This window comes from Theropithecus gelada, chromosome 20 (assembly GCF_003255815.1).
Source record: "Theropithecus gelada isolate Dixy chromosome 20, Tgel_1.0, whole genome shotgun sequence".
In the NCBI taxonomy this organism is placed as follows: domain Eukaryota; kingdom Metazoa; phylum Chordata; class Mammalia; order Primates; family Cercopithecidae; genus Theropithecus; species Theropithecus gelada.
Window position 1 is genome coordinate 52,438,039 of NC_037688.1, and position 51,006 is coordinate 52,489,044.

Below are 51,006 nucleotides of genomic sequence, written 5' to 3' on the forward strand. Positions count from 1 at the left end.
CTGCTGGTCAGACCTCGGCGCCCCGGGGGCTCTGCAGACCACAGACAGCCTCAGGGGTCTGGGAACTCCCTGTGGTAACACAGGTGCCCCAGCCACTGCCAGGAATGACAGGGTCATCTGAGGCCGGGAGGGGGAGCCCCGGGGGTGGGACGCTGGAGTCGGCCTCACACTTTGTGGTGTGGCCGGAGAAGGGTTGGGGCGCTGCAGGGCCCAGCATGCTGGGTGGCTCGGGGGTACCCCTGGTCAACATGGGACTCAGCTCGGGCTGCCCCCACGCCTCTCCAAGAGCCTGGGGCCCCTTGGCAGGCGCGCGTTTCACAGACAGGTCGAGGGGTGCGTCAGGTGGCCTCGCGGCCCGCTCCAGTGCCCGGTGGATGGTGAGCAGCTCCAGGCGGATCTTGCCCAACTGCTCCCGCAGGGGTCTTGGGGCCAGGCCCCCCGCAGGCCCCAGCTGCCCCAGGCGCCGTTCCACCCTTGCGTAGTCACCGAGGGCCCGGGTCAGGTCTTCACCCACATGCTCTGGGCTTCCTGGCACTGGGCCCCGTGGCTGCGGTGGGAGGGGGCCCTCGGGGCCGGGGGTTTCAGGGCCGCCTGGCTCCCTGTCCTCAGGCCACAGCGTCACAGAGGGGCTGGTGGGCAGGCTGTGGGGTGGGAGCCGGTCAGGAGGCCACACTGCCCCCACGGCGCCTCCGGCCCCAGCCCCACTCCCCTCATGGCCTCTGCCCTGCGGCCCCAGCCTAGAGCCTGGGCTCTCCTGGAGACCCCGAGAACCCCCACGCTGGTTCTCGGGTCTCAGTTCCCCTCTGTGGCCTGGAGCACACTTTCCCAGTGACTGAGCTCAGGACAGACCCCAGCCACCATGCCTAGCCGCCGGGCCCAGCCACCCAGCCACCATGCCCAGCCACCCAGCCGCCATGCCCAGCCTCCATGCCCAGCCACCCAGCCGCCATGCCCAGCCTCCATGCCCAGCCACCCAGCCGCCATGCCCAGCCTCCATGCCCAGCCACCCAGCCGCCATGCCCAGCCGCCCAGCCCCTCCATCCACCCCAGGAACCGGGAGCCCAAGACGCCCACCTGCTCCGGGAACAGAACCTCGTCAGGCTGGGGGGTGCCTTCGGGAGCTCCAGCCTGCTTCCCAGGGACAGCCTCTTCCTGGGGTCACTCTGGGCTGCCCGCTCCAGCTCCCCCTCCTGCCCTGGGTCCCTGGGGGTGACTCGGGGCCATGGCCCCAGCCCTGGAACTGGCACCTTCAGCAGACCAGGAACTAGAGTCCCAGGGGTGCTCTTGGGGGAGACAGGGGCCTTGGCAAGGGCAGCTTTGCCTGCTGGCAACCCCAGAGTGTGCTCCAGAAGCAGTGGGTAGTACAGGCGGGGGCCCAGGGTGGGGCGCTGAGGGGGCTGCGCAGCTGGGAAGGCCGCAGCCGGAGGCAGCAGGGGGCTGGCTGAGGCCAGGAAGGGCACGTGGGCCGCAGCGGCCAGTGAGGGCCCCAAGAAGGAGCAGAGGCCTGGGCTGAGTGGGTAGTTGACGCCCAGCAGAGACAGGTGGAGGCTCTGGGCCTCAGGGAACTCCCCTGGGGCAGGCGGGGGATAGCAGGGGACGCTGCCCTCAGGTCCCGCTGAGGCCACATCCCCTGCAGCCACGCCCCTTGGGCCCCCTCCCATCCCCAGCTTCCACGACTCAGGCAGGAGCCCACTGGGGCCGGGAGCCTTCCGGGTGGCCCTAGCCACAGGGAGTGGTGGCCCTGGGGACCCCTCGGCCCTGGGCTTGGGGCCTCCGCCACGGTGCAGGGAGCGGATATCAGTGACCACGAGGTCAGGCGTGGGGACAGCATCCAAGGGCTGCGCTCCCTGGGGTTGCCTGCCGGGGTTGGGCTCCTCAGGACGGTCTGGGGTGGGTGCACGGGGCCTGGGTGTGGCGGAGCCGCGGCGGCATGCCCAGTCTGGGGAGTCCAGCAGCAGCGACAGGGAATCCTTGCAGAGGCTGTACTTCATGTGGTTGTAGAGGTGCGACTTCTCCAGGCAGGTGAAGGGGCACTGGAAGCATTTGTAGTTGTAGGGTTTGCCCCAGGGCCGCGGGATGTAGTGTGGCTTCTTGGGCTTCCGAGACCGTGCCCTCGCCCCTGTGCCTACGCGGCATGAGCCTGCCTCCCGTGACATGGCAGACTGCTATGGGGTAGGGCTGGGCACCATGGCCACCTGTAGATGGGGCCACAGTCAGTGCCAAGCCTGCCTCTGACTAACTCCCCACTGCTCTCCATCCAGGGCTCCCCCGGCTCCAGGGACAGGAGCCTGGGTGCCCTGTCCCCCCTCCGCCCTGCACCACCCCCAGCCCCATCCTTCGGCTCCTCCCCACACACACTTCCAGGGTGGCAGCAAAGTGCAGGGCACCAAAAAAAAACAAAAGTCCAGCCCCCCAAGCTGCATCTGACTCCGATCAGCCGCACGTCATTTCTGAGTGTTAAGTGACGCCTGGGCAATATTGGAAAGGCACACCAAAAAGGTGTTCATTGCTTATCGGAAATTTGATTTTAACTAGGCATCCTTTATTTTATCGGTTGACCCTACACAAATCCCACCCCTGAGGCTGGCCAATTTCTAGGATAATTCAGCCCACACCCATCTCCCCACAGCATGTGAGTGGCTAAAAGAATCAGCGTGACCAGGGCTCACTCCGGGTAGACGTCAGCCTCCTGGTCTCTTTCCCTCCAGCAACCCTGGCCCCTGCCGATCTGCCTGCCCCTGTTCAAAGCCGAGGAAAAGGCACTGAGACGAGACACCAACAGAAGGGCCTGTGTGGGATGATGCTGCATGTGCACATGTGTGCGTGCATGTGTGCATGTGTGTGCGTGTGCGCACGTGTGCATGCCTGTGTGCGTGTGCATGCCTGTGTGCGTGTGCATGTGCGCATATGTGTGCATGTGTATGCGTGTGCGTGAGTGTGTGCATGTGTGCATGCGTGCATGTGTGTGCGTGTGTGCATGTGTGCGTGCGTGTGTGTGTCTGCACGCGCGCACACAGCCTGCTCCAGCAGGGCGTCAGGTGGGCACTGGGAGTCTCTGAGGGGGTCGGTCTCATGTGGGGCCAGGCCAGGCTGTGGGGAGTGGACGTCCCAGCATGGCCCCACGGCTCAGCCACCTGCTCAGCCCAGCTCCATCTGGGTGGCTTCAGGCAGGTCAGTGGCCGAGCCTGCAGCGGCCACACTCAGCCAAGACCCGCTCCTCCCCACGCCCCGTAAGGCGCTGGTATGCACGCCACACTCCATCTGGGCCACCACCTGGGCTGTCCACCGCCCCAGCACGCGCCTGTGTGGGGTGCACAGCCCATAGGTTCACACGGAGCCCTCACCCAGCACCCAGAGAAGCCACCTCCTGAGCTCAGAACAGAGCCTGCCACCAAGTGCGGGGCCCTGGCTGCACACACATCACACCCCATCACGACTGACACGGCTGCTTGTCTGTGGTAACACACTCACCGCACACCCAGGTGTCGGGGGCTTTCCAAACCACTCCAACACTCCAACACAGCACTCACAAATTCACACAGGCCCTACACACCGACACCCCGGGACACACGCAGACATGGCTGGGAGTCACACCCATGGTCATGCATGGCCGGTAGGTTGAGCAGGGTAGGGCTGGGGCAGTGCTGTCTGCTGCCCGCAAAACACTGTGTTGGTACCGTTGGGGGGACGATCAACAGGGCTGGAGAGGTCCACTCGTCCAAAGGCTTGGGGCCCTGCAGGGGGTCACGGGCTGCGGGAGCAGGCAGAGGCTGACCAGCTGGTTTGTGGCTGAGACAGGGTGGGGGTCAGGAGGCAGGGGCTGGGCGAGGAGAGGGCCTGGGGCTCCCTGAGGGACTGCAGACCCGGCCTGGACCGGGTGGTGGGTGCAGAGGCGGCCCCTTCTCCCTGCCCGCCGCCCCCCCACCCCATGTGGATGACAAATGGGTGTGGGCGCTCCGGCGACAGAGGCGGCTGTGCCGGGCCATCGATCACCCAGCCCTGGGAGCCACACAGCTGTGCCGACTGATGCCACAACCCATCCCACCTCCCAGCGGGGACTGGGGGCTCCTGGGTCAGGGGCTTGTCCAAGGGGCTGTCTCAGCAGCTGCTGACCCCATGGGGACCCGGAGGATGCCTGGCACCCACCTGGTGTGTGTACACAGAGCAGAGGACACCCCCGGAGAGCAGCCACACGCACACACAAAGGCACACGCACTCACACGCTCGTCCCAGCCGGACCCGGCAATCGCTCCCCGGGCAGCCAGCAGCCCTGTGCCAGGCCCCGACACCCAGCCCCACTCACCTTTCCCTGTTTGGGCGAGAACCAGTGGCATGGAGGGCACAGATACCCCCCCAGGGCAAGAGGGGGCACCCAGCAGCCGGGGACCCTGACCGGCCATCCGCAGATCCCGCTACCCCCTGGGAACGCGGGGCTCCCCACACAGGCGGGTACGGAGAGCGCAAGGTCAGGCTCCTGCCCCAGACCCCAGACCCGGCCTCTGCCCTCCCCGCCTGGCACCTGAGGGCGGCCCTCCCTCCCCTCGCGCTGCTCCTGGACGCCTAGAAGAGGGTGGGGGGGGGGACCCGGCCGCCCCTCGAGCCCCCCACACGCCTGGCCACCCGCCGCCCCCGCGCCCCGCGTCCAGTCGGCCCCGCGACGCCCCAACTTGCCGCCCCCGCGGCTCCCGCCGCTCCTACCTGCGCCCGGCCGGGAGCGGAGCCGCCAAGTCTGTGAGGCCGCGCGTGGGGCGCAAACTTCCCGCCCCTCCCCGCCCCGCGCCGGCCCCGACTCGGACCACGCGGACGCGCTGGGGCTCTGAGGCTGGGATGCGGCTCCCGCGGAGGAAACTGAGGCCCGGCGCCGGGCGCCGGACCCCCAAGCCCGCGGTCCCTCGAGCGGCAGCGACTCCCGCAGCCTCCGCCGCCGCCCGCGTCCCCCCGACGCCGCTCGCACCTCCCGAAGTTGGCGGCAGAGGCGGGCGCGCGTGCGCCTGGGCTCCGGGCTCCGGGGGGCGCTGCGACCTCCGACTGCGCTCCCGGCGGGAGGGAAGGAGCAGCCCCCGGCCCGAGCCCCGCGCCCCCTCCTCCCGCGCGCCCCCCGCCGCCCCCTCGTGCGCACTCACCGGCCTTGTGCGCCGGGACCGGCTCAGCTCTCGGGGTGCGCGGTGGAGCGGCCGGGAACCCGGGAGGCAGTGCCCGGAGAGCGGACTGCAGCGCAGGTATGCGGCCGAGTCAGGGGCGCCCGGCACCTCCCGCCCCCGTCGCCCGCAGGCTGCCGCGGGGGTGCGCAGAGGCCGCCAGGTCTCCCGGGTCCCCGCCGCGGCGTGACGGGTGTCAGCGGCACGGGGCGCGGGAGAGGGGCCGTCAGCGCTCATCCGTCAGGGCTCTGGCCCCTGACAGCCGCAGGCCCACCCAAGCCAGGGCCCCGGGGGGCTGAGCCCCAGGACAGGGGGACCGCGGACTGAGCCAGCGGAGCCGGGCTCCTTTCCTTGCCCTCCCGGGGCGAGCCCTGCCCTCCGTTCTCTTTTCCTCCAAACAGGAGGCTGCCCGGACCGGCCCCTCGCACCCCGCCCTGCCGGCTGCTGGCCTCCACCTGGGGCTGGTCTCCAGGCACCCTCCCCCTTCCTGGATGCGGACCCCTCCAACCCTCACTCCCGGCTCCCCTGGGAGGTGCCTCAGGGCTGCCCCACCAGGCCACGCACTTCCCTGCTGTTTGAAAGACCCTCTCCCCACGGGAGTCCCCTCCTGAGAGGACCTGGGGCGGTGGAGGTGAGAAGCAGGGCCGGGGAGGGGCCTGGACCTCCAGCCACACCATGAAGCCCTTTCCCCAATGTCCTACTGGCCAGGGCTGCTCCCAGCCCCACCTCCCCGGCTGCACCAAGTTCCAAGCAGCTCCCTGAGCTGCCAGAACGTAAAGGCTTGGAGCCCCACTGCTCAGCTGGGTCCTAGGAGAGATTCACCTGACCGGCCTGCTCCCTCCCAGACGCCGACACAGGCATGGCTGGGGCAGAGCCCCTGCCTTCACTCAGGGGAGACGTCCTAAACCCGACACATGTGATGGGCGGCCGTCTCGGGGTCTCCAGCCAGGGAGGCGTGTGCTACTCCCCGCTGGCTCTGAGGCAGCACAGGGAGCCCGGCCCACATGGCTCCCCAGGATCTGGGGCTTCCTGCAGGCTCAGCTGCGGGCTCCGGGGCTGTCCCCAGCTCAGGTCGGGTTCAGGGGTGCCTTGGGGAAGAAGGGAGGACCCCACGGGACTTCTGGGTGTCACCCCTCGAATGGGGCTGAGAAGAGAGCCCAGCAGCATCTCCCTGTGGTCCTGGCCCGGCTGCTGGCAGAGCTCCCTGGTGGAGCACACCCAGGGTCCATGAAAAGCAGTCCCTGGTTCTGGGGTGGGCATGGGGCTCTGTCTCCCTCCTGCCTCCATGCCACCTTCCTGACACAGCCACCCACGCCCGTCTGAGGGAAGTCCCTGGGGTGGGGCAGGGGACTGGGAGGGGTGCTGTGGATGGCAGAGCATGCCAGCCTTCTCTCTGCCCGCCTGGCCTGGCCCAGCTGACCAGCTGACCGTGCAGGCAGCTCCGGGCCGGGAGACAGCTTGGACTGCCGTCACGCCAGCAGCCCCGTGGAGAGCGGGGGCCAGGAGGCCGGCTGCTTCCATACATAGACCCTACTCTGGACATGTTCGGCCGAGCACTGCCCCAGGAGACTAGGGTCCAAGGTCACCCTGACACCGGTAGTCCCTCACCGGCCAGCCCGAAACTGACCCCTCTGAAGGTCTGGAAGAGGCCACAGATGACAGCACAGGAGACCAACTGGCCGGAGGCTCTGGTCATCGTCTGGGGAAAGGAAAATAGGGACCAGGGAGCCCTGGTCTTGGGGCATCTAGATCTCAGGATGCAGGAAATAAAGCCCAGTGAAGCTCAGGGGGCCAGGGAGCCCCAGAGGCGGAACAAGGCTGTGAAGGAGCTCCCCACCCCTCACCACCGATTGCCTTTGCAGAAGTTTGCATGAGAAGAGAAGAGGGGCAGCCCCCAGAGGAGCCCAGGGGCACAACTTGGACGTGTTTCTGGCCTCCCGGAAGGGCTCTGGCAGCGAGGATGAGGGGCCCTGCACTTGCTGGTGGGGGTCCTGAGATTCGGCCGTACATGGGGTGGGGGGTGAGGGGCATGTGAGGCCAGTACATCGTGTGCCCAGATGACTGTTCCCATCACGAACAGCCAGGGGAGGCCGGGTCGTCAGTGCCAGCACCCCCCAAACACAGGGCCCCCTGGGCACATCAGCTTCTTCACTGTGACTATGACCCACTTGCTGGGACCCAGCCCTTGCACACTGGGCTGACTTTGGGTATGGAGAGGTGGCCTCTGCTTCCTGAGGCAGTGACTGGGACTCTGTTTTGGCACCTGTGCCCCCACCCCACCAATTTCCTGGGCCACGGCCCCCATCTGCAGAATGGGCGGTGGGGTGCTCAGTCTCCGGGCACTTCTGCTCTAGTCCTAGTGGGTGCCCTGATGTCTCCTTAGCCCGTCCCAGTGCAGGGCGGGATGGGGACCCCATGGCCCCTCCTTCTGCCTCTAGCCAGAAGCTCATTTTGGCCATTAACCTCTTCTGCCCGGTCTGCCCACGGCTGCCCGCCTGTCACCTCCATTAACACTGGGACTGTGTGCCCGGGGCTCACGGGCAGGATGGAGAGCTGGGCTCAGGGAAGGCAGTGGAGGCAGTGCTCGGCATGGCCAGTGCCCGGGGGCAGGCTTGTCTCATCCCCTCAGCGTCCACACACAGCCAGTGTCGGGACAGGTGCAGGGGCCGGGGCGCCTGCACCCGCGTGGTGAGGGCAGTGGCAGAGCTGGAGCCAGGCTGGAGGCCCCACACAGGTCCTGAGACTGGCGTATCCAGCGGCAGCAAGTTGGAGCCCGCATGTGGGATCAGTACCTTGCAAGGCGCCTGGTCACAGCTGATGTCTGCCTGTTCAATAACGGACCCCAGGGCCTGTGGCCACCTGAGCACTTCAAGAACCCCAGGTCTACAGAGCACAGGCCTCCTGAGGGCTTCCTCCTTCCAGCCCACTCAAGGATCCCTGGTTGAGAGGGGCAGCCCGGCCTTGGCCAAAGGGGTCATGGCCACACATGAGGGCCCTGGGCACCAGCCTGAGGCTGGTGGCCTTGACGGGCGGGTACACGGTGGTGGTGTGGGGGGAGAACGGAGGGGGCTGGGCACCCGAGTGGGCCAGAGCGCCCAGGACAACAGCCCAAGGGTGGGGGGCACACAAAGAGCCTGCGGAGCTCTGGGGTCCATCCACCTGAGGGATCCTGTTAGGAGGTGCCTGAATGGGTCCCTGGCTCCAGGAGTCTTCCGGCTCCAACGCTCTGCGTGCAGCTTTACCAGGCAGAGTCCTCCCTAGCAGCCCCGACCGTCCCAGAGTCCACTCCAGAGAGCCCCCTTCCCACCCGCCGCTCGGCTCTGGAAGACCCCAGCTGGGCCCTTCTCCATGCTCTGCACGCTTTCATGGACCTGCCAGGTCACTGGCCAGCCTGTGCCGGGTGTGGGGCTGACCCTCTGTGTGTCCTGAGCCTCTGGGACAGATGAGGGTATGGGACACTCCTTGGAGGGCCAAGCAGCTGTAGTGGGAGGGAGGCCCCGTTCCAGGAGGCTGGGATGTAGACTGACAGAGGGGGCAGCCGGCCAGGCGGGTGGGACGGGAGGCTCAGGCTGCTCGAGCCCCCACCGGCTCCTGAGCCTGGCACTGACCAGCAGCGCCCGGGGCCGACAGCAGCCATATGTTGGGAAGAGGAGCTGTGTGCGTCTCTCTGCGGCCCCCGGGGCCGGCCTTCCTGGGCCTGTCACAGATGATTTTCCCCGCCTGAGTGGCAGGCGGGCTGGCGGGCGGGGTGGCGGGGCCTCCAACTGGCAGGTGGGGTGGTGGGGCCCCATGTCCAGCCCCCCTGTAGCCCTCAGCACCAGGGCTGGCCACTCTTGGGGTAGATTCAGGTCCTGGGCCTTGGCCTCCCACCCCCACAAACCTCACTGAGCACCCCCAGCCCGCCATGGCCAACCCCAGCCAGGTCTGGGTCGGGGTCCTGGGGGAGCCCTGGCCGGCCAGTGGGGAGCAGGCACTCCTGCTAGGACATGGGCGGGCAGCCAGGGGTCCACACTGGGCAGCCGTGCGCCCCGGGCAGGCAGGAGAGGGCCTGGAGCCGCAGCCCAGTCAGCCTGGAGCCCAGAGCTGCGGAAGGAGGCGAAGAGGCCACGGCTAATTTGTACACTAAGTGCTTCTGACAGGGATGCCTCATAAGTGAGAACTCGCCACTGCCCGCCCTGGGAAGGCCACTTGGCTAGCAGCGCCAACAAGAGGGGCCAGGAGAGGGCACCGTGGGGGCACAGGGCTGGCATAGTTCAGACACACCAGGGAGATGGTGCTGTTGGTGGGGGTGAGACCCAGGAGGAAATGCGGGGGAGGGGAGAGGCCTGCACAGAGAAGGGAGGGGAGGGCTGAGCAGGGGCCGGGCCGTGTCAGTAAGGAGAGGCAGCCCCGACAGCTGCCCCCGGGGTCTGCCCTGCACCAGGGCTGTGTGTTCTGCCCAGCCAGTCCTCCCTGCTGCCTGCAGGATGCTCGCACCTGTTCCCCTTACCTGCTGCCAGCCACCTCCTCCAGGTCCCCACAGCGGCCCCGGCCCAACACCTGGCAGGGTCTGGGCTGTGGGAGCCCAAGTCCTCTGCAGATGCCCCCCCTTTCCCTCACCACCTCTCTGTTGGAGCTGCCCCCGGGGGGTTTCAAGCGGAGAGGAGGCTGCTGGCTGGGCCAGTGGGGACTCCGGGCAGCTAAGACGGTGGGCACGGACCCCTTGCCTGCTATGGAGACTCCTGCCCACGAGGGTCCTTCTCGTGGGCCTCTGTCCTGGGTCACCACAGGGCTGGGGCGGCAGAAACCAGAGAGGTGGGTGGCGGTGGGAGTGGGGCCAGGGGCAGAGGAGCTCTCGGGAGGAGCGGGGGTCCCAGATACCCCAGGGCTGGACAGAGCCCGCTCTGTGTCAGAAGAGAGTGGGTGCGAGCCTGGCCCCCACCCCCAGGAGGAGCGCGGTGTGGCCACGCAGGCGCGGACAGCAGGGCAGGCGTCCGCTGGCACCGAGGCGAGATGCGTTCTGGCAGCTCCCCGCCGCCCCAGGCCCGCCCGGAGCCAACACTGCTGGTGGCTTTAATTGCTTTCACATTCGATACGCTGCCTGTGACGGTCTCTTACCCTGCACCGGCCGCACCCCAGCCCCCAACTCCATCCAGGGAGACAGCAGAGCCTCCGACCGGGCGCTTTGATCAGCGGCACCTGCGTGGGGGCAGAGGCCATCCTGGGACGAGACTGGGAGGGAACAGGAAACTTTTCTCCCCACAAGCCCCTCACTCCATCTTTTCCTGCCGGGTGACTGATGGGTTCAGAAAGGGCCCCCAGTGCGGATGTCTCGCTGGGAGAAGCTGCACGTGCTGCTGTCCTGTCTGCCCAGTCCTTCCTGGCCCTGGGGCTGCGGCCCCTGCCCCCGCCCAGTCACTCCGTCCTTCCTGGCTGCCCCTTACAAGCTTGTGAGTCACCCCACCACGGCCATCTCCAGGGGCCCCCATCTGTCCACCTGCCCGGGATGCCTGGGCAGGGCCTATCCCTCGGACCTGCAACCTCTCTGCCCTTCCACAGGGCCCTGGACAGAGCAACAGCCGGAGGAGGAGGCGTGATTACAAAACAAAACGCTTTTATTTGGTCCATTGGAGCCTGAGTCGGAAGCCACTGTGGAGAATCCTATCATAAAGGAACGGTGCTGACGGTTGATAAAATAGTCTCTGTGTCACAAGAGCTGGCCGTATTTACAGGGTTAAAAATATTCACAGCTCGAAGTACAGGGAGGCCAAAGGGGAGTGGGAATGTTTCTCCAGGTGTAACAGCCCCGGAAGCCCCTGCCAGGGTACGAGGGGGAGTGGGGGTGGGGCTGGCTCGCTGCCTGGGGGTGAGGGGCCAGGAGGGCCGGGTGGGGACGCAGGAAGCTGGACTCAGACGTCCACACGCTCCTGGGCTTCTGTGGGGAGGTGGGAGCGGCTAAGCCCTGCCAACGTCCACGATGGGCTGGGGTCCCTCTCTGTGGCAGGGCCGGGCTGAGGGACAGGGTTGGCTGAGGAGCCTGCTGGTCCTGGCCTGCCCGGCAGCAGTGAGCGGTGCTGAGAACTGGTGCCCACCCACAGCGGGCCTGGCGCCCGCCTGCACCCGGTCATGGCTTCGATCCTGGCGGGCGCAATTGCATAGTGTCACTGGGGGGTGGCTGGCCAAGGGCCCCTCCTTCTGAGACAGGGACCGCCCTGGGACTTTCCGCTCCACACCAGGGCTCCAGGGACCCCGCTTGCCCCGTGGGGAACAGGGGCCCGGGCTCTGGGGGAAAACTGGTATTATGCCCCGTGAGGAGTGGTCCCTGATCCCACCCTGGGGTCTTGGCCTCTGACACCCAGATTTGGTTTTGTGGACAGAGCTCTTGGCTGCCTCCCCCACAGGAGACTCTGAGCCCACAGGGAGGGGCAGCCTGGCCTCGGCCCCCCGTCGGGTGTTGGGGCTGGCAGGTGAGTGGGGCTGGCTCACAGCCCGTCTGGTTCGAGGTATTCTGCGTGGTGGCCGGGAGGCCTGGCCAGGCGGGCTGTGGGTGCTCAGGGAGGGGAGGGAGGGGGCGGGAGGCCCATGGGAAGCTGCACACTGGGCTGGCAGCTCCCTGGGCAGGGTCCTGAGATTCTGGTTCAAGCGTCCTCTATCGGGGTCTCCCTCATAAAGTGCGTGTAGGGGGTAGGGGTCCGTCTGCGCACAGCCCCTGCCCCGGGCATCGTGGTCACAACGGCCGGGGCCCATGCAGACCGGCGACCTCTGGTGTGAGTGGGGGGCTGTGGGTCCCCTTGGAGGCTGTCCAGTCACTGAGAAAGGCCTGGGCTGCCTTGCGATGTGCCAGGCGGTGGGTGATGGAGAAGCCCGCGTTGCCCTCCAGCTGGGATAGGATCACCAGGACCTGCCTAGGGGAGGGGACCGGTGACCGGTGAGGACCAGGGGAGGGCAGGGAGGGATGGGGACAGGGCTGCACCCACCCGTGCAAGGGCAGGGGCAGGAGTGGGGTGACAAACACCCGTACAGGGGTGGGGGAGGGGTATGGGCACCCCCGAGCAGGGGTGGGGGTACAGTGGGGTGGGGGTGGGGGCGCACCATGCAGGCGTGGGGCAGGTGTGGGGGCGGGGCGGGGGCGCACCTGTGCAGGGGTGGCACGCTATCCTGGGTGCGCAGGCTGCCGCGCGTGGACACCACGTTGAAGCTGTCGGTGCAGTCACACTGCACGTGCAGGTAGGCCTTGGGGTGCCGATTCTCCACCACCACAATAAGCCCTGCCCAGCCGTGTGTCAGGTAGTAGCAGGTCATGCCCTCACGGCCCTGGGCACAGGCACAGCAGTTGTGGGGCAGGGCAGGGGCTGGGGCAGACTCCCCCTGCCCCACGCCACCTTTCCCTAGGACCCCCCACCCACCTCATGCCGCTCTCCGCGGCTCTCGGTGAGCAGGATGATGGCGTCGGCCAGCGTGGTGGGCTGAGCTTCCACAGGCTCCACCATGACCAGCCTGGAGCTGTACACAGCCAGCACGTGGCCCGGCGGCTCTGGGGAGGCTCTTGGGACCCCTGCCGAGGGGCTGGAGGCTACAAGGAGGGGCGTGTGAGCCGCAGCCCTCCCTGCGGGCCTGGGGCATGAGCCTGGGGTAGGGGACACGTACCCTGGGGGGCAGGGGCGCCCGGGGGGGGGCGGCCCCCAGTGGTTGAAGGCGCAGCACACCACAGCGTACTCGCCAGGCTCCAGCATGACGTCGCAGCTGACAAACTTCTTGACCGCGCGCTTACTGTGGGCCAGGAGGCGGCCCAGGCTGAGGTGGCCACCGCTGCCGAACGTGGCCCGGAACACCAGGATGCACAGGTCCAGCAGGTGGCTGTCCACTGCGTCCGAGCGCCTGCGTCAGACACCGCGGGCTGGGGTCACACGTGGCCGTGGCCGCCAGCCCAGCCCAGCCCAGTGTGGCCCCACAGCACACACCTGCTGCCCTCCTGGAAGAGTGCGAACTCCAGCGAGGCCCGCTCCAGCACCGTGAGCGCTGTCACCCCCACGGGCGCGCTGGCCGAGCTGGGAAAGCAGCCCTGCACCCGCGCCTCCTGCCAATCCGAGTGCACCTTACAGATGTCCACAGAGTCGAAGTACCTGGGGGCAGCGGGAGGACGGGGCCCTGAGCCCACCGCAGCCCACACCGCCGTGGCTCCGCTCCTGGCGCAACCACAGGCCGGTGACCCCAGCAGGTGCCAGCTGCTCTGTCACCGTCCTCTTGCAGCCCGGCCCCTGGGGGCCCATCCCTGAGGCCTACACTAGAAGCCGTCCAGGGGTGGCTCTTCAGGGCTCTGGGCTCTGCTGACCTGGGTGGACCTGGATTCTGAGGTCGGCACCCTGGAGCTGTAGCCCCAGCTCCCATTTGCGTTGGGCCACAGACGAGCCGTCCCCACCCCAGGTCAGCAGGAGGGTCAGGCTTGTTCTGCAGAGAAGGACCTGGCCCTGGAGGGCGGCGGCGGCGGCAGCGTGCACACTGCCCCGTGGCGCTGATACCTGACAAAGTCGCCATACTCCATCCAGAAGACGCCCTCACTGCTGCCGTGTGGCATGAGCTCGCCACGCAGGTGCCCCGGCCAGTGTGGCCACTCGTCAGACCAGCTGCCATTCCAGGAGAAACGGCCCCATGGGTTTCGGAGCCGCAGAAGCCTGCAGACCACAGGGGTGAGGATCAGAACAGCACTGCCCGTGGCTCACTGGCACCCTGCCCACCGTCAGCCAGCCCGGCCCTACCTGGTGCCCTGGACATCTCGAACATCCAGGACGGAGTAGGCATGGCGGGGGCGCAGGCCCAGGCTCTCGTAGGCCGAATCGTCCACCTTCATGTTGCCCCCGCCACAGGAGGCACCCATGAGGAACCTGCGTGGCAGAGCGGCCCTCACTGACCAGGGGCCTCACCGACCGGGACCCTCACCGACCAGGACCCTCACCGACCGGGGCCCTCACCGACCGGGACCCTCACCGACCGGGGCCCTCACTGACCGGGGACTTCACCGACCGGGGACTTCACCGACCGGGACCCTCACCGACCGAGGCCCTCACCGACCGGGGACTTCACCGACTGGGGCCCTCACCGACCGGGACCCTCACCGACTGGGGCCCTCACCGACCGGGGACTTCACCGACCGGGGACTTCACTGACCGGGACCCTCACCGACCGGGGACTTCACTGACTGGGACCCTCACTGACCAGGGGCCTCACTGATCGGGGCCCTTACTGATCGGGGCCCTCACTGACCAGGGGCATGGCTGACTGGGGCCCTCACCAACTGGGGGCATGGCTGAGAGGGGCCCTCACTGACCGGGGCCCACTCCTGCCTGTAGGGAGTATGTGAAGTGTGTTCAGGAGGGTCTGGACCAGCCCCCTCCACCGTGCCTGAGGCACACAGGGCCTGAATTAGGGGTGGCAGGCCTGGGTCCCCTGGAGGCCTTGTGGGGCTGGCTCTGGGCTCTGTGGCTCCCAGGCGGGCAGACAGCGCCACTGCCCAGGGTCAGCTGAGGAGGGCTCTGGGAGCTTTGAGGTGCTCGCACCGGGCCACTCCCAGCAGGCCTCCAGGGGTCAAGGCACAGACCCGCTGACCAGGGTGTGGCCAAACTTAACATGCCCCTCACGCCTGCCCTGAGGGGGTGACAGCATCGGGCTCGCCCCACAGCCTGGGCCAGGATGTGGCCTTCCTGGCATGAGAACGCCAGCTCCAGACCCGCCCAGGGAAGGGGAGGTGATGGGGGCTGTGGCCTGGCCACACGGGTCAGCCCACACCGGGGCACCTCGTGGACACAGAACCGGGTCAAGGGGCCGCCAGCCCCACGTCTCCCACCACTCCACCTCGCCTCTCCTCCCAACGCAGCTGACCACGCAGTGCCCCCCCTCTTACCCAGCCTCCTTAGAACTCAGCATTTTGGCCCAGATGAGGTCAGTGTCAACGGGCTCCTCGCGGGGGTTAGTGGAGCTGACCTGCAGCGCCAGGCTCTCGCAGGGGGCGCCGGTGAGCGTGGCCAGGCCTTCGATGGCGCGGCCCGCCTGGAGCGCGAAGTAGGAGCCATGCAGCTTGGCCAGCGCCTTCTCGATGAGGGCCACCCACAGCTGCTTCCGCTGCGCCTGCAGAAGGCCAGGGTCAGAGGCCACCCTGCCCACTCCCATTACCCCACAGCTGCTTCCACTGCGCCTGCAGAGGGCCGGATCAGAGGCCACCCCCGCCTGCCCCCCCACACTACCCGCCATGTGAGAAGAGGAGGCAGCTGGCCTTGTTTGTGGGGCACGGGGGCCGGGGTCAGAGGCTGCCCCTGCCGCCTGCGCACACCCCACACGGTGCCCCACCTGTGAGAAGAGGAGGCAGCCGGCCTCATCGCAGGGCAGCATGTCATCCACCAGCACCGTGGTCCACGTGCCATCCTTACACAGCCGCACCTGGTAGGCGCCCTCTGCACACAGGCTGCGCGTGACCATCACCCGCTCCACCAGGTCCGGCCGCTCTGCCAGCACCGCCAGGGCGCTTAGGAACCTGTGCAGAGCCTCAGGGTGACCTCGGGGCAGCTTCGGGGGGACCGCGGCTGGACACCTGCCCACAGCCCCACCCCGGCCTTGGAGAGGACCTCACCAGCAGTTCCCCAGTAGCCCCTGCAGGATGTCTGAGGGTCGCAGCGTGTGGAACACAGACCACGTGGTCCTGTGGTCCCTGAAGACGGAGCAGTTGATCTCCTGGGGCCGCAGCCACTGCCTCACGCGCTGCTGCACGCTGTCGCCCGCGGGGAAGCCCACAGACTCAGGCCCGGGAGGGAAGCTGTCATCCACAAAGCTCACGTTGTTCTGCAGAGACCACGGCCACGTGCTCAGGCTGGGCAAGGCGGCCTCACTCCACCTGGCAGGGATAAGACCCCACCCAGGAGAGCGCCCGAAAGCACTGCCTGGGCCCCAAAGGGACGGGTGGAGTATGGACAGCCATAGACCTGGTGCTTGGCCGCCCTGCCCTGTGTGGAGAGGCCCTGGTGAGGAGCAGGGGACGTGTGGGCCCAGGGGGACAGCTCAGCCCCCAGTGGGAGGCTGCAGGGACAGGGGTGGCAGCATGGCTCTGGCCCTGGCCCTGCTGGGGAGGATGCAGGCCGTTCCCATTGACCGTGGGTGACTCCATGCTGGACTCGAGGGTGGAGCATGAGCACATCCCGACCTCACACTTCACATCCCAACCTCAGACTTCAGTGGGGTCTCCACGCTGCCCCTGGGAAGCCCTCGCCTCCCTGCGGCCCGAACATCAGACGGGGCTCTGGCGCCCTCCTGGCCAAGGAGGAGGGCTGAGGTGGGTGAAGGTCGTGCATCTTGGTCATGGGCAAGGACCAAGGTCAGGAGGCCAAGCCGGACCCCAGGGCCGTCGGGAGCTTGGAGCCTCGGGGTGGAGGGTGCTGCCCACCCCATCACATCTTAGGCCTTGCGGGCTGCTCCCCAGCCCACGGCCAGAGCCCAAAGCCTAGGAAGGGGAGGGCAGAAGCAGGAGGCTGAGGAGCAGGGAGAGGGTGAGGGGCGCCTCACCTCCCGGCAGAAGGCCACAATGTTCTCCCAGAGCGCCTTGGCCTCGCCCTCATCTGTCTGCCGCCGCTGCTCCACGTGCATGCTCTCCCTGCGCCTCAGGGGCGCGGCCCCCCGCCGCTGGGTCACCAGGAGCTGAGGCGTGTGGCAGGCAGCGCAGTGCTTGGCCCGTGGTGCGTTGAGCAGGGTACAGGCAGGGCAGGCCCACTGGCCCGGGCGCTCGGGCAGCACGCGGGTGGCCTTCTGGGTCGAGGAGACCCGTCCGCAGCCTCTGCCACAGGGGCCGGGCTTGTCCGCCCCGCAGTCGGGGCAGTGGGTGGGGGGCTCGCCATGCTCTTGGAAGCCGTGCAGTTTGGAGCAGCCACAGGCCGAGCACCTGGGGGCCGCCGTGGGGTTCCTGAGCGTGCACTTGGCACACGACCAGGTGGTGAAGTCGGGGCTGGAGGGGCTGGCGGGCGTGTAACGCACGGTGTCTCCGGCCAGGTCGATGAGGTCGCTGCCCGAGGTGGAGCTGCTGGCCTCTACGCGGCTGGAGCCGCCCTCCATGGCCTCTTCCTCCAGCACACTCAGCCGCCTGCCAGACAGCAACTCTGCTAGGCGGCCGGCCGCAGCCCAGCCCGAGCCCGGGGGGGGTCCCCTGCAGCCGGCAGAGGGTGATGGCTGGGCAGCCTCAGGCACCGGCGGCTGCAGCTGGGGGGGAACCTCGCGTCGGCTGCGTGGCACGGGGTTGTTCTGCAGGGTGGACGAGAAGGGGCTGAAGGGCGGGACCCTGGGCGGCTCTGGCTCGGCAGCTGGACCCTGGCTGGTGGCTGGGGGGTTGGCCTCGGCGCCTTCCGCAGGGAGGCCAGGTGGAGGCGCGGCAGGCACAACGTGGAAGCCGGCCGGGGCCACCACTTCCGGGACCACCAGGGCTTCAGGAGGAATCCGTGGCAGCGAGAGCCTGCGTGGGCCCCCACAGACGGAGCAGGAGCTGGCCACGGGTGTGTTGTGCAGCGTGCAACGCGGGCAGGCCCAGCCCCCTCTGGGCTCCGCCGCCCCCTCCTCCTCCTCCTCCTGTTCCTCCTGCTCCTCCTCGTCCTTGTCCTTGTGTTGCCCCCTGGCGGGCTCCGTGGCCACCAGCCCCACAGTCCTCACTGGACCTGCTTCCTCCTGGCAGTTGCCCTTGGGCTCCCCAAGGATGGCGGGTGGCTTGGGGAGGACTCCGTTGAGGACTGGCAGGAGGGCAGCTCCAGGTGCAGGCTCTGGGGTGAAGCCACACACCTCGCAGGCCTCCTTGCCCAGGAAGTTGCGGAAGGTGCAGCGGGCACAGGGCCATTTCTGCTCCTCCACGCTGAGCCGCAGGATGTGGTTGAGGTCAGGCTTGTGCCGGGGTGCCTCGCAGATGGAGCACTGACGCTGGCCAGCCGGGTTCAGGAAGGTGCAGCGCGCACAGGACCACTCTCCGGCCGTGGCCATAGACCCGGGCGAGTGGGTGTGGCTGCAAGGGAAGGTGCTCATCAGGGCCACCCTGTGAAGTCCTGAGCGGCTGGACCCCACCCTTCTCTCAGCCTGGGGAAGGCACCGTCTGTGGCTGCAGAGCTACGGGGCCGAGAGCCTAGGGCTGAGCATTCGAGGCAGGCGGTGGTGGCAGCTGCCTCAGCCCAGAATGGATCCACGCACGGCTCAGGGCCCCTCTTGCCCATTGGAGGCCTGGCAGACCCCTTGAGCCACACAGGATCCGACAGAGAGGGCTGAGCACCCCAAAGCCGGGCTGCTGTTCAAGGGCACTGCTTTCTCTGTCACCAGGCCTGTGGATGGCAGATGGCGGGGGGGCCCAGCCAGGCTCAGGACCAGGTCGTCCCGGGCATGGAACAGGTACTCAGACAGAAGGGTGGGTGGACGGGCAGGGGCCTGGGGAAGGCATGGGCTGATCTGAGCAAGGGTCCTCCCCACTCCATAGCACAGCCTCTGAGACAGACTGGCTGCTCTGCCTGGCAGAAAAATCAATTGTTCTTGTAAATATGGCATGAATCTTGTGCTCCATCTAAAACCTTTCGGTTCAGGAAGAAAGAAAACTTGCCTCTTCATAAGAAGCAAAAAAACAAAAAGTCTCCGCAAGCAACACGATTGTTTTGTGGAGCCGAGTGAACTCTGCGATGCTACCTTCCCTGCACTCAGCCTCGCACGGCGAGGGCCCTGAGCTGCCCCTGGCAGAGTGGATGGGGGTGGACTGTGCCCGGAGAGGCTCAGGGCGTCCAGCTGGAGCACAGAGACCAAGGCTCTCACAGTGGACTTCTGTGAAAAGCCCAAGCAATCTGCCTGCAGACAGCCAGGCCTCTCCCCACCATCACTCACTCGGAGAAGGGCATGGATGCAGCTGTGGCTGGTGGGCTCCCGGCCGCACCTGCACCTTCCCTGGTGTCTGGCCCCACCGCCCCTGTGGGTTGCAGAGTGGCCATGACCTTTGCAGCCCTGACTCCGGGAGATGCCTTCACAGACTCTGCGCCCCTCTGACCGCAGGTGCAGGCAGAGGTGGGCTGGGCCTCCTGAGACACACCCTCCCTTTGGGTCTGTGGTTGTCACTGACTAGCAAGGACAGCGTCACAGGCTCCAGAGAGGAGAAAGAGAACCCAGGTCCCCATGACCAAAAAATCGCCAGTGGGGTGTGTCTGCTGGGAGACACCTTTCGGAGCCGTCCTGGCAAAACCCAGGTGAGTCAGGAAGACGGTCTGCAGTTCAGGAGGGTTTCCAAGAAGCAAGAACAAGGCCTAAAGTTCAAACATGGCCCTGGGACACGGGTGAGGTGGGCGAAGGCAGGGCACAGCCCTTCTGTGGTTGGAGACTCTGAGTGGAGTGTCACCAACCCCGCAGTCTGCACTGTGCCGCCCTCTCTCGGTGGGCCGCGGTGGAAGGGGGTCAAGGGTCAGGGGTCAGGTGTCAGTGGCAGGAGACCTCGGTGGGGCCCCCACCCTCCCTTCCCTTCAGCACTGGTTCTGGTCTCCACAACCCCCCCAGCCACTCCAGGGCCACCCTCACCTCTGCAGGGCCTGGGCAGGTTCACGGGCTCAGAGACCTGAAACCCTTACAATAATTTTTTTTGACCTTTAGAGATGGGGTCTGACTCTGTTGCCCAGGATGGTGCAGTGGCTCACGCACGGCTCACTGCAGCCTTGACCTCCTGAGGCCAGACCACCAATGCCTGGAAGTAAAATGCTTACGTCAGGAGGCCAAAGACCCAAAGCTAGGCCTAAGCAAAGCCCTTTCGGAATTCTCAACCCAGAACCCTCCTAAAGTCACAGCCACACACGCTCAGTGAGGAGGCCCCACTATCGTGGGATGGGCACCTTCGAAGGGAACGGCTCAGGGTAGACAATGGGCCCCTCCTTACTGTACAAAGGCCAAGTTGAATGGAAAATCGAGGCAAGTGTCCAGAAAATCCAACACGCAAGACCTGTGTGCCCCAGTTATCTGGGTGTTGCCAACACTCAGCTCCAACTGGAAAGGGAGGTGATGAAGCCGCTCGCTGTGTGCAAGACGGAGCCCACCCCGAAGCAGCCAGGACAGCAGCCCCCGGAGCATGGAGGCCATGGGTCTGTGACTGGTGCCGTCCCAGTCCTGGGAGGCAGCCTCTTTCTTAGGAAAAGCGAGGAGCAGGAAGCTGCATTCTGTCCCCCAGGGCCTTGGTCAAAGCACCGGAGCCCCTGAGGCCACACTGAGAAACAGATGCCCCGTCTGGCCCAGGCAGCCCTGCGACCTGTGCCCAGACAGCTCTCGGGACACGCCGGGGTGCCAGACTTGGTCTGAAGGTCCTCCTGCTGTGCCAGGGTGGGTGATGCCATGGGGGCTCTGCTCAGTGCTAAGGGGCAGAAGTGGTGCCTCCCTCGAGCTGGGCTGCACTCTCCTAGGCTGGCCACAGCCCAGCCGCTGGTCAGCCTTCCAGGTGGGGTCTACCCTTGTTGCCTCTCTGTCCTAAGCCGCCAGTGCCTGGCCCGTTGCTTACTGATTGAGGGACAGCACCTGCGCTTGTTCCTCTGTGTCTGAAGCCGCTGGCCCGTAGACTACTGGTTTACTGATTGAGTCAGGCCCTGGCAGCTGTACAGGACCTCAGCCCCGCGCCGGCCACATGCTGCAGGGGAGACACAGGCTGCACCTGGCTCTCCCAGGCTCCACCGGCCTGTGCACCACCCCTTCATCCATACGGGGGAGCGGTCATGGGACCACAGCACCTGCTCTCCTGGGGCGTTGGGAGAATTCAGCGGCCACCAGGGCAGCGAGCCGGGCAGGCAGCTCTTCAGTCAATGCCAGGGCTGCTGTGGCTGACCTTCCCCAGTCCCAGCGCCCTCTGTCGGAGCAGAGCAGGGGTCGCCTGTGCATACATGTGGTGGGGAGGGGAGGGCTCCGTGTGTGGACCCCATCTGCCTTCCCACAGTCTGCTCTCCCACCGCTCTCGCTCATCTCTAGCCTGGGGGTCTCCTCACCATGCACTTTGGGGGCCTGCTTGCAGCAGCAGACAGGAGCTGCCTGGAGCTCAGGCCCCACGGCAGCGGGCCATGGCAGGAGTGGCCCCAGGGATGTCGACCCAGGGGAGGGCCCAGCAGGAGGCAAGGGTGAAAGAGAAAGAGCAATGTGGCGTCACCAGACACCACGGCCTGACCCTGCAGGCCAGATCTAAAGTCTGACACACGCCCTACACAGCAGACCCCACGCCTGCCCCGCTGCCCCGCCTCCCTCCCCGTAGCCAGAATCACCGCCGCCACCCCCCAATAGTCCTAGGCCAGTCCCAGGGGATCCTGGGAGCGTGGCCTGAGGCCGCTGGGAGCTATAGACCGGAGAGGCCCTCCTGAGGTCTGAAACTCCGCCCGATGCTCAAAAAGCAGGGGCCGAAAGTCCTCTGCCCTCTGGAAATGAAAGGGAACAATTCTACATTTTTCTGTAAGTTTTTTTGAGACAGCGTCTCACTGTGTCGCCCAAGCTGGGCTGCGGTGGTGCGATCACAGCTCACTGCAGTCTCGACCCTCAAGCTCAGGGTTTGTATTTTTATTTTATTTTATTTTATTTTGAGACAGAGTCTCACTCTGTTACCCACGCTGGAGTGCAGTGGTGCAATCCTGGCTCACTGCAACCTCTGCCTCCCCGGTTCAAAGGATTCTCCTGCTTCTGCCTCCCTAGTAGCTAGGATTATAGGTGCCCGCCACCATGCCCAGCTAATTTTTGTTTTAGTAGAGATGGGGTTTCACCATGTTGGCCAGGCTGGTCTTGAACTCCTGACCTCAGGTGATCCACCAGCCAATTTTTTTTTTTTTTTTTTTTTTGAGACGGAGTCTCGCTCTGTCGCCCAGGCTGGAGTGCAGTGGCTGGATCTCAGCTCACTGCAAGCTCCGCCTCCCGGGTTCATGCCATTCTCCGGCCTCAGCCTCCCGAGTAGCTGGGACTACAGGCGCCCGCCACCTCGCCCGGCTAGTTTTTTTTTTGTATTTCTTAGTAGAGACGGGGTTTCACCGTGTTAGCCAGGATGGTCTCGATCTCCTGACCTCGTGATCCACCCGTCTCGGCCTCCCAAAGTGCTGGGATTACAGGCTTGAGCCACCGCGCCCGGCCTTTTTTTTTAATTAACCAGCTGTGGTGGTGCACGCCTGTAGTTCCAGCTACTTGGGAGGCTGAGATGGGAGGTTCCCTTGAACCCAGGAAGTAGAAGCTGCAGCAAGCTGTCATCACACCACTGTACTCCAGCCTGGGTGACAGAGTGAGACCCTGTCTCTGAATGAATAAATAAGTGAATGAATGAAAAGAAGACAGGCATAGGTGGATGAGACAGGGAGAGAGGCCCCACAAGGCTGGCCACCAGGGAAACGCAGATCAAAGCCAAGCAGATACCAGCTGCCACCCCCTGGGATGGCCAGAATCACAAGGACAGACAACAGCAGGAGCTGTCAAGGGCCTTGCGGGTAGGAACCAGGTGAGGCAGCCGCTGTGGAAGACGGCTTGGCAGTTCCTCAGGACGTCATAGAAGTTCACCACACGCCCCAGCAATCCCACTCCTAAGTATCTACGCAAAGTAAGTGAAAACAGGTCCACGCAAAACCTCATCAAGAATGTTCACAGCATTGTCCACAGAAACCACGTGGAAGCAGTCCCAGTGTCCATGAACAGATAAAATGTGGTTCGTCCCGCAACGGAGCAGTGAATGAAACTGCCTCGGGCTGCACGTGCATGAACCTGGAGGGCACGGTGCCAAGTGAAGAGGCCAGACACGGGGCCCCACATCCTGTGGCTCCACATCCACGCACCTTCTGCACAAGGCAAACCCAGACAGGAAGCCGGTCAGTGGCCGTCCGGGGCTGGGGGTCCCTCTGGGCTGTGGGATGCTATAACGCTGGACTGTGGGGATGTGGTGGTCTCTATGGGTTGCGGGATGCTGTAACGCTGGAGTGTGGGGATGCGGGGGTCTCTCTGGGCTGTGGGATGCTGTAACGCTGGAGTGTGGGGCTGGGGGTCTCTCTGGGCTGCGGGATGCTGTAACGCTGGAGTGTGGGGATGCGGGGGTCTCCCTGGGCTGCGGGATGCTGTAACGCTGGACTGCAATGACGGCTGTACAACTCTACAAACGGCTGAGAGTGACCAAACTGCAGTCTTGTAACAGGTGAATCTGGTAAGTTCTACCTCAATAAAGCCGTTGTTGGCGCATGTGGAGACGCTCACTGGGAGGCGGCTGGGGCAGTAACACCAGGAACTAAGAGGCGCCCCGGTGCCACCACATGCAGGAGGAGCACCAGGCCCCACACGGCCCCACCTCTGCCACATCTCCCTGTCCATCGGGGTAACCCAGATGGGGCTCCTCCCTGTCCATCGGGGTCACTCTCAGATGGGGATCCAGGGCTCTCCCACACGGCCCCTGGCTCATCCCCTGCATCCTCAGCCCTGTCGGCCGGAGCTCAGGCCTCAGCTTGGATGCCACCTGGAGGCTGGTCCCCAGGCCTGGCCACCTGTCATGGCCTTGCCCACTGCCTGCAGCTCCATACCTATCCCCCCAACCTGGGGGCCAGCAGACAGCAGGATGCCGTCCCACGTGGGAGCTGGGTCTGCAGGAAGCTGCTGCCAGGTGCAGCCTGACAGGCCCTTTCCAGTGTGAGATGCAGGCACGTTGTCTGCAGAGGCCAGGCCTGGACCCTCTGTGAGAGCAAGAGCTGCCACTGTAGCACTGGCCGTGAGGCCCCGGGCCCCTGAGTCCCTGCCTCCAGTGAGGGCCAGGATGGGGTGACGGCAGGAGCATCGGTGGTGTCCAGCTAGTCCAGACCTCACCGCCTGGGCTGCCTCCACACCAGGCACCCCAGAACCCAGTGGGGGCTCCCAAGGGACGCAGCGGGTAGCCAAGGCCGCGGTAACAGTTGTGAGAAGCCAGCACGTGGAGTTCGGCCACCAAGCCATGCGGCCTGTGACCCCCGGAGGGGTAGCAGGTGGAGCCCAGCGAGTGCTGGCAGCTCTGAAACCGTGGGCAGCAGGCAGCGTGCCCAGAGCATGCAGCCACCAGCGATCCCAGCCCAAAGAGAAGGTTCAGGAACAGCTTCTCTGCGTGCAGCAGCACAGCCTGTGAGAAACACAGGGCCGCCGGGATCGGGCGCACAAGCCCCAGTTCCCACCCACGACCAGCCAGGCCGAGGCCGGGGTCCCCCAGTACCCACCCATGACCAGCCAGGCCGAGGCCGGGGTCCCCCAGTTCCCACCCACGACCAGCCAGGCCGAGGCCGGGGTCCCCCAGTTCCCACCCATGACCAGCCAGGCCGAGGCCGGGGTCCCCCAGTTCCCACCCTCGACCAGCCAGGCCGAGGCCGGGGTCCCAGACCTGCTCAGCTTCTGCACCCTGGGAAGAGCTGCTACAACTGGTAGGAGCAGGGACCCACTTCTCTGCAAGCACCTCTGCCAAGGAGGGGGCACCCCGACAAAGAGGCCCTCTGCCCCCGGGACCCCTCCAGGGCCACCCCTCCCACCTCTTACCTGCGGGCCCGGGGCCGTGGGGGCTGGTGCTGCCGGCTGACCAGGGCACCTCCCCAGACGGGTCCCCCTGGGCCGCTCCTACACCAGCCAGCCGCTGCCGGGGGACCTGGGTAGGGCGGCCCCCGGGGGAAGCTGTGGTCCGACTCGGTCTCTGCGGCCAGGGAGGAGGCGGAGCTCCCCATGGCCCCCCGGCCGGCGGCCGTGCTGAGAGCCGGACCTGGTCACCTCTGGCCGGCAGCGGGCGAAGCGGAGCATGGAGGGAAGAGACAGGGCGGCCGGCTGGTCAGAGTGACACACAACAAAAATAAACAGACAGAGAGAGAAAATAGAGAAGAAACAGCATGATTCACACACACAGCCTGGGAGGACTTCCCAGCATGCCCAGCCGCCTGGGGTGAGCTGAGGGGATGTCTCGGTGCAGGGCCCGGGGCCCGACGTCGGCACCCACGGGGCTCCTCCCTCAGGGCCCTAGGATGCCCCCCGGCCCCCAAAAGCCCGGCATCACGTCTGTAGTGTTCAGAGACGTTTTATTCCTTGGTGAGAAAAGAGATCACACGCTTTTGCTTTATCACAGAAGAAAAGGTCAAGAGGACGTCTACCCAGAGGTAGGCAGGGGAGGTAGCAGAGGGCCTAGGGAGCTGCTGCAGGCCAGGCCAGATGGAGATCTGGGGCCGCGTCACACAGCTGCCCACACGCCACTCTGCAGCCTTCTAGAAGGATGGGAGCCTGACCGTGCCGTGTGCACCCACAGAGCCTGTGCCCGCCCCAGACCCCGAGAAACACAAGGAACCTGTGAGGCTGTGGCTGAGGGCGGGGCCGGTTCCTGGGGTCTCCCCTCCAGAGAGGCGACAGCCACCCCTGCTGGGAGGCCCGGGAGAGGCACAGGTGTCCAGGGCCTCTGACACACAGCCCACCTGTGCTTCTGGGAAGGCCATCTTACCCCCTCTGGCTGAGGAGAAATCAAATACAGCTGAGAACGTTAACCCTGAGACGGGAGGACCCTGCCAGCGCAGGCAGCTGCTCTCCCCAGAGTCCGATACACCCCCCTCTCCCTGCCAAGATCGGGGCCAAGGTGGGCGTGCAGGCAGGCAGGCCAGCTGTGGGCTGACCGGCAGTTCCCACTGCAACACACTTCACAGCCCTTCTACCAGCTTCTGATTAAGTCTCTGGGACACAGAGCCAGTGTCGGGGTAGAGCTTGGGAGGAAATGGTCAAGTGTCAAAACTGCCATGTGTGGGGGATCACCTGAGCCCAAGAGTTCCAGACCAGCCTGGGCAACACAGTGAGATCCTGTCTTTACAGAAAACTAAACTCTCTGGGCACGGTGGTGTGCACCTGTAGACCAAGCTACTCAGAAGGCTGACGTGGGAGGATGGCTTGAGTACCACAACTGCACTCCAGCCTGGCAGACAGAGCCAAAAAAAAAGCACCAAAGGACATACCCTTTGGAGTTCAGGGATGTAGGGGGGCCTTTCCAGTCAGTGTCCTGACACCCGGGAGGGGCCTGCAGCTCTGACACCCGGGAGGGGCCTGCAGCTCTGACACCCGGGAGGGACCTGCAGCTCTGATAGCAGGGAGGCGCCTGCAGCTCTGAGACCGCAGGAGTTGAGCTCAGTGAGGCTCGAGCACCTGGGATGGCACAGCAGACACACTAGCCCTTCCCTGGTTCTTCCCGACAGCCTTGGGGACAGAAGCTTCAAGGGCAGGGGCTGAGGGGGTGGGACAGACAATTCTGGATCCCCTCTCCTTTGAAGCCTGGGGCAGAAGCTGCCAAGTCCCCCGTGTGGTGATAACGTTCGCCTGAACCGCTCCACTCGACACGAGGGCCCGTTTTCTCTGAAGGTGCTGGGGTCGTGGGAGGGGTGAAGCATCGCGGGCCCTGCACCCTGAGGACCCCGCAATCCTGTGGTGGCTCAGGCCTGCCCCGCAGGCAGAATGGGCACAGGACACACAGGGCCAGTGTGGGGTGCGGACCAGAGCCCAGCCCTAAACCTGGTCCAGCCCTCAAGTCAACAATGGCTTTTAAATTTTTAAATGGTTGGGAAAAAATCAAAAGAAAAACAATACTCCGTGAGAGGTGAGAGTTCCATGAAATTCAAGCCTCGGGGTCTGCAGGGGTCTGACTGGGCACAGCCTGGCTCACTCGCCTGCCGGTGCTTCTCCCCAGGGACCACCCTGTGCCCACATCTGCGCTCGAAGGGGCAGCTGGCAGCCAGGCTGAAAAGTGCCACGCAGTGTGGACGGGGGCCACAGGAGTCGTGGCAGACCTCCTGGTAGCCACGTAAGACAGGAGAAAAGGAACAGACAAAACAAGCCTTGGCCACGTGCCCTGCACGATCCAAGGTATCTGAGACATTGCTGCGTCCGTGTGAAACGCACGTAAAACCATGACGGAGACATCCAGGCCTGTTCTCCAGGCTGCGTCTCTGGACACAACCGTGCCTGGCCACTCATCTCACGTGGACGCGCCACACTACAGGCCCTGTAGTGCTGGCGGCCTCCACAAGGGGCAGCGTTTAAACGCGCAGGACGCAGGCGAGGTCCACAGGGCCCTGAATGCCACGGGATGCAATGCTGGGAGCCCAGCACGCACGGAGCAGGCTCCCCAGCAGGGAGCCCACATCAACTCAGGGCCTCTCGTGTGGCTACGCCAGACCCTGGAGCCACCCAAACGACCCCTGCACTCCCCGGCCCATGCCACGCAGGAGCCCCTCATGGGAGACGGGTTGGGCATTTCCAACACCCCTTCTGCAGCCAAACCCTAAGTGGGGCAGGGCTTGGGTGGGAGCTGTGACTAGCGGAGGTGCCACGGGACAGAAACCGCTTGCACTGGGCCCTGAGCTGGTTTGGCTCTGACAGGAGCCCTGCCCCTGTTGTGTGCGAGGACGGTGTGCCCGCCGGGGCCAGCCTCAGCGCCTTCGCCACTCACCCACCCACGCACTCACCCAGCCATGCACTCACGCACGTGGCACCTGGGGTCACGCGCGCTGCTAGAAACACAGGCTCATACGAGGTCCTGCCTGCTCCTCACTGATGCCTTTAGCAGGCCCAGGGCAGACATGGTGCCCAGCTGCACCCAGGGCAGGAAGTGAGCTGCTTGCCGGCCTCCTGCTCCCCTGTGCTCGCTCAGAAAACCCTCCCTGAGCTGGAGCCAGTCTCAGCCACCCGACCCTGCGGGCCCCATCTGGACAGGAGGGAGGCCTGTCCTAGGAGAGCAGGGACAACACAGTACCCTCTCGTGGGTGCTCGGAGGAGAGGAGCCTGCCCAGAAGAGTAAACATCCCTGTCACGGAAGCGGAACAGCCGGCTCTGTTAAGGCCTCTCTGGAGTTTTCCAGCGCACGCCAGGGGATCTCCAGAGATGGCATCACTGAACCGCCCCTGACCTGCTGCCAGAGGAGTCGAGAGCCCCGTGTGGGTGGCGGGGGCCCTGCCCTGGCTGGCAAGGCCCACTAAGGAGCAAGGGCTGCAAGCAGTTGGGACTCCCGGGACACAGCTGCCAGCCACGTGCCAACCTGAGGGTCCCATCACAGGGGTGACTGTGGGAAGCTGGCACTGATGCTCTTCCGGAAATCCACCCTGCCAGCCTTCCCGACTGCAGGTGTGGGTCCTGGGTCCCCCTGCGTCCCCATCCATCATGGATGGACAAATGCTAGTACAGGACGAGCAGCTACGGAAAAGACTCCCAGGCCGGGTGTGGGGGGCGGGGCTCACGCCTGTAATCCCAGCACTTTGGGAGGCTGAGGTGGGTGAATCATGAGGTCAGGAGTTCGAGACCAGCCTGGCCAAGATGGTGAAACCACATCTCTACTAAAAATACAAAAATTAGCTGGGGGTGGTGGCACGCGCCTGTAATGCCAGCTACTCGGAAGGCTGAGGCAGAGAATTGCTTGAACCCGGGAGGCGGAGGTTGCAGTGAGCCGAGATCGCGCCACTGCGCAAAAAAAAAAACAAAGGCTCCCAGCCGACGTTCCCCTACAGGGAGAGAACTGCATTTAGGAGGAAGACTCCGATGGGAGGGGACCCCAGGAAAGAGGGGCAAGGAGTGGTGAGAAGGAGGGAGGGCAGAACCAGCAGCCACCTCCAGGGACAGCACCCAGCCAGGGCTGATTGTATCTCGGCCGTGGGTGCTGGCTCCGGCCAGACCTTGGCAGGGGGTTATCATGTCCAGGGCCACTCGCCTGAGGACAGCGGGGACAGGGCCTGCTGCGGCCAGCCAGAGGCTCTCGGGAGGAAGGCTCGCTTGCCACTCCCAGGTCCAGCCCACTTCAGGGCCTGGGCACATGTGAATCACCCAGTGCAGTGACCCTGAGGAGGGCTGGACGCAGGTCAGGTCAATCCGTGGTTCCCCTCCTGGCTCCCTGTCCGAATAACCGGGTAGGAGGGGCGATTGGGGGGGCACTGTCACCGTCACCAAGTTCCTGTCTGAATAACCGGGGAGGGGAGGCACCATCACCAAGTTCCTGTTCGAATAACCGAGGGGGGAGTGGGGGGCACTGTTACCAAGTTCCTGTCCGAATAACTGGGGGTGGGGGGGAGACAGTGTCACCAAGTTCCTGTCCGAATAACTGGTGGTGGGGTGAGGGGGTGGGCTGGGGCACCATCACCAAGTTCCTGTCCGAATAACTGGGGGTGGGCTGGGGCACCATCACCAAGTTCCTGCCTGAATAACCGGGGGAGGAGTGGGGGGCACCGTCACCAAGTTCCTGTCCAAATAACTGGGGGTGAGGGGGAGACACTGTCACCAAGGAGTGTGCCCAGACTGGTCCCCCAGGGACAGGGTGAGGACCCGCAGAGCATGTCGAGCCCTGACCCCAGGGACACGCCCTGGGCCGCTGCTGCTTCTGCAGGGCCTGCTGCTGGTGGAGCATCTGTGCCGCTCCTGTGAGCCACACGTGCCCCCCGCTGGTTTAGCAAACACCCCCGGGGCCTCTGCTGTGGGCCAGGCTGTTTTAGGTGCTTGCGAATGGGAACCAGCAGGGGCCGTGCCGGCAGGGGCTCACTCTCAGGGCGGTACCTCGAGAGTGGCCAGGACTTAGCACTGTCACAGAGCCAGGCTGCAGCCACACCCACCTCCGGGCTTCCTGGAGGGGCAGGGTGCTGAGGGCCCCGGGCTGTGTGGACCCATGCCTGCCCCCGACAAGTCCAACCGTGCGGCTCCCCACCCTCCCTGGGAACCGCTGCCCTAGTTTTAAACGGGGCGGTGGCCTAGATCCAGCCTCGGAGAATTGCAGAGGTGAGGCCGCCACTGCCGTGTGGGGACAAGTGGTTAATGAGCAGGGCCAACTGGCTAGTCCCTGTCATGTATGAGGCATGCCACACACATACCCCGTGAGGGCAGCAAGGAGTGTCCAGCCAGGGGATGCGCATGAGAAGGGCCAGTATGACCACACTGTCCACGACTCAGCACAGGGCTGAGTCCTGGAGGTGACCGTTGCCACCCCACTCCATCTGCGGCCACTGAGGTCTGCTGGGGGTCTCTGGTGCTGGCCTTGACAGCCCACCTGTGGCAGGACAGGGTCTCAGGGTGCCTCTCAGTAGGTGGTGGGCTCAGTGGGCATGATGTGGGGATGTGACGCATGTTCCTGAGACTCCAGTGGGTGCAGGCAAAGGCACCTCCCTGGGTCAGCATCCCCACCTGGGGAGCTAGGAGCCCACATGGGAGCAGGGCTGGCACAGCAACCCCCAGCCTTGCGCGGGTGGCACCCACAGCTGCATCCACTCCACACACTCCTCACTGTCTTGCTAACTAATGATGTACACGACTGTACACCCTGGGCCCTCCCCTGCCCCGCAGGTGACACAGGCGTGTGCCACTCACACAGCACCTGCTCCCAGCCCCTGCATCTCCATCAGTCTTTCACCAGAGCCATCTCACCACCATGGGAACCGCAGCGACCCCAACAAAGATGCCCCAGTGTCACCCCTGCCTGAGTTGGGGGTGTGCGGGGCAGCAGACAGAAAGCGGAGGCCCCTGTGTCCAGGCAGCTGGTGGCCCGGCCTGGCCCCACGGCAAACCCACTGCGCCCTAGAACTGCACCCACCAGACCAGAGGCTGCTGGTTCAGACAGAAAACGAGAGCCAGCCACTACTGGGACAAAGCTCAGTCGGTCCCCACAACCCGAAGACAGGCACCTCTGCCTGTGTCCCCACTGACGCTAAGGCCCCCTGTGGAGGAGATGGCCCCAAGGACGTGAAGCTCATCCATGAGGTGGGAGGGCTGAGGACAGGGCTTCCCATCGTCCCTACAAGAAACCAGGCCAGGGCCCCTCCCTGGGGGAGGACGTGGACTACGACCGCCCATCCCCAGTGACAACTGGCAGGACAGCATTCTCCAGAAACAGGTGGAGGCCGCTCCCCAGGGACCAGGCACCCTCCTGGCTGAGGACAGCGGCAGGGGCCATGCACATGCTCCTCACCAGCCCCGCCCCAGTGCTGCCGTGGGGATGGGGGGCTCCATCTGGGGGCCGAGACCACAGCACAGGGGAGGCCACCAAAGGGTCAAACACCCCCGTGAGGACCCCAGGCAGTGCGCCCTCGCTGTCACCTCCCACGACAGGACCACAGCCCAAATGGCTGGGAGAACCAGGCTCTTCAGGGCAGGCAGGACTGCGGGCTTCGAGGGGCTCTGTGAATCAAGGGCTCTGAGGAGAGGCCCCCAGCCATGGGCACTCCAACCCCGCTGCTCCACAAACAGTTCTGCAGCCCAAACAAACCCATAAATGAGCTGCGGTGCTTGGGAGCAAACTCACCTGAAGCTGCCGCAAGCTCCTGAGCCCTCTCTGTGCCGCGTCTGGGCTGCTGCCTAGGAAGGGAGGCATTTAATCAGGCCCCTCAGCTTCCACCGGGAGGACTCTGGCCCTGGAACACCAAGCCCCGCCTCCAGGCCTCTCTGCAGGAGCCAAAGTCCCTGGAAATCAGCCCCAGGAGACCTTTCGCCTTAGAAACTTGTCTGTCCGAGAGCCAAAGGCAGCCTGGGGAGCATCATGGGCTCGGCTGGTTCCTCACTACCCTGGTTTAAGGCCCCTGACCTGTCCAGTGCAGTCAACCTCCGGCCAGCCAGGACCGCAGACAGGGCCATTCCAGATCCCGTCCAGACCTCCCACAGCCCGGCCCTGCTACAAGGAACAGGCCATGGGCAAGAGTCCATGAGTAGGGCAGCCGAGCTTACCAGGCACTGCCAGGGAAAGGTGCCCAGCTTGGGCAGGGCTCAGGCACACGGCCAGGTGGCCACCTACACTCCCCTGGATCCCGGCCCGAGTGCTACCCGGCCACTACAACTGCCAGCAGGGCGGCCACTGCTTTGAGCCAGGCAGCTTTGCTTCTCTCAGGTCCTGCTTTCCATGGCGGAGCAACTGCAGTGGACAGGACGCTCATACTCCCTGCGTCCTGTCCTTCCTGGGCCCTGTGTGCGGCCCACAGTGGCCTCCTCACTCAGCCATCACCCTCTTTTTTTTGGTTTTAAATTTTTTGTTTCATTCTATTTTTTGAGATAGAGTCTCATTCTGTCACCCAGGCTGGAGTGCAGTGGCACAATTTCAGCTCACTGCAGCCTCCACCTCCCAGGTTCAAGCTATTCTGCCTCAGCCTCCCAAGTAGCTGGGATTACAGGCGCCTGCCACCACGCCCAGCTAATTTTTGTATTTTTAGTAGGGTTTCACCATATTGGTCAGGCTGGTCTCGAACTCCTGACCTCAAATGACCTGCCCGCCTCGGCCTCCCACAGTGCTGGGATTACAGGCATGAGCCACTGTGCCCGGCCCCTCACCCTCTTTGTGATCAGCATGAGGATGGTGTGCGGGTGTGTCCAGTGGCACAAGCATCAACTTTTCTTTTCCTTGTTTCTTTTTTTTTTCTTTTTTTTTTTTTTTGAGACGGAGTCTTGCTCTGTCGCCCAGGGTGGAGTGCAGTGGCCGGATCTCAGCTCACTGCAAGCTCCGCCTCCCAGGTTCATGCCATTCTCCTGCCTCAGCCTCCTGAGTAGCTGGGACTACAGGCGCCTGCCACTACACCTGGCTAGTTTTTTGTATTTTTAGTAGAGACGGGGTTTCACCGTGTTAGCCAGGATGGTCTCGATCTCCTGACCTCGTGATCTGCCCGTCTCGGCCTCCCAAAGTGCTGGGATTACAGGCTTAAGCCACCGCGCCCGGCCTTTCCTTTTTTATTTGTTTTTTGAGACGGAGTCTCACTCTGTCGCCCAGGCTGGAGTGCAGTGGCGCAATCTCGGCTCACTGCAAGCTCTGCCTCCCAGGCTTACGCCATTCTCCTGCCTCAGCCTCCGAGTAGCTGGGACTACAGGTCCCCGCCACCACACCCAGCTAATTTTCTGTATTTTTAGTAGACACGGGATTTCTCCATGTTGGTCAGGCTGGTCTCGAACTCCTGATCTCAGGTGATCTGCCCGCCTCGGCCTCCCAAAGTGCTGGGATGACAGGTGTGAGCCACCACACCCGGCCTTTTTTTTTTTTTTTTTTTTTGAGACAGGGTATCGCTCTGTCACCCAGGCTGGAGTGCAGTAGCGCCATCTCGACTCACTGTAACCTCTGCCTCCCGGGTTCAAGCAATTCTCATAGTTCAAGCAATTGTACTGTCTCAGCCTCCCAAGTATCTGGGTTATAGGCACACGCCACCACGCCTGGCTAATTTTTGTATTTTTAGTAGAGACGGGGGTTTTGTCATGTTGGCCAGGCTGGTCTCTAACTCCTGACCTCATGTGATTCACCCGCCGTGGCCTCCCAAAGTGCTAGGATTACACGTGTGAGACACTGAGCCCAACCGAATTCTACTTTTTTTTTTTTTTTCCTGAGACAGAGTATCGCTCTGTCGCCCAGGCTGGAGCGCAGTGGCGCCATCTCGGCTCACTACAACCTCCGCCTCCCAGGTTCAAGCAATTCTACAGTCTCAGCCTCCTGAGTATCTGGGATTACAGGCGCACACCACGACACCCAGCTAATTTTTCTACTTTTAGTAGAGATGGGGTTTCACCATGTTGGTCAGGCTGGTCTCGAACTCCTGACCTCAGGTGACCCAGCTGCCTCGGCCTCTGAAAGGGCTGGGATTACAGGTGTGAGCCACCACATCCAGCCCCAAATTCTATTTTTAACAGGAAAAAAAGGACCAGACAAGCACTCGTGGTTTTTGGCACTTCTCTATTTCTGTGCTTGCCAAGTGGTGGCAGGAGCAGCCCTGGTCTGGGCAGCCCGGCGGCCTCACTGGTGGCCAAGCAGAAGCCACTGGGACAGGGGGCACCTGTCACCGCAGAGGGAGACTGGGGCCTTGGGAGCCGTGTGGCCCTGGGCCCCAGAGCAGGCCTCTTGGCACCTCTTTCCCCACCAGCTCCGGCCTCTCTGCAGCCACCTTTTCAGGAGGGGCAGGAACTCCAGAAAGCTCCAAAATGTGTTGCCTTTCTCATTACAGGGGGCAGGGAGGTGGGGGGTAGGGAGTGGGGATCAGGCAGGGGGCAGAAGGTGTAAGAGGTTCAACCTGCCTGGGGGACTTTACTTACACAGGGCAGAGGCTGGGTGCGGTGGCGCCCACCTGTAGTCCTACAGTGCTCTGGGAGGCTGAGGGAGGAGGATCACTGGAGCCCAGGAGACAGTGACTATGACAGAAGCCGCACTCTAGCGTGGGCAACAGAGTGAGACCCTGGCTCAAAAAAATAAAACTTAAAACATTTAAAAAATAAACGGCAACTTTTTTTTTTTTTTTTTTTGAGACGGAGTCTTGCTCTGTGCCCCCAGGCTGGAGTGCAGTGGCGTGATCTTGGCTCACTGCAAGCTCCGCCCCCCCGGGTTCACGCCATTCTCCTGCCTCAGCCTCCCGAGTAGCTGGGACTACAGGCGCCCGCCACCTCGCCCGGCTAATTTTCTTGTATTTTTAGTAGAGACAGGGTTTCACCGTGTTAGCCAAGATGGTCTCGATCTCCTGACCTCGTGATCCGCCCGTCTCGGCCTCCCAAAGTGCTGGGATTACAGGCTTCAGCCACCGCGCCCGGCCAATAAACGGCAACTTTTTGAAGAAAAGTGAGGGGAAGGGCATGAGGAGGAATCCCCTCGTTGGCAGAGCGAGCTCCTTCCACAGAGGAAAGGACGCTGCAGTCACCGTGACATTGCAACAAGCAGTGATGGCCCTGCGTCCTGATGTCCCGTCTCGGACCTCCAGGGAGGCGGGGATGGCAACCCTGGAAGCTTCCCTTTGATGTCAGGGAATCTGAGAAATTGTGGGATCTGGAGGCCAGGACGGTGAGGGTGATGCCTATGATCCGATGGGACTCAAGGGTCCACCCTGGTGCCCTAGATGAGTTCTGGGGAGGGCGGCCACGATGCTGGCTTCCCATGCAGCACTCGGGCAAGCCCCTCAACGTGTGCAAAGCAACAGCCTGACGCAGCTCATCTTGGGGGGCTCACACGGTCCCTCCTGGGGTCCCTGCCCTGGGCTAGGATGCCCCTATCCTCTCACAGTCCCCATTCCTTGCACCTTGTGGGCCCAGCAGCAGCCCCTGTCCTAGTGGTACAATGTAGCTGTCCACAGACTCCATGCCCAGACACCTCCCCGGGCCACGCACCATGAGGTCTCCACCCAGCTGTGTGTGACCCACATAGTGACAGGGTGTGGCTGAACAGGTCTCCAGGCCCAGCTTCAACCCACAGCCTCCCTGTAGCGAGACACACATGTAAGGGTCACAGGCCAGCAAGCCTGTTCTCTCAGACTCAGAAACAAGCCGAGCTCAGGTGTGGCCGTGTCCACGCCACAGGGGCTGCTGTGCTGCTCTCCTGGAGCACCCAGGAGTCCCCCTTGGCCGCCAGAACCCAGGTATCCAGAGCTGCCTGTGGTGAGAGCCGACCCCAGGTGCTCACTGACCACCTGCGCCACACACGGCTGGACGGTGCTTGGCACCGGGCCTGCCAAGAAACAGAAACTGGCCCTGCCCTCCCAGCACCACATCCAGCAGGGAGACAGGGCGGTCACAGTGTAAGAGCTGCAGGCAGATCCCACGGAGGGGAGCCAGGGACCAGCTGGAGGGCAACATGAGAACTGCACAGACTTGAGCGTTCTCGCCAGCGTGGGGCATGAGAGTCCAGTGGCTCCACACAGCTGAGGCACAGCCCGGTGGTGAGGAATCCCACATCCACACTGAGAGGTTACCAGGGATGCGGAAGAGCTTTAGGCAGAGAACAAGCCCAACTGGGCTTCTGGGCACTCCTGCTGGGCCGGGGTCTAGGGCAGGACCAGAGGGGCAGAGCAGAACAGGAGGGCGGAGTGCACGAGGCAGCCCCTGGGCTGGGGGTCTCTTTTCTGGGTGTCTGATGAGGAAACCACCCAAGCACAGCCCCCCGTCTGCTGTCATTTCAGCCTCACAGTCCAGGGCTGGGCGGTCGCCCAGGACAGATGCAGACCGGACAAGTCACCAGCTTTTCTGGGTTTCCGCCACTGTTTTTCAAAGACCCCAAGCTGTTTTGTTTAACGATGTCATCTGCCTTCTCAGCACCTTTCCACACCTAGTGCAGTCAGCAGAGGCATCACACTGCGGGCCAGAGGGCTGGACCAGGGGCTGCTTGGCCACCAACGGCCACGTGGGTGGCCGGCCCCTCTCAGGTTCTTCACTGACCGGTTCAGGCCCATGAACAACACGCATGGTTTTGGAGGATTTTCTGAGCAGCAGAATCCTTCCCTTCAATTGCCTTGTATGAGCTGGTGGAAAGAGCAGGAGGTAGAGACCAGGCACTCAGCCTCCCTTGGCCCCTCCCTTGCCATCAACAGCTGTCTCCAGCTTTGGTTCCTCACCTGTGGCATTGGGGTTACCAGAGTGCTGCCCAAGGCCAGGGCAAGGATAAAGTGAGGGGTGCCCGGAGAGAGGGCCAGCAGAGCTTGAGGCTCTTACACAGATGCAGGATTACAGGGAACCAGCCGCTTCCTGCTCTCAGAGACCACGGTCTGTGGAGGCCCAGACAGGAGGCCCTGTGCAGTTACGCAGTCACTGAGCCTCGGGCTCCCCTGGGGCCTCAGAGGTCACTGGCTCGTCTGCCAATCAATGAGCTCTGGAGAGCCTCAGAGGCAGAGACAGAAGCAGGAAAAAGAGGGGTGCTGCTCCCGCAAGCAGGAGGACTCAGACGAGGCAAGGCACACCTAACCCAAGGCCAGGCCAAGCTGGTTCCTGCAGGATCTGCCTCCCCCGGAAAGACCAGAAAAACAATCTCTCTTGTCCCACTTCACAGTCGAGAAGTCACTTAGAACCGGAAGGCAGATCACCCCTATATCCTCACCCAGCCCCAGACTCTGGGAACGCGGAGGCAGTTACGGGGCACTCCCACACTGAACTGTGACTCACGTTTCCGCATCCCTCAGACCTGGGCCGAGGAAGAGACCCGGGTTTCCCAAAGGAGAAGCACCAAACTCTTCAGCGCCCAACGGAGTCCCAGTCTTCCCCACTGGCCCCATACACCCAGGCCCCGCCGCAGGTTCTGGGTCTCACCATTGCTTTCCGGGTCCTGTTACCTGCAGTCTGTTAACAAACTCCAGGGCGGTAAGGGGGCCCCCGAGAGCTCACCTGGCCAGGGCCACGGACTACACAAGAGTTCCCCCCGTCAGGACTAGAGCGGTCCCTTTTGCAACCAGCAGGAACAGCTGGCTTGTCAGAGAACAGATCTGCAACTTCCCAGTTGGTGCCGCAGCAGCCCCAGGGGAACACGGAAGAGAACACTGCCATGGCTGGCACAGGCGGGGCTCCTGCCAGCCCCTCCACGCCAGGTGGCCGCCCCCAGGCCGTTCCCCAAGTGACAGGAGAGCCATGCCCGCACCAAGCACCACATCCCTAACGCGGCCGAGACCGCACGATGGGCCCGGATATAAGGGCACTCAAGGGCAGGCAGGGCCGGGGCAGGCAGGGCCGAGGCCGCCTCCTGTGTGCGCGGCCCCCGCGGCTGGCCTCGAGTGACCCACATGGCCCAGGTCCCTGCCGCCTTCCCGCCTTCCTCTGGGCTCCTCTCCGAAGCATCGCCCAAGCCTAGCCCGGGCCCTCACCGGCCTGGAGGCGCCAGCGGGCGGCGGGCTGACCCCACTCCGAGGGCCCTGCCGTCCCTGCCCTGGCTCGGAGCCCGGCGCGCCCAGCCCCCGAGGCCTCCCGCGTCCCGCCAGGCCCGCGCTCCCCGCCGCCCTCCGAGCCCGCGCTCCCCGGCTGCGCGCCCGGCCCGGCCCGGCCGACGGGACTCACCTCCACAGCCCGGCGGCGCCGCCTCAGTCCTCGCGGCCCGGGCAGCGCGGCCCCGGCCCCCGGGCCCGCTCGCCCCCGCCGGCCGATCCACAACTTCTGCCTCCGGAGAGCGGCGGGGCCCCTCTCGCCGCCGGCCGCGCTGCCCGGACGGCCTCCCGCTCCTCAGCCGCGGAGCGCCCCGACCCGGCCCCGGCCCCGGCCCCTGCCCGCGTCCGGCGCCCGCCTTACGCTTCCTTCGTAGCGTAGCGCCCGGCCCGGGCCCCGCGGCTACGGCGCGCCCGGGGCGCACGCGGCGCTGTGAATCGCGCGTCCGGACTACGGCTCCCACAGGGCTGCGCGGCGCCGCCGGGGCGGAAGCTCGGGGCGGTGCCTGCGCGAGGCAGGCCGGGAGTTGTAGTCCTAGGGTGGCGGCCTCCTAGCCCGCAGACCGCCCGGGCCACTCCGCCTGCCTGTGCTGCTGGAGACGGCGGGGCCCCGGGCCCCGGGCCTCGGTCCCCGGGAGGCGCCGCGCTCCAGGCTTATCAGGGAGTGGGACGGCCCGAGGTGCTGGGACTACAGCTCCCAGAGGGCCCTGCGAGGGGCACGGAGGGGCGCGGCCTTCCGCCGCGGCGTCGGCGCGTCCGGGGCGTCTCAGTCCCGTGGGGCTCGGGGGTGGCCGGGCCGGGGGCGTCCGTGTCCCGCGGGGCTCTGGACGGCCGCCCTATTGAGGACCCACGACTCCGCCCCGACCCCGCCGTGTTCGCGAGAACCGGAGACCCCTTCGCTCCTCCCAGGGCACCCCTCGCGACACCGCGTGCTGTGCTTGGTCCCGGCGGCCAAGAGCGGCAGTGGCAACGGGACCGCCCTGGCCCGAGACGCGACCTGGCCTCGTAGCGTCGCTTGGGCACAGCCTCTCTAGGCCCCTTCCCTCTCGGTCGCGGAGGGACGCCATTAAACGGCCACGCCGGCCTCAACCGGGACGCGGCCCACGGCGCCCAGCCAGGGCCTGGGGGAGGGAAGCCGGGGCGACTCCTGGGTCCTCCCAGACCCCTTGCGCAGGCCTCATTCCCTCCCCGGAGGTCCCCTTCCCGCTGCCCTGAGGCCACTCTCCTGCCAGCAGCTGCTGGGCCGGCTCTCGGGACAGTGCCTTGGCGTCAAGCTTATCAGGCTGCAGGGTGGGACGCGAGTGCTGAGGGCAGCCAGACTCCCGCTCTTAGGCGCAGATGAGGAGCCTGAGAAGGCAGTGGCCCTGCAGGAGAGGGAGACACAGGAGCAGGGCTGGTCAGCTGAGAGTGCGGAGAGACGGTTTGGTTGTGGTCCGATTTTGTGGCGAGATTTACAAGTGGGAGGTGGGGTGACGATTGCTCCGGGGCCAGAAACTCGAAGCCAGTCTCAGCAAGACCTACAAGGCCAGGGCCAGTGCCCCTTAGAGGATATTCATGCTCCAGGAAAGCCAAGGATGGGTCTCCGTCATGTTCTACATGGTGCAGTAGGGACACCTGTGTCCCACGTGGAGCTCGGCTTCTAACTGCAGTCAGGGCAGAAGCTGGCAGGAGGGGTTTACTTCTGTCCTTGGGAGCTTTTGGTAAGGACACTTCATTCCTGTGTCTTGGACACCCCCCTCTAGGTCTGCTGCCCCCTCTGTGAAGACAGGGCAGCTGGATGCGCTGTTCCCAGCCTATATCCATGCAAAGGCATCCCAAGGGCAGGAAATGCGTCCTCGGGGGCCAGTGGGGGTCTGGGGGCACAGAGGGCTGCAGAGTGAGAGCTGGCACTCCTCTGGCAGATTACTGGCCAAATGTGGCTTTCGAACCACAGCAGAGGGTGCAGTAAAGGGTTGACTCAGGGACTGCAGGTTCCCTCCCCTTCCCAGTCCTTCCCTGGCACTGCCTAGGTGGCTCCCTGGCCAGGGGCCGGTGATCTAGCCGGCAGAAGGTTCATGGCATTATAACCTCCCAACCAGAGAAGCAGCTGCAGTTGAGCCTGTGGATCTGATGCTGAGGGCCCTGCCAGCTCACTGCAGAGTGGTCAGTTCTGGCCAGTTTTGCTAAGCCAGGCCCATTTGGGGTGAGGAGAGGGTGGGAGCACCCCAGCCCTCCCCAGCAGCTTGTCATGGTGGAGGAGGAAGCCCATTCACCCAGAAGAGGGCCTCAGGAGGCATCTTCAAGATGACTGAAGTTGCCCTGCACAAGGAGAGAGCTGGAGGGAATGGGTGCGATGAGAGAGAAGAGTCTCGTGCATCCGTGAGGCCAGCCTGCGATTGTCTTGAAGATTCTGAGTCACAAGACATGAGGCACACAGGCGTGAATTGTAAATGCCTGCACAGCAGAAGGTAAGTGACTCTGGATTATCCAGACCATTGACCGAGCCCTGCTCCATGCCAGTGCAGTCCTGGCCTGAGGACACAACCCTCACATCCAGACAGCCCTGAGCAGCTAATGCACGTGCGCAGAAGAGCCAAGAGGCGAGCCTTGAATCCCCCCTTGAGGAGAAGAGGATGGGGAGGGCCAAACAGAAAGAACTGAGACTGGAGGCATCTGTTTAGGCACCCAGAGAAAGTCTCACTTGGACATAGCAGCAAATAGAACAGACCCCAGTGCCATCATGGAGCCCAGACTTGAGCACACAGGGACCTTGGCGTGGAGCACAAGGGTGCCAAGGCCTGCAGGTGGCTGACTTGTGTGCTCTGGTGCCATGCTCAGATTTGACGGGATGACCCTGCTATCACCTGCTTTGTGAGCCACACAGGCCTGCGTCAAAGACTATGGACCACCAGCCTGGGCAACACAGACAGTGAGACCCGTCTCCACTTAAAAGATAATTAGGCAGCTGTGGTGGTGCATGCTTGTGGTTCCTGCTACTCGGGAGGCAGAGGCAGGAGCATCGCTTGAGTGTGGGAGGTTGAGGTTGCAGTGAGCTGGGATGGCACATGGCGCTCCAGCCTGGGTAACAGAGCCCGTCTCAAAAAAAGAACGGGTGGCCCAACAGGTGAAAACAATGGACGAGGCCCCGGGAGAAGTCCCTGCCCTTCTCTGCACCACTGCCTCCCGGTTCCTGGACTGCCAGCAGGTAGAGGGGCCAGGATGCCGTCCGGGGGGCCTGCTGAGGGGGTCCAACCTTCCTATACCTGCCCTTTAGCCGAGGCAGGCTGGGGCGGTCTTCATGTGAGGGGCTCTTGTTCCAGGGCAGGGGCAGAGCCGCTCCTCTCCATTCTGCCAGGCAAGGCTCCTTAGTGCCCTTCCGTTGCGCAGAACTGACCAAGACTCAGAACATTCAATGTCAGGAGCCAGCTGGGGACAGGATCTGCCTGCACAGTTGAGGGTGGGGTGGGGGGGCGACACTCTAGAGGGACACGTTCAGTCCTCCCGGGGGGGTGAGGGCTTCTGGGCACGTTACCAGGCATGCACACTGGCCACCCCACCCTGCTCTCGCTCACCGACAAGGTCTCTGGCAGCCCTTACGGGAATGTTTCCATTTCATCCTGTGTCCTCCTGTCTCAAACTCCTTTGGGCTAGAGACCCCAGTGGGTCATCGAGGTGGGGCCAGCTGGACTGTGTACAGGCTTCACGTTTAAAATCTAGCATGGAAATGAAACTGAGGTGCTCCTAGACCACAGTGGGGTATAAGAAGGAAGCTGCTCCCCTTCCCCTCCCTGGCTCTGGCCTGGAAGCGTGTAATGAGTCCCTCTCCCCACCTCCAGCTTCTCCCTCTAAGCAGGAATGGGCCCTGCTGGCACCACACAGAGACCCCTACGTAGGTGAGAGAGCAGGCCCTTTTCCTGGGAGCAGGAACTTGGTCTTGGACACGCCCACACCACCCATGTCACTCCTCAGTTCTAACTCATGAAGCAACCAGGGTTCCTGGGCTCCGTGACCTGGAATCATTCTGCTGCACCTGCACTGAGGGTTCAAGCACTCCTCACTGTAGGCCACGCCTGGTCCTCTTCCAGTCACCAGCCCACAGGCAGCAGCTGGGCTGAGGGGATGACAGACCTGGGTCCTCAGCCTCCCTGGGCCTTGGTTTCTCCATCTGCATCTGAGAGTTATGGGCAGGCGGGCATCGGGCGGGGACAGGAGAGAGAGAGGTGCAGATGCAGTCTGCTTCCTGGATGCCAGACCAAGTGGTCTAGTTTCCAAGGCTTGTGTTTTTGGGGGACTCTTGATCAGATGGGACCACTCCCCTCAGGCCATTCCTTGTGGCTGCAGTGGCACTAAGCTCTCAGACTGCCTGGCTGCCCCTGTGACCTCAGGAGCCCACTCCCGTCGGGCCCTGCCTTCTCGCCTTCCTATGCCTCTGGTGCTGGTCCTGTGTCTGCCCCCTCTTCTGGGGTATGTTCTCCCACCACCCTGCACATCACTGCCCTTTTAAATTCTTTTTGAAATGGGGTCTCGCTGTGTTGCCCAGGCTGGAGTGTAGCGGTGTGATCACAGCTCACTGTAACCTCCATCTCCTGGGCTCAAGCAGTTCTCCCACCTCAGCCTCCCAAGGAACTGGGACTACAAGTGTGCACCACCAAGCCTGGCTAATTTATTTTTTAGAGATGGGGCCTTGCTATGTTGCCCAAGCTGGTCTTAAACTCCCGGGTTCAAGCGATCCTCCTGCCTTGGCCTCCCAAAGTGCTGAGATTATAGCGTGAGCCTCTGTGCCCTGCCCCCCGCTTCTTCTCTTCATCCTGGGGACATGCTGACAGCTCTCCCGACAAGGGACGTACATCCCCAGAGGGGGGGATACTGACCCAGAGCTGTGATGCCCACACAGCCCTGTGCTGTCCCCTTTGCCCGGCCCCCCGCCCTCCTCCTGAGGCCCACACAGCCCTGTGCTGCCCTCTTTCCCCTGCCCCACCTTGATGCTGTCTCAGCAACTCGTGAGGATCCAGAACCTCGCCAGAAAGCTGCCAGGCTCTGCTGGACCTGGAGGTGCAATCCTGCAGCCTTGGAAGGGTCTTGGTCTGACCAAGCTGCAGAGCCAGGCAGGTCTCCTGGGTTCTGAGCTCAGACAACTGATGGCCCCGGACGCCTTGAGGGAAGCTGGGCCCGGCCCACAAGACTCCCACCCCACCCTGTGGCCCCCCGGAGGAAGGAGCCGGCCTCTGCGTGTGCAGTAACAGCTTTAATCTGTGGTGGCCCCTGCCCTCCTGCATCCAGGCAGGAAGAGCCGTTTCTTGAGGAATTAAAGCAGGAGCGTTTCCCACACTGTCTCCTGGGAGTCCATGCTTATAGCGACAGCACTGCTGAGTGGTGCCGTGTCACCAGGGCTGGGCCTGGGCACAGAGAGGCAGGGTGCCAGTCTTTATATATTATACATATATATATATATATATTTCATGTGTATACACAGATAGTTTTCTCTCTTGAAAGTATTAAAAAATTGATCAACCTTCAATCTATAAAAAATACCTACTCTACATGATAGAAAAATTTCTCCTCCAAGTTTACACTGATTTACACCCAAGGCTTTCCCCAAATGTACAATAGGAGGTGACCTCTTACATCCTAGCATGGAAGGCGGTGGATGCGGGGCCACACAGGTGCACGCACGCACGCACACATGCGCGCACTCACACGCAGCAGGTGGCCAGTCTTGGTGATGGGGTCTGGGCCCACCCGGGAATGCTGGGGGTCGGGGGCAGGCCCGCAGCCCTGCGGGGTGACACCGCTGCGCCTGGGGTGCGGACCCGAGAAGCGCAGCCCCTCCCGCTCTGCTGTGAGTCTTCCCTGCCCTCTCCCTCCTACAACACGCACCCTCGGGGAAGAACCACGATTTCTAAGTGAGACACAAACAAGAAAACAGGGTTCCCGATGTTTGGACTCTGGCCTGGGAAGTGCGTGGGGAGGGTGTGGCCTTTAGGAGGCCAGGTCAGGCCGCACCTGTGGAGAAGCAGCACCTGGGAGCCAGAGGGGCCTGCAGCATGCACCCCACCCAGGGAGAGAGCGCCACACAGCTGTAATCTCAGGTCCTGATGTCGGAGTGGAGGGCCCCAGTGGCTCCTGCCCGACCCCCATAGGTGGTCAGAGCCCCCAGGGGTTACTGCAGCGAGGAATGGGCCATTGGAACAGCCACATGGCCTGGAGGCCCCAGAGCTGGACTGAGGTGACCACATCTGACTGGGCAATGGCCCAAGCAGCGTAGGTAGAGCTGGGGAAATGCACCAGCCTCGCCCACCCGTCCTTCCTGCACCACCATGTCTGAGGTGAGGGTCCGGGAGCCCGTCAGCCATCAGCAGCGGCTCAGCATGGGTGAAACGGCACCAGGGTACTTGTGCGGGTGGCTTAGGCAGCAGCACCCCTGGAAGGACCCGTTTTCTTCCTTTCTTCCCAATAGGGCTGCATGTGGAAAGGGACCACCACAAGGAGGCCACAGCGGGGCTCACCCCACACCTCTGCACAGAGAGGCTCTCCAGCCCATCCTGCTGAACTGAAGTACAGGCGTTCACGGCCAGGGTGACTTAGGGCTGGAAAGCTCTGGGCCCCCCGAAAGGTCAGCGCTGATGGATGGCCCCGCCACAACCCTCACCCTCTATGGACCCCGGGCCCTGGGACTTCCCTTTCTCCCTCTCCTCTCCACCACCCTCTGCCCCTTTGGCAGCCCCTGTCTTTGGCGGCCCCAGCCCAGCTGCATGAGGACTCCCTGCATGCTCTGGGCACGGTCGGCTGTGGGACCTGCTGGTCTTGGCTCCTCACGGTGTGACGGGACCACTCCAGGGTGTTGAAGTCCCGAATCCAGCCCAGGCTGGGCCTTCCTGCCTCTACTTGACCTCCAGGATGGACGGGTTGGTCTCCATGATGGCCACGATGATCCTGTCGATGTAGTCCTGCAGGCGGAAGTTGATCTCCTCCTGCTTCTGAATTGCCTCCATGAGCTGTAGGGCGAGCAGGCAGTCAGAGCTGAGGCGCACGGGCCACAGGCCACAGTGCATAAACCACAGCGCACAGACAGTGCGGGCTGTAAACCCCAGGCCACACTGCGCAGGCATGGGATGTGTTACCTCATCTCGGGAGACAGAGCTGATCTCTGCAGCCAGGGACTCAGAGAAGGCTGTGGAGAAGAGGCTCTTGGCGCCCTGGATGCTGAGGGTAATGATCTGCCCGTTCAGCTCCTCGTTCTGCTCCTTAAGGTTGCGGTTGTCCTGGGAGGGCACAGCAACATCACTACTGGGCTGTGGCCCCTGCTGATGGCTGAGCAGGGACAAGGACTGCCCAGGGAAAAAGGCCTCCAGCTCAGATGCTGACCCTCCATGTCGCCACCTTCCCAACCAGCCTTGTGGAACATTCTGCAGGAATGTGAGGGAGGGAGGCCCAGGCCTGCCCACCTGCTTCAGCCTGCGGACCTCCTGCTCCAGCTCGCTCTCCCGGGCGCGGCTGTGGTACTCCTGCAGGCCCATGCTGCTGCTGCGGCCCCGCCGCTGCTCAGCCTCCAGCTTCAGGAGCTGCAGGTGCTCCAGCTGCTTTCGGAGGTCCTCGATCAGCTGCAGGGCAACCGCCAGGTGAGCCGGGGGGCCTGGGCTCCCAGGGGACACCATCAGCCATCACTTGGCTGTAGAACCTCAGGGTTGATCTGGCCGTCTCTCGGGAAGACGACACACACCAGTGGCTATGTCCAAAGCGCACAGCCAAAAGCTAGCGTCTTAGGAAACAAAGGCTTCCCCTGGGGCAGCCTGGGGGCAGGACTGGCATGGGGCAGGGTGGGTGCCAGCTCACCTCCTGTGTGGCCTCCTTGTCCCTCTGGAACTGGTGCCTCTCGTGACTCAGCCTGTCCCCCATCCTCCTCTTGTTCTCCTGCTCTTCGCTGAGCCGCAGCGTCAGCGACTCTATCTCATCCAACAGCTTCTGCTTCTCCTGCAGGGGTGGACACCTGCCCTGGATGTGCGTCGCCCTCCCACCTGTGCATGCAGCTTGCCCCGGTCGTCTGTCCCTCCAATCTCCTGAGTCTCCCAAACAGCAGCATGGTAGCCCCCGTGTTAGAGCGCAACAGGGCTGGGTCTGAGCCTTCCTGCCTCTCAGTGGAGGTCAAGGCCACCTGCCTCTGGGTGCCTCACACACACAGGCCATGAGGGCCATTTCTCGTGAGGGGCAGGAAGGACCTTTGTGTGGACAGGACCTGACTCAGTGGCTGTGGGCAGCTCCAGCCGGGCTCCTCTGGTTCACGGGAGCCAGGGCCCAAGTGCTCTGAGAATATCCTTCCTGGGAGCTTCCCAGAGCACAGCTGGTGAGGTAGGGGGAGGGAGGTCTCACAGTGATGAGCTGGGGTGTGGGAACCCCACATGCAGCCTCTGCCTCCACGTCTGCGGGGGTCGGGGCGTGAGTGGCTGGCTGATGCCTTCCCCTTGGAGGACAATTCCCAGATTCAGAGCCCTGGGTCCATCTAGGAGTGAGCCTCTGGGCCCTGCTCCTGTGGGCAGAACAGTGCCTTCAGGTCCGGTGCCTTCCAGTGGCCTGGGCCCTGAGCTGCCCCTGTTCCCTCACACACAGCACAGCATCCTGCTCAGCATGGAGCTCAGGGCTACCTCGGCTGCCCCACAGGCAGGGCACGGGCTGGGCCCACTAGCCACAGCTCCAGGCTGTAGGCAGCTCACCTCCTCCAGGCGCTCAATGTTGGCCTTCAGACAGGGCGTGCAGGACCGGAGCTCACTGTTCTCCTCGTCTAGTTGCTGTAGCCTGGGACACGAGAGCAAAGCTGAAACTCACTCCGGGAAGCATGCCTCTGCAGGACCAGGGTGCCCCGTGTCTCAGGGAAACCCTGCTGGGGCCGCCCTGTGACACACAGACGACCCCAAATGACCAGGGCCAGTCCTTAGGTGCCCACCCAAGTGCTCCAGGCAGAGCTTTTCCGTAATCTTTGAAGGATTTTATTTTTTATTATTTTATTGTATTTATTTATTTATTTTGAGACGGAGTCTCGCTGTGTCGCCCAGGCTGGAGTGCAGTGGCGCAATCTCGGCTCACTGCAAGCTCTGCCCCCCAGGTTCACGCCATTCTCCTACCTCAGCCTCCCATGTAGCTGGGACTACAGGTGCCCGCCACCGCGCCCGGCTAATTTTTTTTTGTATTTTTATTAGAGACGGGGTTTCACCGTGTTAGCCAGGATGGTCTTGATCTCCTGACCTCGTGATCCGCCCGTCTCGGCCTCCCAAAGTGCTGGGATTACAGGCGTGAGCCACCGTGCCCAGCCTTATTTTTTATTTTATTTATTTTTTTTGAGGAGGAGTCTCACTGTCACCAGGCTGGAGTGCAGTGGCACAATCTTGGCTCACTGCAACCTCCACCTCCTGGGGTTCAAGCAATTCTCCTGCCTCAGCCTCCTGAGTAGCTGGGATTACAGGCGCCCGCCATCACACCTGACTAATTTTTGTATTTTCAGTAGAGACGGGATTTCGCCATGTTGGCCAGGCTGGTCTTGAACTCCTGACTTCAGGTGATCCACCCGCCTCAGCCTCCCAAAGTGCTGCGGTTACAGGTGTGAGCCACCGCACCCGGCCCTCTTCTCTGTTTATTAATAGTCATTTATTTGTGTCACGATGGACTCATGAACTTTATTATGTTTTGGATTGTAATCCAATGCTATCACTATGAGTTTGTTACTTGAACTGTTCCAGCTTTGGCGTCTGGCAACTCCTTCAGCTGGCCCGTGTCCCTCTGACATACCCTGTGTCTGTGCTCATGGCGGGGGGAGTTTAGTGTAAGCACTTCCTCATTTTCAGATACTACACACTGCTGCAGGCTCAGCCTGCCTTTTCCCGTCCCAGCCTCAGAACTGGCCATTTCTCCAAGGAACCCTGGATCTTCTCCATAATCCAGTTGTCCTCACTATCCTATTACCCTGCCATCCCTTCTAATTCAACCTAACCTGCACCCACACCCAGAATTTGGTGTAAGATGGAAACCCAGGGGCAGCACAGGGCTGGGCGGGAAGGGCTTCAGGTGTCCTCTATCCAGGAGGGTATAAGATGGAAAAGCACAGGGCTGGGTGGGAAGGGCTTCAGGTGTCCTCTACCCAGGAGGGTATAAGATGGAAACCCAGGGGCAGCACAGGGCTGGGCGGGAAGGGCTTCAGGTGTCCTCTACCCAGGAGGGGACTTGCTCTTGCTTTGCAGAACTGATGATTGAGACCAGGGGCAAAGCAGATGCAACCCCTTCCCAAGAGCACCCGCTGGCCTCTGCACCACCAGGGAGGCCACGGGGTGCCCAGGACAGGTGCGCTCCCAGGGACTTGTCTGGGGCTGGTCAGACCCTTGGCCACAGGCGTTCGTCAGGAGGACAAGGGCACTCACTGGTGTCACTCCGGTGCGTGTGGTGCTCTGCAGTCCAGACTCCTCCTCTAGGGTGGGGATGGGTGTGACCCAGCTGTATGTGGGCGGGGACCCTCCTGTGTGAGCCTCGCCTTCACCCAACTTCCACGGTTCGTGGTGCTACCCACTTCTGAGCCTTCATGTACCAAGATGTAAACCCTGGTACGTCTCGCCTGTGTGGCTGCCCCGAGATGCAAACCCCGGTACGTCGCGCCTGTGTGGCTGCCCCGAGATGCAAACCCCGGTACGTGTCGCCTGCGTGGCTGCCCCGAGATGCAAACCCTGGTACGTGGCGCCTGTGTGGCTGCCCCGAGATGCAAACCCCGGTGTAGCTGCTGGCGCAGGGTGTTGTGTGTGTTAGGAGTGTGTGCAGCTGTGCTTTCTGGGCTACACCTTTGCCATCTGCCTTTCCTGTTGTTTTGCTGACCAGAGCATAGTAAGTTCCATTCTCCACCTCTAACCCTGGAGTCCAGATGGCTCTACCTACAGTTGTTTTCTCCTTTCAGAGTAACACTTGCATGTTTTGTTCATAATTATTGAAAGCAAATTATGTTTTAATTCTATTGAATTTCAAAACTACAGACATGCAAAGAGAAGAAAATAAAGAGCTGCACAGCTTCACGCACAGCAGCACTGCCCTCCCGAAGCCTGGCCCCTCTTTCTTTCCTCCTTGCCCCAGTCTCTCACTGTCCATCAGACACACTCAGCTCTGCCCAGCGCTGGGGTCAGTCTTTCTGCCTTCTCTCCTTTCAGTATCAGGCTCGGGGGAGTCTACTCACATTTTTTGGAAGGACGAGCTATGCTACGTGGCACAAGCGAAGGCTTCCCTGGGCTTCCTTGGCTCACATGCTGCTAGAAAGCACCACACACCAGGGCCACGTTCACCTAGTTCACTCTGCCTGATGATGGGTCATGTACCCCAATGCCAGGGGTTCAGCAGGTGCCATAACCCGCAAATCAGGCCCTGGCCTCTGTGGACATGCCACTGTGGCCCCATCAGCCTTCACTCCAGCTCTCTGTAGCCTGCCAGGGGCTCCCATACTTTCTGGAGGCCCCTGGGGGCCCCACTCCCAGAGGTACCTGGCCTTTCCTAGAACCTCTTCCAGGCCCTGTGTCCTGAGATTCAGATCTCTGCCTGTGACCTTCGTACAGCCCCATTCTGCTGATGATACATATTCTTCTTTCCCGGTCCCTAAACAAGGATGTCCAAAGTTCCGGTCTCTCCACTCCTCCATCTTCTTTATGCCCTTTCAGCTTTAACTTTCATCTCTACTGAGGCCCCGCGCCTGAAATCCAGCTGTTTTCTAGGCACTGCAACTGCAAAGACGGCCAGCCCTGCTGCTCCCAGGAGGTTCCGATGCAGGTGCTGGGGGTCCTGCCTCCTGGCCCTCTGCTCCTGAGGGACCCCGGACTGAGACTGTCATTGCACTGACCAGGGTCTTCCTGTACACCAGACGGGCAGAGGCCAAGCTGGGGAAGTCCCCAAGATGCCAGAGGCTTCTGTGCTGGGTTGACTGCAGGTTGCTGACCTGGGGCTGCAGGGGCCTCTGAGGGCCTGAGCAGCCCTGAGAACCACAAGGTTGCTGGTGGCCACTCCAAGAAGCTGCAGGAGACTGACAAGGTCCAGAACACGGTGGCACTGTCCCCAAGGGCTTAGGGCGGGTAGGCGGCTTGCTCACAAGACGCAGTGACACTGGGCCCTGCTTGCTCCCTGAGGGCCTCCTGAGACCCTATCTTGTGCCCCTCCACACCAGAGCACACAGAGGAGGCAGGATGTCCACACAGCTGTGCCTCAACCTCAGCCCCAGTGGACAGGTCCCACGGGAGGTGCTCCCTGGTGCTCACAGACGAGAAACGTACTCTAATTTGGAGCCCACTCAACTGTACTGTGCCAAGGCCAGGGGAGAACACTGTCCTGGCTGCCCTGACCTTGCTCCCCAGAAGACGGCGCCCCACTGCGATGGCAGGCACGGAGGCCTCCCTGTGCAGGGCATCCCGCACAGCTCTCTGCGTGCAGGCTCCTTCCTACCACCCACTTTTGAAAATGCCTAGGAGCTCTTCTTAGAGAAGGCAAGTATCTTAGCTTTAAGAGCTGGAAGAAACATAAGCAAAAGAACCTGAAATCCCTTTATGAATATATAAAGCAACTGTATTTCAAAATCTAAAAGTAGTACATGCTCAGTTTAAAGAAGCCACATGAGGTGGTTCAGGCCCATAATCCCAGCACTTTAAGAGGCTGAGGTGGCTCTGCTGAGAGTATGGGGAGGGAAAAAAAACGACAACCAAAAACCCCAACAGCAGCAACAAAACGAGGCCAAGGTGGGAGAACTGCTTAAAGCTAAGAGTTCAAGACCAGCCTGGGCAACATAGCAAGACCTCATCTCTACCAAAAAGGAAAAGTTAGCCGGGTATGACAGAGCACACTTACAGCCCCAGTGACTCGGGGGCTGAGGCAGGAGGATTGCTTGAGCCCAGGAGTTCAAGTCTGCAGTGAGCCATGACAGAGCCACTGCACTCCAGCCAGGGCACAGAGCAAGACCCCATCTCAAAACAGACAGACAAACAAAAAACTGTATAAAACAACTTCCTCCACTCTCACTACCCAGACACACAAGAAGGACAGACAACTCTAGATTCCTCTGATTATAGGTATTTTAAGTTACCTGATGCTTTTTACTTTTACAGAACCGTTCCTTGCAAATGTATTTGTAAACACACACCAGGAATCCACAGCATGAGTTCCCAGATGGAGAAGTACGTGAGGCACTGTGTTGCTTTAATATTAGTTTCTGCCGGCCGGGCGCGGTGGCTCAAGCCTGTAATCCCAGCACTTTGGGAGGCCGAGACGGGCGGATCACGAGGTCAGGAGATCGAGACCATCCTGGCTAACACGGTGAAACC

General features: G+C 63.1%; 3 protein-coding genes across 6 annotated transcripts in view; all 3 read right to left on the reverse strand.

The window, feature by feature from the left end:
- Positions 1–4,937, reverse strand: part of PRR35 (proline rich 35) — a 5,278-nt gene extending 341 nt beyond the window's left edge. Inside the window, exons 1-3 of the mRNA XM_025371391.1 lie at positions 4,699–4,937; positions 1,075–2,195; positions 14–641 (exon numbers count right to left, since the gene is read on the reverse strand). Of these exons, the coding sequence (XP_025227176.1) occupies positions 14–641; positions 1,075–2,156 (1,710 nt within the window). The 5' untranslated portion in view covers positions 2,157–2,195; positions 4,699–4,937. The remainder of the gene's footprint in view (positions 1–13; positions 642–1,074; positions 2,196–4,698) is intronic.
- Positions 4,938–10,714: 5,777 nt separating this feature from the next.
- On the reverse strand, positions 10,715–38,038 carry CAPN15 (calpain 15). Of its 2 annotated transcripts, XM_025370281.1 has the most exons (12): positions 37,842–38,038; positions 16,665–18,138; positions 15,739–15,947; positions 15,459–15,642; positions 15,016–15,239; positions 13,874–13,999; positions 13,637–13,789; positions 13,079–13,240; positions 12,759–12,995; positions 12,524–12,683; positions 12,253–12,431; positions 10,715–12,022 (listed from the first exon to the last, which is right to left on the reverse strand). In XM_025370281.1, the coding sequence occupies exons 2-12, from the start codon at positions 18,114–18,116 to the stop codon at positions 11,845–11,847; spliced, it is 3,264 nt and encodes a 1,087-aa protein (XP_025226066.1). In that variant the 5' UTR covers positions 18,117–18,138; positions 37,842–38,038; the 3' UTR covers positions 10,715–11,844. The 2 variants fall into 2 exon arrangements, with proteins under 2 accessions (XP_025226066.1, XP_025226065.1); XM_025370280.1 differs by having other exon boundaries at positions 12,524–12,995.
- Positions 38,039–42,910: 4,872 nt separating this feature from the next.
- RAB11FIP3 (RAB11 family interacting protein 3) overlaps positions 42,911–51,006 on the reverse strand; it is a 101,257-nt gene continuing 93,161 nt past the window's right edge. For all 3 annotated transcript variants that reach the window (XM_025370283.1, XM_025370282.1, XM_025370284.1), the window contains 5 exons: positions 46,393–46,474; positions 45,518–45,655; positions 45,130–45,285; positions 44,806–44,946; positions 42,911–44,679 (listed from right to left, as the gene is read on the reverse strand). In XM_025370283.1, the coding sequence (XP_025226068.1) occupies positions 44,566–44,679; positions 44,806–44,946; positions 45,130–45,285; positions 45,518–45,655; positions 46,393–46,474 (631 nt within the window). In that variant the 3' untranslated portion in view covers positions 42,911–44,565. The remainder of the gene's footprint in view (positions 44,680–44,805; positions 44,947–45,129; positions 45,286–45,517; positions 45,656–46,392; positions 46,475–51,006) is intronic.

Coding starts and splice junctions, on each gene's coding strand:
- CAPN15 (XM_025370280.1), bottom strand. CDS start 18,116: ATGGCCACGGCCGGAGAGTGGTCCTGTGCGCGCTGCACCTTCCTGAAC. Junction 15,643..15,738: donor GGGCTACTGGGGAACTGCTG/GTGAGGTCCTCT, acceptor GGCTCTGCACAG/GTTCCTAAGCGCCCTGGCGG. Junction 12,023..12,252: donor AGCGTGCCACCCCTGCACAG/GTGCGCCCCCGC, acceptor CCCCTCCCCTAG/GCAGGTCCTGGTGATCCTAT.